Source organism: Balaenoptera physalus (genome assembly GCF_965194825.1).
Source record: "Balaenoptera physalus genome assembly, chromosome: 16".
Taxonomy (NCBI): domain Eukaryota; kingdom Metazoa; phylum Chordata; class Mammalia; order Artiodactyla; family Balaenopteridae; genus Balaenoptera; species Balaenoptera physalus.
The window spans coordinates 3,323,188-3,395,276 of record NC_138898.1 but is presented as its reverse complement, the minus strand read 5'-3'; the positions used below and the strand labels follow the sequence as shown (position 1 = coordinate 3,395,276).

The 72,089-nt window shown below is 46.7% G+C and overlaps 1 protein-coding gene across 1 annotated transcript; it reads right to left on the bottom strand.

Annotated features, from left to right (window-relative positions):
* Positions 1 to 14,078: 14,078 nt before the first annotated feature.
* CDH26 (cadherin 26) lies at positions 14,079 to 40,029 on the bottom strand (the record flags this gene model as incomplete). The annotated part of the gene is given in 20 exon segments (XM_082432078.1): positions 14,079 to 15,944; positions 16,872 to 16,946; positions 19,430 to 19,590; positions 20,838 to 20,906; positions 22,321 to 22,643; positions 25,315 to 25,549; positions 25,552 to 25,605; positions 26,190 to 26,411; positions 27,688 to 27,825; positions 27,828 to 27,879; positions 27,883 to 27,926; positions 29,518 to 29,527; positions 29,529 to 29,661; positions 34,009 to 34,176; positions 34,178 to 34,275; positions 35,872 to 36,045; positions 37,644 to 37,772; positions 37,970 to 38,134; positions 39,678 to 39,827; positions 39,973 to 40,029. Coding segments are annotated over 20 exon segments (2,691 nt in total). The 3' UTR covers positions 14,079 to 15,710.
* Positions 40,030 to 72,089: the final 32,060 nt, after the last annotated feature.

The window sequence follows — 72,089 nt, the reverse complement described above, 5'->3', positions numbered from 1 at the left end:
CACCTCCTTCATCGCTGCATAAGGTCGAGCCCCATCATAAATCTTATCCCAAATCGCTCACAGGGTTCGATCAAGGAAGCACAACTGCTTATCAACACAGCCCTGGACTAGATGGTCCCTGAGGCCACGATTAAATTCTGGGGGTCACAGGTCAACATGAGAATCACGTGAAAGCTATGCGCTCCGTCACAGACACATACTTGGATATAAGACGTTTGGCCCAAAAGTGGGTGTTTGACCAGTGGGTCTCAAGCTTTGATGTGCACACATGTCACCTGGGGATCTTGGTCTCTTATTGAAATGCAGACACAGGGGCTGCAGTTCTGGGGTGGGGCCCAATATTCAGCATTTCTAACAAGCTCCCCAGGCAGTGCCAGCACTGCTGGTCCACGGACCACACTTTGAGTAGCCAAGTGTCAGAGGGTTCACGGACCGCATGTGAGGAGAGGTCCACAAAGGTTTGCCCAATAGTTTGACTGAAGAGTTTGTCCAAACTTTCACACATGGGGAGAGGCACAGTGTGATACACATAGCAGATTCTCGATAAATATTTGCTGAACAGATGAATAATGTGCAGTTTTCACAACAGTTCATCCTAAGTTGGTCTCCCTTGGCCATCTGGACCTCCACGCTCCCTGTTACATCTCACACCATTCATTTGTGGGTGTTCAAGGACCATGGACCCCTGTCACCAGTATCCTCACCACAGTCTAGTCAGAAAAGTGAGCCAATGGCTCAAAGGCTGTGGGCACGGCTCTCAGAAGCAAAGAAGAAAGGTAAGGGCAGAAGGTTCGGGTTTGGGCAAGCATGTTTAAACTCAGGCTCCCAGGGCCCCAGCCCAGACCTGCCGAAAGAGGCTCTGGAGGTGGGACCCAGGCACCTGCATGTTAACAAGCTCCCCGTCTGGCACATTCCATCCATCGTTGCTGTGTATCCTGTAGCCATCTGTCCTTAGCGTGAACCAGCAAGGGGCTTTGTCCACTAATCTGCTACTTCAGCTCACTCTGATGAAGTGTCCAGCTCGTGCCAGGCGCCGTGTTGTGTACCACAGAAGCAGGTAAGACAGCACTTGCCCCCAGAAGGCTGGCCTACAGCGGGCTGGGTAGGCAGACAAGCCAGGAGGGGCCATACTTCCCCAGCGCCACGTGAGGGGCGGTGTGAGGAGCCGGGGGCCAGAGGAGAAACACGACCTGGTCATGGATGCTGGCCAGGCCATCCCAGCTGGCACCTGCAGGCCAAGCATGGGAGAGGCAGGCTGGAGGGGCACACCCAGAACCTGGTCTTCCCTCCAAGAACACAGCATGTCACAGCTGCCCCTCATGGCCCAACCCTTATGCAATGGGTGTGAATGGCCCATATTCTGTAAGTACCCGGGAAGCGTTGGAATATCACCCGCTCTTTAGAACCTAAATGAATATTGCCCATCTGAAGACAGTTTGCAATAAAATAGTCTTTACCATTATTGAGAGTTTGACCTGATCCTGCCAACCCCCATGCTTGATTTAAAATCCTTCCATCTAGAATTATTAGTTAAGGGCAGTTTATCAAAGTAAAGATGGATGGTGTTAGCAGATTTTGCTGCTGGCATTCAGAAAAACGTGTTATCCCCCGCCATTCAGCAAAAGTTCTTTAATCACGGTTGAATGAAGGTTACCAGCTTTGAATTATTAGTTAATGGCATCTCTGCAAAAGAATGATTTATTGGGCACCTAAACTTTGCAAACGAACGCAGATCCTGAATTGCTGGGTATTTCATCCAAAGCTGAAATGTGCATTATTTGGACAATCTGTCTTCACAGTGAAAACAAAGTCCAAAGCAGAGGCTAACGTTTAGCCTTGAGCTCCTATCTCTCTGTGCATTCGAGATGTTGGGGAGACAGAAGCCTGAGGCACAGTAGAGCCCCCAAATTTTCTGTTCACCTACAGCCTGGAAAGCGCCCCCTCAGCAGGCCTCGCCACTTTGGAGCAGCCATCAGGAGAGAAGCATGCTTTCAGTGACTGTGACTTGGTCACCCTTCTCTAGGGCCCTGTCCTGAAACACCAGCCCAGCCGGGCCAGCACCATTCACTGTCCCACACATACCAGGGACCTGACACCAGCCCCCAGCCCAGCCCTTCCTGAGAGGGACAATTCGCCATCAGGCACCACTCATCTGGACCCACCTTAACCCTGCCTGTCAGCACAGCGGTTCTCAGGGACGGAAGTGAGGGGGACCTGTCATCTACCTCAGCCATCGTTCTCAGACTTCCGAGGATCAGAGCCCTCGGGAGGGCTTGCTAACACACAGAGCGCTGGCGCCACCCTGGTTTCTGAGCCTGTAGATCCGGGGCTGGGCCTCAGAATGTGCACATTAAGGAGCTCCTGGGTGACGCCACTGCTGCTGGGCCAGGGGCACCCTGCTTTGAGAACTGCTACTCTAGTCTGAGCCAGAGGCTTCTGGGCCAGGACAAAGGTCACCAGGAGCCCTGGATAACACCCCACAAGGGATCCAAAGTGTGGCTTCTATTTTAGCCTCAGGATTCTGGCCAAATCCTACCTTCAAAAATAACTAGACAGAGGCTCATGACCTGGCCTTATTAGTCATGGCCCATGAGATCACTCCGTGCACCGGACGAGGGCTCCCTGCCTGCCCAGACCTGGGATTATCAACCCAGGCAGGTCAGCAGTGCCCGAGGACCCTGGGCCAATCCCCGCTCTCCCCTGACCAGCAGTGAGGTGTAAGCAGCCCGCGGGGCCCTGGTGAGCAGAGCAGAGGCAGCAAGGGTCCGGCCAAATGAGCTTGCCATGAGGATTAATCATGATGGTACACAGAGAAGCTCTGTGTGCTTGGCACGTACTAGGTGCTCAGTTAAAGCAGCTGCCGTGAAGTATACTATTAAAGAGCCGCTCCACCCGGTTCTGCCCCATGAACGTCTGCTTGAAGAGACGGCTTGTGCCCATAAATCGGTTACATAACAATCTTGCGTGTTCGTGTGATTTCTCAGTTAAGTGTCTTCCCTGTTCATAGCTGGGGCATCAATCAGCTCCCACAGCCCCTGCACCAGGCTGGTCAGAAGCAAGAGTTGGACAGAATTCCTGCCCACAGCTGTCCCTCCTCAGAAGCCGAGACATGAAAGCATGTTGCTGGCACCCAAGTTCCTGTGAGTTCTTCTTGTGACTTGCAGTGATTTCCAATGCAGCTTCCCAGAAACAGTGGGGGAGCATTTCTGAAGCCCTGTCGGGTTAAAGCCCCGCCCCTTCCATTTGAGGGGTTCATTGGCTAAGGAGCCAGCAAAGTCTTGCAGTTAAGATAGTAGAACAGACAGAGGGCTCGGCTGCACAGCTCTGAAAATCTCTTAAGCAAAGGAGCTGAAAGTGGCATTTTGTTTGAGCCTGAGTACTAAGGCCGTCTTGGCAGAAGCCGAGGCTGCGAGCATCCTGAGCTGGCTGACCTTTGTGGCTGGGCGGCCTGCCTGCTGCCCGTGTTGTATCAGCTCTCCCCACGGCTGCCTCTGCAGAGCAGAGGCCCATAAGCCCTCGGCCCATGACCAGGGTATTTTTAGCCAATCTCCTGGTGCCCAGGGCTCTGCGGCTATGATCAGCATGGGGCCAGAGAACATTCTTGAACTGTGAGTCCCTGCTCTAGGCTGGGCTGATTCCCACGGCTACTTTAGCACTTGTGTGGCTTCCCTCCTGACCCTTACCCCAGAGCTCAAAGCTCTTCCTGACCAGTCCGGGGACAGACTTTGGCCCTGCAGGTCCTAATACTGGTAACAAATCATCCCTTCATGGTTAACAGCAGCAGGGACGCCGTTGCCCCCACTGGGAAGAATGTGACATTATTGACAAAAGAGCCATTCACACTCAGACAAACTTCAAGTGTAGAGCTTCTAAGCTGGAACGGACAGAAACACCCTCTGGCCCAGGGTTCCTGAATCTTCAGCTCCCCTGGGCTTTCCACCTTCACTGTTTTTACCATCCCGCTCATACTCTGTAATGTTATTGCTACTGATGCACTTTCTTAACCTGTATATTAACTTTAGCTACATCCCAAGAACTACCATATATAATATCATGGGTTTGACATGCTAGTTATTCTTTTTTTTCCTACTATGCTTTAAAGGAACTTCTATTAAAATTTGTAGAAAGAGGAAAAGAAACTCTTCTGTGTGCCTCTGATAAGCAGTAATGAAAACAGTGGAGAGGAAATCACACTCTAGAAACACCACTGTAGTGCAGTTCCCACGGTTCATGCAGGAAAAAATATTTGTTGCCAGGCCTTGGCATATGTTATTTCCTCTGCCATGTTTTCTCTCTCTCCCTCTCTCTCTCTCTCTCTCACACACACACACACCTCTTGCCCACCTGGATAACTGACACCTCCTCCAGGAAGCCATTTCCAAGGCCCTAACCTCCGAGAACAGACACATGGCCCCCACTACATTCTCCTTAGCCCTGGGGTGGCCTGACAATTCTATTGCCTATGATGCTCTGTTGGCTCCTTGCAAAGACCCCTTTCTGTTAAGGGGTGATGAGGAGTGTGAGCTCTGGACTCCAATGCCCCCTGTTCACTTCCTAGCGATGTGGCCTTGGGCAAGTGACTCGTCTGTTTTCCCCAAGTCTACCTCCTTCATCTACAAAATGAGGGTGATAACAGAGTGTGAGAAATAACGTAGGGAAATGTTTAACATAGGCCTGGCACTTAATCAGTGCTCAATAAATATTCGTCGAATGCATAAATGCATGAATGGATGCAGTCTGTACACAGACTGAACTTAGACAATAATCCACAACTTATTTAAGAGCTACTAACAATCTTATTTAAAATACAGGTTCCCAGACCTGTAGCCAGACTTCCTAAGTTAGATGTAGAACCTGTACTTATGCCAGCTCTCAGTGTGATTGTTTCAGAACTAGCCTATTTCTTCGTAGGGGCAGTACTCAGCGGCTGAATGACCACTGAGAATCTGTAGATGGTTCCACAGATGCAAAGTCCCCAGGTCAACTCACATTTTCCCATTACCCTCACACTGTATGCACCACTGCTTAAACTTACAGTGGAGTTCTCTCTGAAGCTATGGCAATAGGAGTTAGAAGTTAGCATTTAGAGACCCTTCCATGGGAATGTGGTGTCTAAACAATAAGTGATTATGATGATCTTGGTGGTGGTGTTGGTGATGATGGTGATGATAGTGGTGATGGTGGAGACGGTGGTGGTGTTGGTGGTGATGGTGATGATAGTGATGATAGTGATGGTGATGATGATAGTGATGGTGATAGTGATGGTGGTGATAATGATGGTGATGATGGTGATGGTGGAGACGGTGATGGTGAAGCTGGTGGTAATGGTGATGAGAATGTTGATGATGGTGATGCCAATGATTTCTCGAAAACCTACAAGAGAGGGATTATTGTTTTCCTCACTTTACAGACAAAGCAACAAAGGCTCAAAGTGTTGAATAAACTTAATCATACAGGAGGTGAATGATGGAGCTGATTTCAAGCCCTGGCCTTCTCCCAAACCACAGCAGATGTTCTAAACACCTACAGTATGTCTTCCATACACAGTGTTTTCATCCTCTGTGGGACACCAGGGTTGGAAATATGTTAGGGCTACATTCAATTCTTCATAATTCCACCATCTAAATCAGTCTCAGGAACTCCCTGGCAGTCCCGTGGTTAGGACTCCACGCTCTCACTGCCAAGGGCCCGGGTTCGATCCCTGGTCAGGGAACAAAAATCCCATAAGCCGGGCTTCCCTGGTGGCGCAGTGGTTGAGAATCTGCCTGCCAGTGCAGGGGACACGGGTTCGAGCCCTGTTCTGGGAAGATCCCACATGCCGCGGAGCAACTGGGCCCGTGAGCTACAACTACTGAGCCTGCGCGTCTGGAGCCTGTGCTCCGCAACAAGAGAGGCCGCGATAGTGAGAGGCCCGCGCACCGCAATGAAGAGTGGTCCCCGCTTGCCGCAACTAGAGAAAGCCCTCACACAGAAACGAAGACCCAACACAGCTAAAAATAAATTAAAAAAAAAAAAAATCCCATAAGCCGTGTGGCGTGGCCAAAAAAATAAATAAATCAGGGGCTTCCCTGGTGGCACAGTGGTTGAGGATACACCTGCCAATGCAGGGGACACGGGTTCGAGCCCTGGTCCGGGAAGATCCCACACGCCGCAGAGCAACTAAGCCCGTACGCCCAACTACTGAGCCTGTGCTCTAGAGCCTGCGAGCCACAGCTACTGAAGCCGTGCACTCTAGAGCCCATGCTCTGCAACAAGAGAAGCCACCGCAATGAGAAGCCTGACCACTGCAACAAAGAGTAGCCCCCGCTCGCCACAACTAGAGAAAAGCCCGTGCGCAGCAACGAAGACCCAACGCGGCCAAAAATAAATACATAAATTTTAAAAAAAGAAAAAAAAGATTGAATTAGATTGTGTTGTTTAAATCAATCAATCAATCAGAGTCTCAAGTTTAGTTTCTGACTAACAAACACAAGAATAGAAATCCATCTCACGGTGGTGGAGAGATAATGTGCTTTCAGTATCCATGTGTTCCTCTCCATCTCGCAGCCTCCCTTAAGTTCTGGCCGATAGAATTTAAGAGTCACTGTGATTTCTTCATCTTTTCCCTGCCGCAGCAAACTTGGAGGTCCAAATTGTACAGTTACTGGCTTTTGCCTACATGAGAAATAAACCTTTGTTGGGTTAAGGAAATTTGTGGATTTATCTGTTAAAGCTGCTTGCACTAACTTCCCTAACTAACATAGAAATTAATTTCAGGGTTAATTTCTCATTCCAACTTCTCCCATTCATTTCAACACTCAGGCCTATATGGTAGCATTTTAATAATTATAGTTATTGAATTATAATACTGTTAAATTATTTTTAAATTGTTCTTAGCCTGTACGGCTTTTGAGGAACAACTCAGTGTTTGTTCCATATTAAAAACTGACTTATAGAATGTGTCAAGCCTTCCACTCCATGTCACCAATGTTATTAAAAGCTAAGAGAAGCAGACAGCTGTCTGTTGGGGGTCTTGATTTACAAATCACGTGATAGATTAAGTTAATATGCTTCCAAAGTAGGAGATAAAATCTTCAAAAAGACAGATTCGGAAGGTGAAAATACAAAGACAGTGCTTACCTCCCGGCCCCTGATGAACACCCAGAGTGAGGGCAGGAATGATGCAGCCCTCTCACCTGTCCCCTTCCTGCTCTCCCTCAGCCTTTCTTCTAAAGAACCTTGCATATCTCGCAAAGCTGCTCACAAAATGCAACAGAAGGGAAATTACAAACAGAATTTCATGAATATTACCTTCCTTTCATCTAAAGAACCTGAGGAAGTTTTTACAAATAATTAATTAAATTCAATTAACTCTCAAGTATTAAATTTCAGATGCCTGAATCCATAACCAAATCTTTCTAAGGAGGAGAAATCTATTACATGCACAAATATAGAGACTCAAACCTCAGTGACAATAAAGAACTTTCTTGAAAGGGGGCGTTTGGGTCAAAGCCCAGTGTTTCCATTTCCCAGGCTCTGCTAGTCTTGGTTTCATCATTCCCTCATAAATATTCTGCTGCAGCCCCTGTCAGCTGTGGCCCAACTCAACAACACCGTCCCTTTAAGCCACTCAAAGCAGGGGGAGTAGCTCACGAGGAGGGGTCTCTGGGAAAGTTTGACTCCCAGTTAAAACTTTTGAAGTAAGTCATTTCATTTGAGGAAATTTTCTTACTCAGGCTGGTTTCTAAAAACCTGAATTAGGCACAAAAGTAACCTTATCAGTACAGGTAATTGTCCAGGGGAAGTTGTGGAGTCACAACTTGGTACAGGACCAAAGCAAGGTTATTAGAAGCCAGCCTCTGTCCTTCTCTCATCTCAGCTCCCCTTCATACTGCCTGATGTGGTGCCCTCTGCCCCCAAAGCTCTGCAGCTTCCCCTCATGGTTGCAAAGTGGCTGCAACTGCCCCTTCACTTATACCCACTCAGGTTCCAACCCTACCCAAAGACTTGAGTACAACTGGGCCTGACCCTCATTGGCTCAGATTGGCTGACATGCTCATCTCTGAGCCAATTATGGTTGCTATGCTAACTAGCTTAGGTCATTCATGATCCACCCCTAGAGCCCATGTGAGCAGGGGATGAAGAGAAAGGGAACTGCCCATAGGAATTCCCATATGTGCTTTCCCAGAAGAAGGGTGAAGAGATGCTTGTGGAAAGACAGACATACAGACAGATACCTATAATACCAACAGACCAAAGTTCCTCTGCCATCGTTGATTCTGGGTCACACTGATGTCCCTGAAAATGCTGAGACTCTGGGGGACTCAGGTGGGAAAACCATCCATCAAAATGAACCCTCAACCTTACAAGCAGATGCTGATGCCCAGACAGGGGAAGTCTCCAGCAAGGGGGTGGCAGAGCCCTGCATGGCCAGGAGCCGGACCCTTTTTCAGACCACGTGTCCCATTGTGGGCCTGTGCCTGCCTCTGGGCTCTGAGAACTCTAAACATTCCACGTAGACTTCCTGCTAAGCATAGTGTTTAGCACAATGAGTTCACTTTTCTGGGTTGAAAGCATTTAACGTATGAGTTCTGTCTACTCTAGGTTCGTTTTGGTCAGGGGCAAGCAACTCCTGTCTAATTATCTTTATTCTGTTTTCAGTCCCTGCAAGCAGTGGCTTAAGAGCACTTTGATGACAGGACAGTGTCAACCCAGGGTAAGTCGCGTGAGGGTGGCAGCCCTGGCCCAGAGGGAGCCCTCGAGATACACAGTTTACTGCACTGCTTAATATCATGTCTCTCAGCTCATCTCAGAGAGGAAGTTCTTTTAAAACAGAGGTCATTAGCTTCTTGCCATCTGAACAGTATTTCAGAGTGGGTCTGAGTGGGACTATGGCAGGGTTTTTCAACCTTGGCACTGTTGGCCTTCTGGACTGGATCATTCTCTGTTGCGGGGACCGTCCCGTGCCCTGTGGGACGTTTAGCAGAATCCCTGGCTCCACCCAGCCCTGGCCAGGAGCACCCTCTCCCAAGTCGTAACAACCAAAGTGTCTCCAGACATCACCCAGGGTCCCTGGGGGCAAAATCGCCCTGGATGGGACAACGGGCCTGTGGAAGGAGCCTTTAAAATACAACCTCCTAGAGCTCTCAGTGGCTGCTGACTTCATTAAACTGGGCTTCTCCCCACAGAGACTGCAAAATATAGAGGGAATTTCAGCTCTTGGAGGTGGTTCATTAGGACGATGTGAACAAGAATAACAACAAAGTCATTCTTTTTTCCCTCAATTAGTTACGTAAATGATTAGTTCAAATGGAAACTGCAGGGTCTGGAGACCATGAACACTAGTGGACCTTGGCGATATCATTCCTCAAACCTGGGAAATGCTCACCGACCTCTCCCCGGTGAAGGCCTCCTTCATGGGTTCAGATCTATGTGTGGGTCTTCCTGATTGCCAGACGTAGCGCCATCTTGGTTAACACAAGCATCCTGGTAACACCACCTCTCCAGGTATGTGAATTCATTCTGCCACAGAATCCTAGGGGGTTTTGAACATCACAAGGCAAGAACTAAAGAATAAAAGTGATTGAGCTCACCCGGCCCAGCTGCACAGCGATGCCCATGGGCTCAAACGTTTTGCAGGTTCTGGGCCCCATCGTCCACCTTCACCCCCATTCCCAGCCCACAGTGCTCTCACTCAGGCTGATCCCTCACCTGTTTACCCGGCGAGGCCCTGAATGACTTTCGGCAGTTTCCAAAAACCAGATCCAAGCTCAAAATGATACTGTGTGGACAGAAACAAGGATATTTAAAAGAATCTTGTCACAGGGTAGTGACAGCCGTTTTGGAAAATAATTTTAGAACTATATTAAGCCATCATGCAGCACAGGGAAGAATGAAACATTCGCTGCACAAATATTTGAACATAATGGAAAAAATCTGTTCAATGAATAAAATTAACTAAACAAGGTAATTACTCTGAAGCATAATGCACATATTTTGTTATGTCTGTGTTTTTTCTATTTATTGGTTTGTTTTTTAGGTTATATAACCTGAGTTAATTAGTACTAAGTTTGGCTGTGAATGACAGAACACGAACCCCCAAAAAATAGAGACGAGTGTCTATTTCTCTCTTGTAAAAAGTGAGGTGATTCAGGCTCTCATGGTCTCCAGGGTGAGGGACGAGGCTCTAACACATTCTCCCATGGTCGGAAGCCTCCATTCCCACGGTCCCCCGATAGTCTGCTTTTACAGCCGTGTTCCAGCTGCAGGGAGAGGGAGAGGCTGGAAAGAGGCATCCCTGTTCTCCTCAAGGACCCATCTCAGCATCTGTACCTATGCTTCTGCTTCTGCAGTGTGAGCCCCATTGGCCAGAACATGGTCACCTGGTCACATGTAGTTCAAGGAGGGCTGGGTAATGTCATTTTCATTTGAGGAAGCCGTAGCCCTCGCTCAAACTTGGGAAGAAGGAAAGAAGGGACAATGGGGGTTGGGGGACAGTAGTCTCTGCAGCCGTCCACGCTTTGGCCACCCACATATCTGTGCTCGCCCTTCGTCTACACACAGAACCCCTCCCACACACCCCCCAAGGGAACCAAGTGCAAAGCCCCACCCAATTACTGCATCTGGCTCACAATCCAAGATCCCAGGGTAAAGCACAGTCCTCTCCCACAGATACGGATGAGGTCCTTCATGGTTTCACAACCTACAAACTAAATAATAAGTTCCTGGTTCCCAATACAGCCAACCTAAGGTAGACAAGTAAGAACAGTAAGACGCCTGCAATAAAAATGCCCATTTGGAGAAAAGCAAACTAATAAACACAATTATCATTGATCCATACACATGAGCAAATCCTGGGAGGCAGGAACAGTGAAGACACCTCTGCAGCCGTCGCCGCCCCTGGCCCCTACCTGCGTGCTTGCTGTTGTCTCCTCTGCCACAGCTGACTGGCGTGGGTACCGGGGGGGATGCCCTTCCTGGGACCTGAATGGTTTTCACAGCTCGCTCCTTGTTTTCAGGGATGGCTTTGGGGTTGAACAATCACAGGCTTTTTCAGACCAGGCTGTGGTTTCTTTGGCAAAGCATTTTTTCAGAAACGTAAAGATTTCTGATCTATTTGTTTCCAGCCAGCTCTCTCTGTTGAGACATAGCTTATAACCCTGGAGCCTCTGGCCTGTCCTTGTTGGCCTCCACGCTCGCTTGGCCGAAGTCTCCTGTCCCTCAGCACAATGGCACCGCCCACCTTGAGTCACCTGAAGCAACAGGCCTGGGAAGGAAGGCAACCTTAAAGTGACTTTTGCCACAAGGCTTACAAATTGGTAGGATGGGGCAGTAGTTTTATTTTCCACTAAGTGCACTGTTTTGCACAAAACCTTTCCAATGACTGATGTCATTTGAGAGGTGCAGCAGTTGCTTTTTTCAACCCTGCAAGGCTCCAAATTACCCAGTTCTCAGTCAATTTAGATTGCGTGCTTCAGGCAGAAACGGTCTCCATGAGCATAGCTGCCTTACCTTTCATGCCACTCCTGCCCTGACCAGCAGTCACCCATGTCCATCTCTTTTGTGGGACTTTGCTATAAGCAGTGAGAAGCAGCTAATGCATTTCTACATTATGAATTTCTCCTACCATTTCCTTCCTCAATCCTTGTTCAGAGCAAGGGCTGCTTTTCAAAAAACAACAGAGGAGAGTTGTTAGCAAATGCTTTGTTTCTGCACGATATGGCTAACCTGTCCTCTAGCCCCCACTATCTGAGTCCCTGCCCCCGACCACATCCATAAGCCAATGCCCTAAGTTTCAGTTCTGCTACTTACAGCTTGCTTATCTTGGTCCTATATTTTGTATCAGTTAAGATTAGATTTGGCCATGAGTGACAGAAAATCCAAAATAACATTGGCTTGAACAAGACATATTTAATTCTCTTTCCATTTGACTCCAGAGTAAGGTAGTCCTGGGATGGGTCCAGTAGGGCTCCCTGGTGTCAGAGACCTCCACCCCTTCTATCCTGTTGGTGTACCATGCGTCAGCTCTATCGACAATGTCCAGGATGGCTGCTCCTGTGCCAGCCATCACATTTTCATTCCAGCCAGTAGAAGAGAAGAGGGGGAAGAGATGAGTCTACATCTCCATGCTTCAAGGACACTTCCTGGAAGTTGCCTTCCATTGGCCAGAATGTAGTCACATGGCCATACCTGGCTGCAAGGAAGGGTGGGAAATGTCATTCCCACTCTCGATGGCCAAAAATTCAGGGTTCTTTTATTGAGGAAGGAGAGGTGACAGATATTGAGAAATTAGCAGTTGCTGCAGCCATTCCAGCACCAGTGTCCTCATGCTGGGAAAAATGAAAGGACTAGTCTTTCCTGTTTTTATATCTCCAGCATTCTTTCTCCTCTTCCTTCTTCCTGATGGCAGATTTGTTTGGCCTCTGACACACACATTTCAGGAGAGACAATGACTACCCAAGGTCTGCAGTCTTCTGCCCACATGCCATCTTTGAGGGGACTGTTGCTATACCTACTTTACAAGTACATAAAATAAGATTTCCTGGGTTAGTGTTTCACTTGGGAAAGTGGTTTTTTAAAAATATTTATTTATTTTATTTATTTTTGGTTGCATTGGGTCTTAGTCGTGGCACGCGGGATCTCCATTGCGGTGTGCAGGCTTCTCTCTCTCTAGTTGTGGTGCATGAGCTTAGTTGCCCCGCAGCATGTGGGCTCTTAGTTCCCCGACCAGTGATCGAACCTGCGTCCTCTGCATTGGAAGGCAGATTCTTTACCACTGGGCCATCAGGGAAGTCCCTCACTTGGGAAAGTTTTTAACAATCAAGATAGCTTCTGTGTTCAGTAAATCATAAAAGTAAGCGAAACAAACTCCTCTGATGAAAAACTCCATAAAGCCAATGAGACCGTTAATATAAATGGAAACCCAAAATTGATGAAATGCAAAATAAATATTTAACTTGTGAGATGGCAGCTATCTTTGGATTGCTAAGTAATTTGGAGGCTAATGTTCTTAATAAAATCACATTTTCTTGGAAAATATTTACTATTTCTGTTTTATTGCCTTCTTCGTTGCCATTAGTAAGACTTCGTTTAGTTCATGAGTGTACATAAATTCCACTGGAGGCTAACATTTTTTTCCAAAACCTCCTGGTGCTGATGTTTCTAATGGAAACCTTTCTAAGCACGTAGATAGACTTGAAAATGAACTTGTGGGGAGAACCAGCCAACATCCAAGAATGTTCCCTGCAGACATCAGTTGGGACAGATGATAATATATAATATAGTCTGGCATCTAAAGGGAAAAGTCAAAGTATTACATGCCAAGTATGCTTCATAAAATGCCAACAGGGCCAGTGTCTCCACTGGACAATATATCCCAAAGGCTTGAGACCTACAAAAACATATATATAGGCTTCAAAACACACAAAGAAAGCAGCAAAATCAAAATTAATACATGTCTAATTAAATATCTACAAAATATAACATTTTGTTCTTGTTAATTGCTAAATTTGGGATTCATGAATTTTTCATGAGTATTTTATTACTTTTGAGGACAATTAGTTGGAGAGAGCCTCATAATGCAAGAATTCACAAATACACACAACAATTGCCAAGATTTCATAACCATTAGTAAATGAGCCAAGTTACCCATAGCCAAAAGCAAACTTATCTAAAACCTTCCCTAATTGTATGGCAATGTATTTGTTTTTAACACAGAGTATGGATATATCTTTTTTTTTTTTTTTTTATAATGTTCTTTTTTTTTTTTTATAGCTACTTTATTTATTTATTTATTTATTTATTTATTTTGGCTGTGTTGGGTCTTCGGTTTGTGCGAGGGCTTTCTCTAGTTGCGGCAAGCGGGGGCCACTCTTCATCGCGGTGCGGGGACCACTCTTCATCGCGGTGCGCGGGCCTCTCACTATCGCGGCCTCTCCCGTTGCGGGGCACAGGCTCCAGACGCGCAGGCTCAGCAGTTGTGGCTCACGGGCCCAGCTGCTCCGTGGCATGTGGGATCTTCCCAGACCAGGGCTCGAACCCGTGTCCCCTGCATTAGCAGGCAGATTCTCAACCACTGCGCCACCAGGGAAGCCCAGAGTATGGATATATCTTAATACGTTTGTTGCAATGTGGGGTTTCCAAAAAGAATGCCTTAGACAAGGGGGTCAGCATACTTTTTTTCTTTAAAAGGCCAGGAAGTAAATGTGTTGGGCTTTGTGAGCCCTACGTCTCCATCGTGACTACTCAGTGCTGCTACGGCAGCACAAAGGGGTCATGGACGCCCTTAAACAACATATGAGCACAGCTGTGTGCCAATAAAACTTTATTTATAAAAACAGACGGTGGGCCACATCTACCCCACGGCCATAGTTTTCTGTCCCTTGCCTCACATCCAGGAAGGTCCAGTGACCACCTATTGATCCTTAGCAACCATTCAGACTCAAAAAGTATACTGTCCTAAGATATTACCGTTATCCTGAATTACCCAGAAAATGTCCTAGACTCTCCTCGGAATCATTCCAGCATTAGCATAGCTGTTGTACACATCTGTGAGTCAGCTTTAGACTTTCCAATGCTTTGGAGATGGTTTTTCTTCTTTTTCAGTTACTCAAAGCACTAGGTGATACATGAAATAACTATGTACAAACTCTTGAGATCTCTTTAAAGTAATCATTTGCACAGCTTCTTTAAAAAGAAAGGGAAAGTTTTAAGTTTGCGTCAGCTAAAACTTAGGTTTAATATAGCATTTCACTGATTTGACATAAATGTGCTTCTCCTGATTTATCCCTCAAGTTCAAGAGGGGACTAACAAAAGACTATGCTCATTAATTATATAAATTTTTTAGAATTTGCCACAGGCTTTTAGATATCTAATATATACATTAAAGTGTCCTGGTAGCATTTAAAATTCTGCTTAACCAGTTTCTTATCTATTACTCAGACAAGAAAACTGAGTATATATAGGGCACATGTCCTACTATTTACATTTTTTTAGATATTTAAAGGAAACTATCCCTTCCCCCACAATTTACACTAGCGGTAGGTGGACATGTAGAAATCAATTAAAGTTTGTGGTTTTGTGCATAGATAAAATTTAATCAGAATTTATTCACTCAAAGGCTCCTAAGTTATTTTACTTACATAATACATGCAAGTTAAATTACGTCAGTTTGGTGTTTTTAGTATGTACTGCTCATAAATTTTAAGTATAATAATTTTTCTCATGATAAAATATTTTATCTATTTATCTACTCAAAAAGTACAAAGGGCTTAATATTTATATTTTTTTAAAAATCACTAAAAATACTGATCACAAATGTTCTAGAAAACATTTCCCTATTTACTTATTTTTCACTTAAACTGAAGCAGAATCATAATTATAGAAATTTAAATAAGCACTTAAAAAATCTGTTTCCCCAGTTTTTCCCAAATAGCTGGGGTAATCAGTGGATTATATTTTATTTACCCTCAGAGTTGGGCTATGAGCAGCCATGAGCTGCTTCCATGAGCGGAAGCAAGGAATGACACAATTCAAGTTTCTCTAGAAAATCTGCCTGACAAATCGAATTTTTAAAAAGTATAACCTGCTGTTTCACTTTGGTTCAAGATGTCTGATCTGCGAATGTCCAAGCATTTAATCCAGACTCAGTTTAACCTCATTCAAGAACTAGAAGGTAATTTTTTAAAAAAGGAAGGAAGAAACATTCTAGAAGTGATTTCCCCTTCATGAGTTATTCCAATTCACCAAAATATGCAGTTTTTAAGAAATGAAAACCTGACTCAGAATATATTTCTTCGAGTGGAGCAGCCTTTGGCCCCAAAGAGTCCAGCAAGTCGGGCGACAGGTCATGTTCGGAGAAGGCGAGAGAACTGCGGGTCTCTGCTCGCTCACACTTGCCCTCCTCTGCGTAGACGTGAGGTGGGTAACCAGGGTCTCCCTTGGGGATGTCAGCACCACCGAGCTGCTGCAGGGGAGCCACGAGAGAAGGTAAGTGCCACGGTGGGCAGGGCCTTGTCCCCACTGTCGCAGACGTTTCTACAGACTGGTCTTGAATGAGGTACCTACTTTCTTTGTCCCTGAGTTTCTTTATTTTATAATAAGGAAAATAATAGAACCTGCCCTGGTGGGCTGATGCAAGAACTGAGTTAATACCTTTCGATTCCTTAGGACAGGGCCTGGTACGCAGTGATGATCACCCACGAGTTTGCCAAGTAAAGTAACTCTTGGCAGACGACGCCCACCAAGCATTGATCTATTCCTTTGCACTTATTATCTCACAGGTCTGAGCCCCAACTTTCCTGCAACGTATGGGGCTCCTTAGGGTCGGAGGCAGCCCCTGCAGCTCTGTGTGCGTCCCTCCCTGCGTGGGGTGGGGGCAGGCACACACAGAGAGCGTCTCTCCACAGCACCTGCTCCGGCCCCTTCCATGTAAACTACCCGTGCGTTTGCCCCAACTCCCAAATCACTGTTTAATTTGCCCAAGAATAGAGGGTGGCTGTGTTGAGGAACCTTCCAGGAGAGACAATGTTATTGTCCAATAATTCCCTCCAGCACAGTCAACCCACATCTTTCATAATTTCACAGAAAGAGACCATTCACTGTTGTCTGCGGCTGTGCTGATCTGCAGAAATGCCCCTGGAATGAGGATTCCCATGAAAGCACTTGCTATGGACTGAATTGTGTCCCCCCAAACTCTGATGGTGCCCTGATCTCAGACCTCCAGCTTCCAGAACTGTGAGAAAAATAGTCTGCTGTTTAAGCTGCCTGTCTGTGGTATTTTGTTATGCAGCCAAGCTGACTGACACGGTGATTAGGAGGAAGTGGCCCCAGGTCAGTGTGGGGCCAGATGGGGAAGCAGAACCCACTCACCAGTAAGGGGAGGGCTTCCTACCTGACTCAGCATCCCTGCCATCACTTGTACCCTCACTTCCATGGGTCCTTTGGGCACCACAGTATCCAGGTAAACCTACAAAGCAAAGAAGCAGAGTCCTAACACCACCAAGGACTCACAGCTCCCCACCAAGTTGATGGCCTCTTCTGGCCAGCAGACAGGGGGCCGCCACTGGGCGGAGGGTTGTCAGAGCTCTCCTTGAGGAACAGCAGGCCAAGGGCAGTTTGATCAGATGTCACCTACGTGTGTGGTGGGAGAGAGGGCAGGCCCTGCCAGTTTTGACTGATAGACCCTTCAACGCCTTGGCTTCTAGGGAAGAAGTGAGCCGAGCAAGCCTGGCCAGTGGGGTTTGGGACCATTCCACAAACGAGATTTAGCAAACAGTTGATTCCCACAGGGAACCTCATCCTGCTTCCTGCTCCCCCGACCGCATGGCTCTTCCCCAGGTTCTAATTTCTCCTCTTCCTGCCCTTGCTGGGTCAGCCTCGCCTCGTGTGTGGTAGTGGGTGTGCCGCCCTCCACTCATTCACCGGGCAAGTGCTCATGGACCTGGGTCTTGGGGTACTGGCTGAGGAGTGGCTAGAGCAGTGAGGAGATGGACTCAGCGTGCCCCATGTGGGGGCTGCCTGGGAACCCACAGATTCCCCAACTGCATCATGTAAGTCAGGCCCGCACCGGGTAAGGCAAGGCAGCCTCACTCTCGGGCTCAGGCAGGCACGGGGCCAGCACCCAGGGTGAGAGAAGCACAGTGATGACCGTGGAAGGTGCAAGAGAGACCTCACCCAGCCTGCGCCTGGGGGCCTCTCAGGAGGAGAAGGACCAGGAGACAGGAGCAGAGGGGCCAGGGAGAAGGAAGGGCCAGCAGAGGCCTGGAGGCTGGAGGGAGCTCAGACCTGCAGGCGGAGGACAGAGGCCACCACACGGCCTTAGGCTTCAGGGCTGCGGACTATCACAGGACAATGGCCAGCCGTTGGGAAGGTTTAAACTGGAGAGTGACATGATGCGATTTGTGTTTCTAAAACACTGATGACTTTACGGCTGAAGTGACTTCTGATAACCCCTGGGTTTAGGGGTACTTAGTGCACTCCAGAAGATGTATGTAAAAAAAATGTAAAGCTTGGAATAATTTTACATGTCCATGAGGATACACACACACACACACACACACACACACACACACACACACCCCCCTATCTGTACACATATCTATCTATATACATAAACGCAGCACACCACACCATTGTGAATTGAACTAAACACACTTAGCCAAAGAGAGGGCAAGGGGTGACCCTTACAAACAGCCCTGGGGACCTGCTGCCCAGAGATGCTGTGCCCTCATTCGGCCACCCTCCGGCTCCCGTGGGCCTCTAAGAGGACGATCCCGGAGACATAGGCCCTTCTTCCAATGTGTTCACGGGTCAGACACCACGGTCCTTCCCGGGTAGTGGAAGAGGCTGCGCCAGTCTCCAAATTCAGGGTCGATTTTGCCTTGAGCCAATTTTAGGTCCTACCACATGCTGCATTTTGCTGCATTTTGCTGCATTTTGCCCCGTGTGTGTCCACTCTGGCCTACAGCACCATTTCCCTTCACCCGGCCTCTCTGCACTGAGACCCTGGCTTCAGCTGTGTCCCCAGGACCTATGAGTTCTCAAAGATACTTCGGCAAGAGGATTTGAATTTCATTTTAGGGAAAATTATTTTAATAATAATATTTAATGTTATTTTTCTAATATAATGGAGAAGGGTTTACATCTTTTAAACTGAGTCCCCCCAACATGTTAATAAAAGCAAAAATTTTATAATTTGCTTTTATGAAACTTGAATGACGCTTTTTGTCTCTTGTTTGCTGAATCAAAGAGAACGTGATATGATAAATTGAGCTCCCTAAAAAATATTTGAAACTGCTTATTGGCATAAATTGAAATTTTCTTGATACTTTAAGAACTAGTTTCAACAATGTGAGGCAATGAATTAGGTGCTAAGGTAAAATTTTGCAAACTTCCTCCACAATATCTAACTTCTTTCTTGTTGTTGTTTTCAACCGAATCACTATTTTTATTTGTTGCTTTGGTAATAGGTATATGTTATAAACGTTAATGTACTTCAAAATTGGTACTAATAAAAAACAACTCTTTTCTGTTTTATTTATAATGGCATTCTTTGTAAGATCTCATTTGTAAGGAAGGATTCTGCTGCCAGTAAGGTTTAGGGAAAAGATAGACTAGATGGCCTCTATGGCCCCCTTAGCTCAAAACTTCTATAAATCTGTAAAGAATCAAAGCAAAAGAAGATTCAGGCCTTCACCAAGTTCTTAGCTTCTCAGCAGCAAAAGAAATTTGCCAGGGACTGAAAAACTCTGATGCTTTCAAGTCTAGATGTAGGTACTTTATTTACTTCTCATCTGTTTCCCACATTCACTTCTTTTGGCTTATTTGGATGTTGGTTGGGTATGTTTTTTCTCACCTCCTCCCTTCCCAGTTTCCCATTTTCAGGGCTTCCCATGGCTATCAGGACAGTAAGGTAACTCTTTTCATGATAACATCTTCATCTGTACTTACAGGAGGAGGGTATTTGCTTCTCACACTTCCTGGATCAAAAAACATGCCACGACCCTTAAATTTTTTAAAAAATGAAAAATTAATTAATTCAAGTAAAAAGAATGAAGTGTTTATTGGTTTTATATAAATTACCCAAGGATACAAACACATAGCCAGAAATTCTTGTAATCATATTGCCTTTTGCTTCTGCACTAAAGGTATAATAATTCTAATGATAGCCGTGTAGGTGTTCATAGCAGAAACCCATGGGTGAGTTTTATAGTTGCTTTGTGGGGATGGAGCATGAGAATATAAGATTTCCAAGCCCCATCTTGGGTCCACAAAATCCCCATAAGACTCATTTTGTGCCATGAGCATGGCCTGAAAGTCTGTGAATGAGACGCAACCCCTAAGACTCAGGACTGGCTACATAATTTGCAGGACCCGGTGCAAAATAAAAATGTGAGCCCCTTGTCCAGATATGAAGAATTTCAAGATGGTGACAGTAGAGCATTAACCAAGCACAGGGCCTTTCTGAGCACAGGGCCCTGTGGGACTGACCGGGTTCCACGCCTGTGAAGCTGGCCCTTCCAGGACCAGAGGGACACACCTATCATACACAAGCCCTTTCAAGGATTCATGGCACCATGTTAGCGCAAAAAAGAAGAGCACATTTTTAATCTTGGCGCAAACTCAGCCTGAGAAAAGATAATGAATTATAGAGATCTTGAATTATTTTTTAGAAGTTTCCATCATAAAAACTGTGGCTCTTTGGACCTTGAGAACCTCGTTTAGTTCTTGTCAGAAAAGTAAATTTTTTGTTAAAATAATAGCTGGTTATACTAGTGAAGTCCAAATAAGGTCTGTGTTTGAGACTTGTGTTAATAATGTTGTACCACAGTCAGTTTTCTGGTTTTGATAGCATACTATGGTTATATACAGTGTTATTCCTGGGGGGAGCTGTGTGAAAGGTACACAGAAACTCTCTGAACTAGTTTTACAACTTCTTGTGAGTCTGAAAAGTCATGTTAAAAAGCAAAGCCATAGTTGTAGAATTTGTACATGGAGTATATAAAGGGGAGTTGGGGTTCAATTTGGCAGGAGGTATGGAATCACTGGGCTGGAATTTGCCCAGGGCCAAGGCCATTGCTCTTGATCTTATAGATGATCTCTATAAGAGATGGACACAGGGAAATGTATCTATCTGTGGCTGTTCTGAGAAGTGTCATATTTGATCAGCACTATCAAATAACAACTCAGTAACAACCAACGATCACAATAACTAGGTAGACAGATGAGAAGGTTTTCACTGACTATGTGTTTGTTCTACCCATATCACAGAATCTTCTAGAAGGGCCGCCTCTCAAGGGAACCAGCTGTCAGTCATCAGTGAAGTCCCAGCAGGAGGGAGTGAGCTTGTGGAACTCACCAGAGTCCCCAGCACAAAGTGGACTTGGTCTGATGCACTTGGCAAAGATGGCAGCATTTCCCCTAAATCCTGGGGGAAAACGCTGGGGGAAACTCCAAAGACAACACGTCTCCCTCCAGCTGAAAACGAAGGCACACCTTTCCCTGCTCAGATACTCATATGCAAATAAAACTGGCATTATGATGGGGGTGGTGGTGACGGAGTGGGAGTAGAAAAGGAAGGGTGGAGAGAAGCAAGGAAAAAGGACTATAGTGAAATGGAACTGCATGCCCCAATGTGATTTGAAGATGTAGATTCTAACATTCTACCGATGACGTTATAGACACCTGACAATTGAATATGTCCACGGACAAGATCTAGAAGGTAACACAGACAAATGAAATTGTTTAGATTTAGGGATAGGAGTGTGGACAATTTTTTGCTTTGGGTTTCTATTATTTTAATATAAGCCCTTCAATCATGCAATAAAATGTCAAAGAAAATAAAGCAGGCAATGGTCCTTAGCAACAGTTTTAAGATAGTTCATGTCTTGTCACAGATTTTAAAACATCAGGTTACCTGGTAAGTCATAAGTGACAACTTCACTTCGGGAAAGTATGTGAATGGCTGTCGACTCAACCAGCCACCACAGGTGCACTTACTATTTGCAGGACATCATAAAGGGAACCCAGAGACACTCCAAGAAATAGAAGCCACAGGCCTTGGTGTCCTCCCCTGCAGATGGGGCAGCAAGATACCCTCCTGCACGGGTCTGGTGAAAATGCAGTGGGATTATGCTTGCAGGGTACAAACCCCAGGGCATGGTCAGTGGATCAGAGCTCTTAATGTGCTTACCAGGAGCAAGGCTCTGGCCGCCGGAAGCTTACAGACCAGTTAAAGAAAGAGAGGCCCCCGCCAGCCCCCCAGGAGTCTCTGCACTCCCTTCCCCTGGGAGCGTAGATTGGTGGGCAGATGCCCTCTGTGCCTGGACCTGCTCACCCCAGCCAGGCACCTGCCCAATAAATGACGGCAGCCCTGGGTCAACTCACTCTTTTTCCAAGTGGGATCACCGTCCTCTTAGAGAAGGGAAGGTTCAGCCAGTTTGGGAACAGGGTTTTAAATGACATTGAATTGCACAGCAAGAAAATTAATCCCTTTCTAATTCCTCTTCCATACTCCTAATGACAACAAGGAGAAAGTCTCCATCGGGTGCCAGCCTGGCTTGGCTCTCTCTCTCCTTCCACATTTTCTACCTGGAATTACTGGGTTCTATTTCTATTGTGTCTGCATTCCACTTACCTGTTCTTTATACAAGCAAGACTGGTTTTTCATTTACAGTTGAAATATAAAATTTCCTATTTAAAGAAGTGTATTTCATTTGTATGCAAGTCCATTTAAAGAAAAAAAATTTTTTAATACACTAGTGCAAGTGGCATATGCATGTGGCAAAAAGTCGTAATGGTAGCACTGGACAGACTGGAGTGGGCCCTGAGTCATCTGACACTTGAGCTGGGAGGCGAAGGCATGTGAGGTTGAGCAGAATCACGGGGCCTTTGCAGGTGGGGCTGGGGTGGAGGCAGGTGTGGGTCGGGCCTGCAGGGGATCATCCTGGGTTGGGGGTTAGGGGAGCAGCCAGGGTGTCCCCCACCAGGGGGACCATCAGCAAAGCCACCCCTCTGTTTCAACCGAAGCAGCAAATGAGCCACACTTACCTTAGCTCCCAGCTTGGCGCCCACCTCGGCTGTGTTGATGGACAGGGCTGACATCTGATCCCTGACGTATGACCTTTCCTGTGGGACACAGGGAAAGAAATATGACAGGAGCTGAAATTACAGATGGCGGTAATAAATGCAGACAGCAAGGAGTATCATCTCCCCCAGATGCGTTGTTCTATGCCATCAGAGAAAGCATCCAGACTCTGGAAAAGACACCTGCCCTATAAAGCAAGAGGACATACTTGGGGAGGGGATGCTTTGGTAATTGCTGGCTAGGAAGTGGAGCTCCTTGTTGTTTAGTGTTTCACGTAAAGTGATGGTAAAAACAAAAATCAACCGACAAAACCAAAAGCCTTGTTTCACTAGGGCCTCGGTATCTAAAAGCCTGTTCTCATCCTCTTCTAAGACTCACAGTGAAGGCTCTTGGGGTCACCACAGTTGGGCAGTGCTGTGTGCCGCCTTATCCATTCCTCATTCAACAAATATTCACTGAGGGACTCCAAAGTTGATGGGTGCTGGATTTCTTTTTCTAAGAGCTCACCAGCGTCCCCACAGAGAGGGCAGGCCCCTATGCTATCTTGCAGACCCTCTTGACTGGGAACGTCCAGCGGCAGACTAGGACAAGGCTGGTGGAATCAGTGATGGCATCTGGGATGAAGGAGTCTTCCCAGGAGTATACAATGTCCCCGGTGTGTGAATGCAGGCTGGTATATTCAGGCTAACGGAGATGGATAACGGAGAAGCGTGGACACTTTGGGGTAGCCTTATTTACCAATGGTTACAAAGACATAATTGGTAATTACTGTTAATAATACTAGTAGTAGCAGCCACTGTTTACTGTGTACCAGTAATTACTAATTTACATGTGCTATTTGATTAAACTGTCCAATAAGCCTGAGAGAAAAAGAACATCACTGAGCTCACTTTATATATGAAAGTCAAGGATTGGTTAGATTCTGTATCTGATAAGACACAGTTTGGGAACCTAAACCCGGGTTTGTTGGATCCCCGTTCTCAGAGCCCTAAGATACTGTGGCAGGAACGGGGGTGTGTCCTGGGCTGTGAGTAGCAGAGGAGAGGAAGGACATCTTCTGGGACAAGATGAGCTAGAGGCCCCTTGTCCTGGATTGGGTGCTCTTGTCCCTCTGACAGCCGGCCCTTGGTCAGTGCCACCAGACCCCCTCCAACCTGCCTGGCCTAGCCCTGCAATGACCAAGCTTCCCTTCCACACACTCTGCTTCTGTAGCTGCTCCTCCTTCCCAAAAAGACAACCACTAAGCAGCCGGCCAACAAGAACAGGCATCACCAGCACCTCTCCCACCTTGGCAGTGCCCTCAGCCAGTGCCTGGGGAGACACCCTCCCCACGGGCCTCCTTCCAGCTGGGCAGCCTCAGCTCCACCCACCAAGTGGGGGGCTAAGCACAGCTCCTTGGCTCAGGAGCTCTTCCCATTTTCCTGGATGGTTGCGCATCAGAGCAGAGTAGAACTGCCTGAGGCAGGGGATTCTATCTGTCCCACAAAGCACTGTTGTTTGTCAGGATGGTTTCCTTTTTCAAATTACACAAACAAATCAAAACAGGTAGCTGCTATTCTCATAGCTGGGGGCAGGGGGCATTCCTTCTGGGAATCCAACTATCTAGATAGTTCGGACCGTGCCTCTGCCTTCCTGTCCCCACGACAGGGAGGGCTGGACGCCGACCTGCACAGACATGGACTTACAGGTATGTGCATCCTCAACGTGGTCCAAGGCTCTTACTTCCCCTTCCTTTGCGCCAACAGAGGAGAGAAAATGTGGGAAGAACCCTAGGAGTCTTGGTCAACCACCAACTTCTCCAACCACCAATCATCTTTTAGAATATCTCCCTATTTATCCGAGCCAGGGACCAAAGTCAACTGGACTCTCTTTTCCCAAAATCATCTCACTAAGTCTCTTCCTTCCAGGAGAAAACCGAAGCTAAAGGTCTCAGACAACAGCAGATGAGGCAACCTGAATCTTCTGCGTGAAAGACAGTGTTCCCTTTTGACATTTCTTGGTTTTCACCTTTCGGATCAACCAGCCTTAGTTCAGAGTGAAGTGAAGACAGACAGGAGCGCTCACTGTGCTTGTATCTCATGGCCCAGCTGGTGACGAGGGCGATGGAGCCAAGGCAGGGCCAGGATCTGAAGCGGCAGGTATGAAAACCCAGCAGTCGCTGGCTGACTCCACCTTGTGTTGGAGGCTTGTGAGGGGCTGACATGGGCTTCGTCTTCCTTGACCCGTAACCGACTTGTGAGGCTGGTTTCACCCTCCCTGGCTCACAGCTGAGGATGCGTGGAAATGACTCGCCCACCGTGACACGGGCCCAGGGCTGTCCCCGCAGGGCCAGTGGGCTCTCTGCTCCACCTCTGCTGGAGAGGCTGCCTGCGTGGGTTGTGCCTTACTTCACCCCACACCACGGCCAAGAAGCCAGTGTGGGCTCACTTAATTAGGGAGCATAGCATGTTTTCTGTGTAGAGAAACTCCACCTGGCAAAAGTCATTTTTCCTAAACAAGGTTTCTCAGCCTTGGCACTGCTGACACTCGGGCCGGTGACTTCTGTGTTGTGGGGACCGTCCTGTGTCCGGCAGGGTGTTCAGCAGCCTCCCCGGCTTCTACCCGCCAGACGCCAAAAGCATCACCCCCCACTGCACTCCCAATTGAGTCGTGACCACCAAAATGCCTCCACACTGCCCACTGTCCCCTGGGGGCGGGGGGGGAATGGGGGGGCAAAGTCGCCCCCAGTTGAGAACCAATGCCCTAAAACAATAAATCAATTTGTGAGGTTAGACAATTTTCACAGGACTTTCTTTCCCATTTGCTACTCAAATATGGTGAGATGGTGCAATGAGAAAGGACCGTGAGTGAGAACAGTACGGCCGTGCCTAACTCGCATCGACATGAAACACAAGCACTGCGTTCCACTAGCTGGACAGGGGCGGCTCCGCTCTCGTCGTGCCACGTGATCAGGGTCTGGGTGCCTTCCTCACATGGGATAGAGCGTCCTTGCCTCTGGCTTCAGACACAAAATAGCATCTCAGCAGGAAACGCAGAGCGGCTGTGATGAGAGAAAGGCGGAAACGAGGGGCACAAGCTCATCTAGATCAGAGGTTCCAACAGGATCCTGTGCTGCTAACTTGTAACTCAGCCATGAACTCAGGGGTCACGTGCACCTTCATCATCTTTGTAGCCACAGCACTTAGCACAGCTTGGGGCACGAGTAGGTGCGAGATAACTATTTGTTGAACTGATGAATACCATGTGACGAGTAATATTTTATTATTTCCTTGAAAATTGAGCTTCCCTGTTAGCCTTTGCCAAAACCCTGGGAGCTTGTGTTCATTGCTGCCCTCAGCTATTATAAACCATACAGTCTCCCTTAGACGGTGTCCATCTCTAGGTTCCATGGCTGCAAGTTGCTGTGTACTAAGTAGAAGCTGCCTTTGCCAGGCAGGCAGCACTTCTGACCAGGGTGGCAACCTCTGATCTGAGTCTGGGACTCTGACGAGCCTAGGGGTTATTCCCAAAGGCATCCCGCTGACCTCGGCCGTCATCTGCTCCCCACCCCCGAGGACTCATGCCCCTGGCTCACAGCCTGGGGAGGGGAGCCGCATTCCCAGGACAGCTCCTGTATCTGCTGACCTGCCAGAGCTATGAACGCTGCACAGAGAGAGGCCAGGACCCCCTGGAGGAGCCCGGCTCCCGCGACGGAGGGCTCTGCACATGTGAACCCACCGGGACAGGAACAGACCCTCACATGGACAGTCTGCTTCTGGGAGAGTCCCTGTTTGTCTCCGATGAAAAGCGGCACCAAGTAGTCACCACGTGGGAGGCTTCTCAGCATTAAAAGTTCCACTGAGCGACCTGCAGAGGGAGAGGGACCTTAGCGGCATTGACTTGTGCATTTGTTCAGCTGCTCGGTGGGTATTTCCTAGGTGCCTCCCATGTGCCAAGGCTCTGCATGAAGTTAGGGTCGCCAGAAGCACCCTCACTCGGACACCAGCTGCAAGTGCAGGGGTTCCCAAGAATACCCTCCGGCTGATAATTCTCTAGAAGGACTCAGGACTGGCTGAAAACTGTATACGCATGGCTAGGGTTTATTACACTGAAAGGATATGGATTCATATCAGTCAAGGGAGGAAGTACATGGGGCAGAGTTTAGAAAAGTATCAAATGCAGAATTTCCAGTTCTCCTGCCCATGGAGTCAGGACCACGTTACCTCCCGGCATCCATGAGTGACAAGATGCATGGAATACTGCCAACCAGGGAAGCTCACCAAGCCCTGTGTCCAGGGTCTTTATCAGAACTTGGTCTTGGAAAACTGGTTAGCCACCCACATGGCTGATTAACTGACACCCACACGCTTACATGACCCAAAGGCCACACCCTAAATCACATTGTTCCTATTGATGCACACAAGATCCCCTCCCCTAGGTAAACAGAGACACTTTTATCAGGCAGGGTATTCCGAGGGCTTGCAGATCACCTCCCGGAAGCCCAGACCTCTTTTGGGATAAGTTTCAATGCTTTACGGCACACTCTGGGTCTGGGAACTGTAAACATGGACTCACAGTTTCAACTAAAAAACAGGTTACATCCTAGAGACCAGTTAATAGAAGCACAGAGGAGGATGTTGACACTGGATGCCGGTGGTTCCTCCTGGTAAAAGCACCTCAACTTTCCTTTGGGGGAATCCACACTTCCTGAACTCTCAGGCCGTGTGGGTCAAGAGAGGCTAAGCCCAGATCCCAGCCAGAGCCAGGTGTGGGCTCAGAACCAGCCAATCAGCACATCTGCCCTCCCCACCCACGATGTTGAGCAGGACAGGTAAGTCAAGTCTTGCAGTGAGGTACACCTTCCTGCCAGGTGCCAGGATGAGTCCCAGGGACTCCCAGCTGCTACCCTGCCACCTCCAGAGGAGAGCCTGCCTGAAGATGAAAGGACCCAGAGAAAGGCAGGGCCAAGGTCCGGAGCTGCCTTCTCCAGGAAGTCCTCGGAGCCCCCAGCTCTGCTGGGACACAGGCTCACTTGGCCTCTTTCTCGGTTACATAGCTAACACATTCCTCTTTTGCTTAAGTCTGTGGAAGTCAGGTTTCTGTCTTTTTCCATCCTTTATCCCCGACCAATGCAAATACTCACCATGATTTTCCCCCAGTTTCCACGTGTCTTCTGTGTTTCCCCAGGTATTGTCCACTTTGAAGGTGAACGGGTCGGAGTAGGGCTCCTGGTCCCCATCCTCCGCCTCGATGGGGAGGGGCTTGCCTCCTGCAGACTCCAGACCTCCAGGTATCGAGGCCGTGGGTGGAGGGCGGGCGCGTTGTCGCTGGTGTCTCACAGGAAGAGCAGGATGGTCCCCGTCCCCGTCCGCGGCGGGACACCTGTGGCGGGGGGGTTCCAGGAGGGTTGCTGATTAACTAAAGAGGCTGCTCCATGCACACAGACCCCTGGGAAATTAGCGTTCTCAGCCTCTGGGAAAAGAACCACTCCACGGAAACACTGAGGCCGTTTCCCTTTCAAAGTCATAAGCTTTCCTGCAGGGGCTCAATCTGTTTTCTTGCATTTTTTTTTTATTTTTTATTAATTAATTTATTTATTTATGGCGGTGTTGGGTCTTCGCTTCTGTGCGAGGGCTTTCTCCAGTTGCGGCGAGCGGGGGCCACTCTTCATCGTGGTGCGCGGGCCTCTCACCATCGCGCCCTCTCCCGTTGCGGAGCACAGGCTCCAGACGCGCAGGCTCAGCAGTTGTGGCTCACGGGCCTAGCCGCTCCGCGGCATGTGGGATCTTCCCAGACCGGGGCACGAACCCGTGTGCCCTGCATTGGCAGGCGGATTCTTAACCACTGCGCCACCAGGGAAGCCCCTCTTGCATTTTTGAAAATTCAGAATATCTGGGCAGGATAAGTTAACAAAACACTTGCCCCTTCCCATCATTTGTAGAACGAGGTAGAATGTAGAATCATCGAGTAGATTAAAACATCAGTCATGCAAGGTGTTAAGGCAGGAGGCTGGGGGTCGGGGGTCAGGGGGGTCGGGGGGCCAGGGAGGGGGGATGGGTGTGACGTGGTGATGAAAAAATCTGCACCTGGACTGGTGCTGCATCTTGTAATCCTGGTCGTGAGCCTGCACTAGGGTTTCGCAAGGTGGTACCACTGGGGGACACTGGGCAACGGGTACTCAGGATCCCACTACGTTATTTCTAAAAACTGCATGTGAGTCTACAATTATCTCAAAATAAAAGCTTAATTTTTTAAAGCCATTCCACTGAAAAAAGTGCCATTCGTGAAACCATCCATAACAGAATCATGGAGCCCTCCTCACCTAAGACCAATTAGGAACACAGATTTGATATCTCCCTAACCAACATTCTACTGTTAATTATACAAATGGGATATACAACCACATAGCCCTGGGAATCTGGGTTTTAATTTACAGATTTTCCTTAAATACAATCACTAAAGTTATTTGAAATTTTTTATTTATTCAGCTTTATGCTTTGGTAGGTTTAGAAATCCAGCCTTGGGAGATTATAGAGAAAAGTGTTAAAACATGCTCATGAGACCACGCATCCTGGTTTATAACAAATTTGTCCTGTACGGTCACATTTACATGAGCTTATAAGCTGGTCCAAGTACAGGGAAACTGTACTAATGTTTATCATATGCAGTTGGCTTTGACAAAGAGCTAGAGAGCTGTCTTATGAACAGATGAAAAAGATGCTGGGACGGTGGCAGCACCCTAATCAGGTTCATTGTCTCTGAATGAATGCTGCCCCTCTTTCCATGGCAGAGCCCCCTAGTTTGCTATTTCAAGAATTATCATCAAAAATAATCACCAGTATGGATGCACAGTAATAAAAAGGTTTATTTTATATTTTCCCCAGTGTTCTGAAGACACTCACCCATGTCATTTTCCCTCAAGAAGCAAGAAAACACATCCCCACTCCCCTGACAATTTTGGGTCAACCCTTACCATCATCAACAAGTACGAGCGATGATCATGTAAAAGCTGTCACTCACATGAGGGGATTCGCGGTCAACTTGCTTCCTGGTGATTACCGCGCCTGAGAGCTCATCTACACTGACCCAATCTGCCGGATCATAAGCCAGTTCGTATCTTGTAGAAGAAAACACATGCAATTTTTAAAATTAACACTTTACATCAAGAGAGACAAATCCAAATATACCACAGCAGACACAACTCCTATCGTGAATTTAGGAAGTTAGGAGTGTTCACGAATCTGACGAAGGCCCAGGGATCTGAGGCCAGACTACAGTGTTAAATCGGTGTTCACTGAACAGGAAGAGCCCTTTCCTTGTCGGGCTGCACGTAACTCTGTCCACCTTAGGGAAAACATTTCGTCCTGGAAAAGAGCCAATCTTCAGTTGCCTGCAGGTGCTGGTGGTTTAATGTTAAAACCAGCCTGCCCTTGCAGAGAAGCACAGGACTTTATTACCCTGAAGCCCAAAGGATTCAAACGTGGGCAATCCAGTCAGGCAACGTGGTCGTCTACATCCTCCCTCACCTGTGCACACCTGATGCCATTTTAATGGGCGGGCACACCTAGCCTTCCAGAATTCCCCAAGACCTGTTGGAATCAGAAGGCAGCCATCCGGGGGCTTCCCTGGTGGCACAGTGGTTAAGAATCCTCCTGCCAATGCAGGGCACACGGGTTCGAGACCTGGTCCGGGAAGATCCCACATGCCGCAGAGCAACTAGGCCCACGCACCACAACTACTGAGCCCGCGAGCCACAACTACTGAAGCCCGCACGCCTAGAGCCCGTGCTCCACAACAAGAGAAGCCACCGCAATGAGAAGCCCGCACACCCCAATGAAGAGTAGCCCTCACTCACCGCAACTAGTGAAAGCCCGCGCACAGCAACGAAGACCCAACGCAGCCAAAAATAAATAAATAAAATAAATAAATGTATAAAAAAAGAAAAACCCTTAAAAAAAAAAAAAAAAGAAGGCAGCCATTGGAACCAAGCCGGGATGCCAAGCACAGCTATTGTTCCTCCTAAAGGACCTGCGGAAGGAAAGGCCTGTACCCACAGGCAAACACAGAAAAGGTGCAGCTCTCACCAAAGGGCCAGAGAAAGGGAGTTTCCGCGTCTTCTCTTTCATGTTGTGTAAAGGCTTTGGAAAAGGTCAGTAACTATCTCTCTGATAGCTGACAGGTCATGGTTTTTAAAGGGACCATACTGTAGGGATGGGAATACAGCACTGAATCAGATACAGACTCTACATGGGTGTTCCCAAAGCAAGGTCCAGGGGCCAGCAGCATCACCTTGGAACTTGCTAGAAATGCAAATCTCAGTCCCCACCCCAGACCTCATAATCAGAAACCACAAGGGTGAGGCCCAGCAAAGGGCATTTTAACAGGCCCTCCAGGTGATTCTTATTCCAACTCAGCATGCACCTGCGTGGACCTGTGCTGCTCTGGAGCTCTTGGTTAGCTGCCCACAATGAGACAATAGCAGAAACTATTGCTAGACAACAGCAGAGCAAGTGTTGGGGGATTTTTTATAGTCAGTGGCATTACTGTGACCCCCAAGCACATAATCATTTTTTGTAATTTATTTTTTAATATTTTATAAAATTATTACTCCACAGTGAATTGGAAATTAAAAGAAGCAAAATGTGGTCCTTCTCAATGGTTAAGTTCAGAAGCATTGCTCTAAGGAAGAATCTCAAACTCTCGTGCCCGCGAGGGTCCGAGCAGGTGGCAGAAATGAGCGAACTGGTCAGATGGGGATTGGGGCCAGCCGCTGAGTGAGAGGTGGAAGGGACATGATGCAGGACCCTCTCTATGCCCCAGATGATCGTGACCTCGTGGGACACAGACCCAGTGATGCCGAATCTTCCTCTTTTTCAAGAACATCCAGATAATTCGGGTTGTTAGCTTAATCTCTTGATATTTAAATGATGGCAGCTTTATTATTTTTTTCTTTTTTTATTACAGTGAAATACACATAACATAAAATTTACCACCTTAACCATTTTTAAGTGTGCATTTCAGTGGTATTAAATAATTCACATTGCTGTGCAACCATCACCACCATCCATTCCCATAGCTCTTTTAATCTTGTAAAACTGAAGCTCTGTACCTATTAAACAATAACTCTCCATTTCCCCTCCTGCCAGCCCCTAGAAATTGGCATTATATTTTCTGTCTTTATGACTTTTGACTACTCTAAGTACCTCCTATAAGTGGAATCACACAGAATTTTTCTTTCTGTGATGGGCACATTTCACTTAGCACAATATCCTTAAGGTTCATCCATGTTGTAGCATGTTGCAGAATTCCCTTCCTTTTCAAGGCTGCATAATACTCCATTGCACGTATAGGGAACATTTTGCTTAACCATTCACCCATCAGTGGACCCTTAGGTTGCTTCCACGTTTTAACTATTGTGAATAATGCTGCTATCAGTGTGGGTGTACAAATAACTCTTTGAGACCCTGTTTTCAGTTCTTTTGGGTATATACTCAGAAGTGGAATTGCTGGCTCATACGATAATTCTATTTTTAATTTTTGAGGAACTGCCATACTGTTTTTCACAGAGGCTGTACCATTTTACATTCTCATCAGTGGTGCACAAGGGTATCAGTTGCTTCACGTTCTCCCCAACAGTTGTTTTCTGTTTTTCTTATGGTAGCCATTCTCCTGGGTATGAAGTGGTATCTCACTGTAGTTTTGATTTGCATTTCCCTGATGATTAGTGATGTTGAGCATCTTTCATGTGCTTATTGGCCACTTGTACATCTTCTTTGGAGACATGTCTATTCAAGTTTTTTGCCCTTTTCTGAGTCACGGGTTTTGTTGTTGTTCTTGTTCTTGTTGAGTTTTGGAAGTTCTCTGTATTTTCTGCATATTAATCCCCTATCAGATATATGACTTGCCAATATTTTCTCCCATTCTGGCTTTGTACTCCGTGGATAGTGTCTTTTGGTGCACAAAATGTTTCCATTTTCATTAAGTCTGATTTGACTATCTTTTCTTTTGTTATCCGTGCCGTTGGTGTCATATCCAAGAAATCGTTGCCAAATTCAGTGTTGTGAAGCTTTTGTCCTATGTTTTCTTCTAAGAGTTGTCTTATTTTAGGTCTTACATTTAGGTCCTTGATCCATTTTGAGTTAATTTTTGTATATGGTGTTAGGTTACCTGTTTGTGTCTTTGGATCTCAAGAAAGCCTCTTGAAGACAACATAGAGTCAGATCATGTGTTTTATCCATTCTACCAATCTCAGTCCTTTGATTGGAGAGTTTAATCTTTATATATATAAAGTAATTACTGATAAGAAGGGAATTAACTTCTGTTAATTTTTTGCCCACCCCGGCTCCCACAAGCAGTGTGCACGATTCCAGGGATATGTGCACAGCTGTCTTCCGTGGGGCTGGAGGTGGGGAAGGGTAGCTGCTGGGAAGGTACTGTGCTAAGAGCTGAAATGGACCAAAATTAACCACAGTTTACAGTTTGCCTTCCCCTGGAAGGTGCAAGCCTTCAACAGATTCCTGAGTTCCAAAATAGGTACATCAGACAGATTCTGCCAGCGCAATTGTCTGGATGGGGAGAGAGACTCCTGGTGCTTCCCACTCTGCCACTTTCTTGGGGATTATGGAAACTTTGTTTTTAAAAACAAAACACTAAGCAACCCAAGTGTCCATCAAGGGATGAATAGATAAAGTGTGGTATATACATATAATGGAATATTACTCAGCTTTAAAAGGAAGGAAATTCTGGGGCACATGCTAGAACATGGGTAAAACTTGAGGACATTATGCTAAGTGAAATATGCCATCACAAAAGGACAAATCCTGTGTGATCCCATTTATATGACATAATTAGAGCAGTCACATTCATAGAGACAGAACATTGAATGTAGTGCCAGGTCCTGGGGGTGGGGGGAACGGGAAGTTATTGCTTTCTGGGGGCAGAGTTTTAGTTCAGGAAGATGAAAAGAGACGGATGGAAAGATTTTGCAGCTGGACAGTGGTGAGGGTACACTGTGAAGTACAATCTGAATGTACTTAATGTTCCCGAACTACACATCTGAAAATGCTGATAGTGGTAAACTTTACATACATTTTACCACAATGAAAAAGAAAACACTTCTGTTGCCCAGAAGCCAGAGGGCTGCCAGTTTAGAACCTTTGATAAAGGGGAACTAGAAATACATAACACATTCTTTTAATACAAGAAAAAACAGTAAAAGAATTTTGTGCTAAATGCAAAGGAAATGGACAAGTGGATTCCATCTTTGGGGGTCAGAGACCGCTATAGAAACAAGAAGGCATTGAACCTGGGGAAGGTGTGTTCTGGGGTGGCTTCTGGTATTTTCATAACTGGAATGGAGTCGTCCTCAGGAGCACATGAAAGGAGCTAATTTCCAACAGGAATCCTCTGGGGCATGTGGCTAATTCTGCATAACCCGCCACCCGTCCCGCTCCTGTCTCCCCACCTTATCCGGCTGGCAGTTCTGTCCGGATCCGTAGCATTAAAAATTCCCACCTGAGTGCCAGGCCCAGCGCCGTTGACTTCACTGACAATGAAGGTCCCGGGGTGGAAGGCGGGCGGGTCGTTGACGCTGGCCACCCGCACACTCACGGTGGTGCTGGCCGCAGCCTGCGGGGCCTCTGCAGCCGCCCCCTTCGCAGGATAAGAGCGGCCCCTCGTTCTCCACGGCCACGACCAGGCTCCGCACTGGCTGAGTCTCACAGTCCAAAGGCGGCCGCCGCAGAGAGAAGATTGCATTAGCACCCGCAGCTCTGCTGGTCAGAGGAAGCCTGCTCAGCACGCGTGTCACTGCAAACCCAGCGCCTGTGGCTTTTGTGCTTCATTTATTATTTACATCGTCTTTGATAACGATCAAAAGACAGTCGTCAGCCCATTTTCAGATCATTTATGGAGTTCTTTTTTTCCCCTCCCCCCTCCTGGTTGAAAAGAGCCACCATCCATCAGAGGGTAATGAAAAATGCAACAAAAACCATAACCTAATAAAACATTAATGTGACAACTCTACTGCAAAAAAATTAGGGGAGCTTAGGGAAATACAGATATTAATGATCATAGCTATTCAGGGTACAAAGTGGTCAGTGACTTAAAAGGATTGAAAGACTTGGAATATTTGGGCAATTCAGCCCCAGGCATCCGGTGTAGAGAATCCACAGAGCCTTGCTATTCACAGGGTGGATGTGGCCCATCGGCATCACCTGGGAGCTTGTTACACTGACAGGCAGAAACGGGCCCCACCCCAGACCTACTAACTCAGGTCTGCCTTTGAACCTGACCCCCAGGTTGACTCACCTGCACTGCACCAGAGGCACTGGTCATTCTAGGGTCTACTGAGAGCAATTAAGACTAAAGGCACTGGAGTCAGACTGCCCCAGTTTGAACCGCTATTCCAGCTGTGTGACTTCCTGAAAACAACCCAACCTCTCTGGCTTCGGTTTCCTTATCAGTAAATGAGATAATAATACTTTACTGCAGGGCCAACTCTCCACTAGGCACAGCAGGCAAACTGCCAGGAGCCCACAATATTTTTACGGGTCCGTGCAAATGTTCTAATTTCTTTCAAACCCAGGAGGAAAAACAATGAACTCATAGGGTTAGAGAAAATATTTTAAGTGCTTTTATCACAACAGGAAAAAAAAAAATGTTAGGGACTATATCAATCTATTAAATTTTGTCTAAAACAAAAAAAATTTAATGTTGGAGTAATGTCATATCAAAAATAATCTTTAAGGGACTTCCCTGGTGGCACAGTGGTTAGGAGTCCGTCTGCCAATGCAGGGGACATGCGTTTCAGCCCTGGTCCGGGAAGGGCTCAAACATGCACTGGTCCACATGCTGTGGAGCAACTAAGCCTGTGCACCACAACTACTGAGCCTGCGCTCTAGAGCCCGCATGCCACAACTACTGAGCCTGCATGCCACAACTACTGCAGCCCGTGCCTAGAGCCCATGCTCTGCAACAAAAGAAGCCGCTGCAATGAGAAGCCCATGTACCGCAACGAAGAGTAGCCCCTGCTCACCGCAACTAGAGAAAGCCCGCGTGCAGCAACGAAGACCAAGCGCAGCCAAAAATAAATTAATTTAAAAAATTAGAAAAAATCTTTAATATTGATATGTATAATTTTGGTGGGAGGAGCCATGAAGGCAAAAGGGCTGAGGGTCCACGGCAGAAATCACTGTGAAGCCCTGCCTTCCTCACTGGCCATGGGGGTCGGAACACAGATCATCACCTCTGTTGGCGCCTATTTCATTGTCAGGAATCCTACAGAAAGGGCCGCAACATCCACAGCTACCTGCGGGGATGCATTTACCTTGATAACATTTAAAATCCCTTCATTGGTCTCAGGATCAGTCAAAATGTCAAAATGTCCCTCTTCATTGCCATTTAATATATTGAACTTCACTCTCCATGCTGACGTAAATGGAGAATCACCATCTTGGACCTCAAGACATAACACGCCCTGGCTGGCTCGGCCTTCCACTATCTAAATGTTATACTGACAGAAGCAATCATCATTTCAGTGTCATGGAGAAAAAGAAACGCAACTGAAAAAGAAAAAAAAGAAAGAAGAAAGAAAACATAGGCCTTGGAGACAACAACCTGGATATTTCTCTTGTGATTGAACTTGACCCCTAAGGATCTGAAACTGTGCCTGTTACAGGAGAACGAGCATCAGTAACAAACATCTCCTCCCTGCTCCCTGTGACTTGGTGTCTGAATAACTGAATAGCTGAGTAACTTTAAAAGCACCCTTCAATTCAACGTGATGCACTACTTTTTAAAGAATTTTTAAAGTAATAATACATACCTTAGTTTATGCTGCCTAAAAAATTCTAACTCTTCTCCTAAAATAGAGCTCTTATGATTATTTCAATTAGGACGATCATTTTTCTAACATATAATAGGTCTTTCAAATAGCTCCTTATTCAACACTTTTGGTGACAAGATAATTTCTCTAGATGAACACATCAAAATAACAGCGTATATTTTTTCCAGCCCTACTTTTGGGAGAACAGCTTTTTACTAAGCCAGAGAAGGATTTTGAAACAAGACTCAAACATAATAAATATGTTTCAGTTATTATATACTGTTAGGCGAGGTGCTTTCATTGAAAACATTTCAACTTTGGTCTATACAATTAATTTTTTTAAATGACAGTTTAAAAAAATAATTGTAGCATTTATTTATTCAACAAAGGCTACTGTGTACCAGATCCTGGTTTAGGTGCTGTGAACAAGACAGCAAAAGTCCCATCACCAGGGAGCTCATATGGAAGAATGAAAAATTAAGAAATTGAAAGTAGATCATGACTGGTTTTTATTTTCTCTCTTAGCAATCTTCTGTATTTTAAGTGGTATGGTGTTTCCAAACTGATGGGAACAGTGGGTGCCAACACTTTCTTCAAGCCTGAGGACCTAGTAGCATGTGAAATCCTGTGTGGAACCCAATATATATAAATCAGGTGAGCTGGGAAAAGCCAGGCCCGAACCCACCTGCCCATCTTTCCTATTTCAGAGCTCTGAACATTGTGTGCAAAGCTCAGGCCCAGACTTCTCACCCAGGGCCATTTCTGCAAGGTCTGCAGATATTTTCAGTTGTCACAACCGGGGGTGCTACTGGCATCCAGTGGGCAGAGGTCAGGTATGCTGCTCAGCACCCTACAATTCACTGGGCAGCCTCCCCTCCCCTCCCCCGTACCCTTCCCCCAGCCCCACAGGTCAACAGTGTGGAAACTGAGAACCCCTGACGTGGATGGAGCAGGGAGCCTCTGTCCTCCCCGAGCCTCGGTTCTCTTACCTGCAGAATGGAAATCACGCAGCAGCTCCAACCAGTGAGAACCTAAGGATCCACGTAAATGCTCTGAACACAGTTTCTGGCACAAAATAGTAAAAATGTAAGCTCACGTGACTGTCATTAACTGGTTCTCTATCAATCTAGTTGACATCTTGATTCTAATTTACGTTATTTTGGAGCACTGCACACATCTTGGGTGATAGGGGTAATTCCCTCAGCAAAACCAAGCCTAGGACGTGGAGGCCATCCGTGTGGGGACTTAGAAGCCGAGGCCGCGCAGGCGCCTTACACTGTCCCGGCTGAACGTGGCACGTGGTTGTCGCCGTCTCGCACACGTATGTGAACCGTGGCCGTGGATGACAACGGTGGTCCTCCACAATCCTCCGCTCTGATTACTAATGCGAGCCGAGGAGCAGTCTAAGTGGAGAGGAAAAGGAAAGTCAAGCCCTTCAGACACAGGAAAGGGGAACGTTAATACAGAAATATTCCACTTTAGCAATTTCAGTAGCCAGTCTAGCCACAGAGGGTTTCTCACTGCAAACGTAAACCCTAAGTCTGGGGCACAGAGAGCGAGAACCCATTTCATTTTTCCAAAACAATAAAGTGCGCATAACCTCGTAACCTAAGCACCCTGACAGTCGTATTTCTCCACTAATACGGTCAATCCAGAAAGCACTTCTTCTCAGTAACGGTGTTTGGGAAACAAGGAAGTAAGGGACATGAGAATTTGGAGTATTTTCTTGATCCAAATCCACTGTTAACATCTGAAGAATAGGTTGACTTGGAAAGAATTTTTTAAATTGTTACTGTCGGCCAAAGGCAGCCTATCAAACCAGTAGGAGGATGATTCTTTGCTAAATGGCGTTGAGTGGATTAAATACTTAAATACAAAGTCAAGCTGTAGACATACAAGACAAAATAAAGACGGATAGTCATAAGGTCAAGAAGCACTTTCTTCATGATTGCAAATGTAGCAGGCTTAAAGGGCAAAACTGGTATATCGATTTTTTAAAGTGTGGCAAAAAAAACTATAAACGAAATTTAAAAGGAAATGATAAACCAGGAAAACATATTTGAAATACATATTGGCAAATAGAGACATACACATTGTTAATATATAAGTAGAAAAGTGACAATCACACCAGCAGAAATGGACAAAGAAAAGAACAAGCAACTGATAAAAGAAATAAAAATGGCCAAGAAAGCTATCGTGTGTTCAAGCACTTAATAATCAGAGATGAACAGTACACTGAACCCTCTCATATGTTGCTGGGAGACGGATAAATTGCAACACTTAAGTTGTGTGTGCAGTTTGAACCAACAATTCTACCTGTCTGAATTTGTGCTTAGTAAATGCTTGAATGGCACACACATTTAGCTCAGATATGTTCAGTGAAGCATGTTTTATAAAAATAGCAAAAGGTGGCGAAAAGTTTGGTTAAAAACCTTAAAGCATACCATAAAATAAAATATGACACAACAGGATGATGTAGGAGAATACTGTTAGGTTACAAACAGCAAAATTGCATTTTTAAAGAGAAAATTCATAAATATGCACATATAAAAAATCATGCCCATATATTTATAAATATTTGATATATACATATACATTTTGTACTACCATAAGGATGAAAAAAAGCATGTAGATATACGAATACACATTTGTAATTATATGTATAAATCTGTGAATATATACACATATATAAATATAACATACCATGGGTATATACACACACACATATAAAATGAAAAGAAAAATATTGAAAGAATATAAACTAAAACATTAATTGTACTTACCTCTAATTGGTAGTATTAGAGATGCTTTCCATTTCAATCTTTTTGTTTCTTGGAATTTTCCAAATTTCCTAGAGACTGTTTTGCAAAATAAGTAACGCTTTTGTGTTATTAAAATAGATGCACTTTTAGTGAGGGTGGTTTGGATTTAAAGACTCACAGATTCATAGCTCTGAAATTTTAGATGCCATCTTGCTGCCATTTTACAGATGAGAAATTCGCAGAGATATTCAGGATCCTACCACCCACCTCTGCTGCTTCTTCCCTCATTCATTTGGCTTTATTTTAGATTGATATTTATGTATCAGCTCTTCCAACTGACAATTTTCACATCATTTCATTGCCAATACAAAATGAGGCTTGCAGACCTCAAAGCATTTTGCTCTAATCCACACCCTGCAACCTTTGGGATGTGAACAGGGAAAAGTCTCCCTGAAGACAGCTAGGACCAAGTGCCCTGTCACTATGCAAGCAGGAAAACCTTCATGGAGCAGAGAGGACAGGAAGCCCCGAGGCCCCGCCGTGCACACCTGCAGTGTGGTTCTCCTTCACACTGATGTTAAATTCCTTCTCAGGGAACTGGGGTGCATGATCGTTCACATCGCTGATCCTGATGTTGAAAACCAAGGATTTATCTACAATTTGTCCTGTTAAGCGATTCGCAACATCAAAATAAACCTAGGAAGCAGAGAACCACATTAATGTTGTACAAACTATTGATTAGATGACACTAACCCCATACCCGTCGGTGTAACTGTGTCCTGCATCTGTATCCTCACAGACTGAAAGTTCCTGAGGGCAGGGATCACAGGCTCTCATTCACCCTGTGGCCCCAGGGATTGAGCACAGTGCCGGCACAGACCAGGTGTTCAACCAGCATCTGTAGAACAAATCAATGCACTGACTTGAAAAAATACTTCATTCGTTATTATTAGGTTCAAATCTCAATTTCTCCACTTGCGTCAACATAGGCAAGTTGTTATAAGTCTCAGTTCCTACATCCTATCAGTCTTCTGATGAGAAATGAACACACTAATGAATATTGGTGAAACATCGCAGAGAGCAGACACTTAAAAGCTTTTGGGAAAGTGAACATTTAAAGTAACCAGGACTGGGAATTCCCTGGTGGTCCAGTGGTTAGGACTCGCCGCTTTCACTGCCATGGGCCTTGGTTCGATCCCTGGTCAGGGAACTAAGATTCTGAAAGCCATGTGGTGTGGCCAATGAATAAATAAATAAATAAATAAATAAAGTAACTATGACAGCCATTGACATACAGTGGATTCTTAAACAGTCACTGCTGTTACTTGTGTACTTGAATAAGGAAGGTCAATTCATCTCAAACATGTATGTGAGAAGTCTTTCCTTTTAGAAGGTCTCAAATCAATAATTTAAGCTTCCGTCATTAGTTTCTTAAGAAACTTTAAAAAAGGAGCAAATTAATCTTAAACAGAAAAAAGCAATAAAGATAAAAGCATATATCAATAAGATTGAAAACAGCAAAATCAATAACGTCAATAAAACCAAAAGTTGACTGCTTTCCCATATAAATCTTGGGATCAGCTTATGGATGTCTATAAAAATTCTGCTAATCTTTTGAATAGGCTTGCACTGAATTTAAATTTGAGAGAATTGTCATCTTAATAGTCAATCTTTCAATTCATAAACACACTACATCTTTTCATTCAATTAAGTCATCTTTGATTTCTTTCATCAGTGTTTTATAAAAGTTTTGAGTAAACACATCCTGCACATATTTTAGATTTATACCTAAGTATTTTAACTTTATACCAAAGCACCTCATTTGTTTGGTGATATTGTAAATGATATTGTTTTAAAAATACTGATTTCCAATTATTCATAGCTGGTATATAGAAATCCAATTAGTTTTGTGTAGTAACTTTAAAATTTATTTCCATATGTTAAAAATAGGCAAAGGATTTGATCAGACACTTTTCCAAAGAAGCTATACAGATGGCAAATAATGCATCATTTGTCATTAGAGAAATCCAAATTAAAACCCCAATGTGATACCTCTACACAACTATTAGAATGGCTAAAATAAAAAACCTGACAAAGATGCAGAGCAATTGGAATTCTTACATATTGTTAGTGAGAATGCAAAATAGCTCAGTCATTCTGAAAAATAGTTTAGGAGTTTCTGATAATGTTAACATATGCTTTTCATGTGATCCAACAAGCCCACTCCTAGATATTTACCCAAAAGAAATAAAAACTTACGTTCACATGAAAATCTGTATGCTTTTAGCAGCTTTGTGAAAATTTGCCAAAAATTGGAAAGTACTCAAGTGTCCATCAAATGATGAGTCGGTAAATTGTGGTACATCTGTAAAAGAAATACTAATCAGCAAAACAAAACAAAACAAACATAGAAACTATTGCTGCATGCAACAATATGGATGAATATCAGATGCATTATGCCAAGTGAAAAATCCAGATTTAAAAAGTGACATTGCCTTCCCTGGTGGCGCAGTGGTTAAGAATCCACCTGCCAATGCAGGGAACACGGGTTCAATCCCTGGTCCGGGAAGATCCCACATGCCGCGGAGCAACTAAGCCTGTGCACCACAACTACTGAAGCCTGCGCGCCTAGAGCCCGTGTTCTACAACAAGAGAAGCCACTGCAATGAGAAGCCCCCGCTCGCCGCAACTAGAGAAAGCCCGTGCACAGCAATGAAGACCCAACGCAGCCAAAAATAAATAAATAAAAATAAATAAATGAATTTATTAAAAAGTGACATTCCGTGTGATTCCATTTTACCTTCTAAACAAGGTAAAAATGTAGGGACAGGGAACAGATCAGTGGCTTTCAGCGGTTAAGGGTTAGGGGAGGGTTTGATTATAAAGGAGAAGCATAAAGAAATTTCAGGGGTAATGGAACTATTCTGTAGCTTGGTATAGTAAATGTAAAATACTAAATGTTTTAATTAAAAAACAAAACTAGTCAGACAAAAACATAACTACGTGCTTCTTATAAGGAGATACACCTTAAATATAAGAATACGAAAAAGTTGAAAGGATATATATATATATCCTCTATATATATGGCCTTCTCTATATATTATCTTCTTTTGGTTAGTCTTTGAAGATAGATAGATAGATAGATAGACTGATTTTCAAAGACTATCCAAAAGAATCTCATCTAGTTATCTAGCTACAGATACCAAAATTTAAGGCAAGAAGTCTTACTAGTCATCAATGGGGACATTTAAAAATCATAAAAGGCTCAATCTATGAGGAAGGTATGCTATAGCAATTCTAAATTTGCAGGCACCCGATAACATAGCCTCAAAATATAAGCAGATAAGATTAACAAAACTAAAATGGCAAGCAGAGATTTTAACACATTCCTCTCAGATAGAACAAGCAGATAAAAACAGGTAATCAGTAAGGATATCAAGTATTTAAACAACATAATTAACTGACTTGATGTGATTGATGCCATAAATAGAACAATCTATCCAACACTGCAATATACACATTCATTTCAAGAGAACATTGACTCTTTACCAAAATTAATCATATGCTAGGATATAAAGCAAGTCTCAACTAATTTCAAAAAATTACCACCATATTAAGCTAGAAATAATTAAGAAAGATAATTTACAACCCCAAATGTTTGGAAGTTAAGCAAAGCACTTCTAAATAATATATGGGTCAAAGAAGAAATCACATTGGAAATCAGAAAATATTTTGAACTGAATGGTAGTGAAAACACAATAAATCAAAATGCATTTTCCTCTCATCATTCAAACTTCAAACCCAGACTTTACATGCATATTTTGATTCTATAGAGGCTAGCAGGTCAATAAAAGCTTGCAAAATGATTGTTTACGGACAACCAATCATTTTTGTATTTGGCAATAAGGGATTTTTGAGATTTGCCCATGCCATGACTCCTAGGTCTCAAGTTCCTTGTTGAAAGCATGTTACCAAAAAACTTTTTTCCTGAATTATATTCTGCTTACACAAAATGCTGGGTGATATAAATGTGATTCTTTTATTTTCTGCATCAGAGGCTTGGGTGTAAGGAAATAACCAGAAGTCTTTCTAAACCTGACAGTGTGGTGGTGTAAAAGTTTCTGCTTTGCTAGCTTCTTGGGAGATTTTGGAGTCTTGCAAAACTCAACTCATAGTGAATTGGATTGAAGAAGTATTTATGGAATGAAAAAGCAGAAAGGCAATAACCTACACATTTGCCATTGACAAAGGAGCAAATGTGGTGAAGGCTCCGTTGATTAAGGAGTCATGATTGCACAAGGCTTTGTTTATGTCCCTGATTTGTGCGCCGTAACAGAATGACCGCCAAAAGCAGAAAGATTGTGGGCCACGTTCACGTTCATCATTCTGCTTCAGCCAAAACACGCCTCTAAGAGATTCAGGAAATGCATCATCACCTACTTATACAAAACAGCTATTACATGTGAAAACAAACAAAAAGGCTGCCTGAACCACAACAAAAGCCTTGATTCTGTTTCTCTGCAAATAACAATACCACCTAGCACTGACTAATGTTTGCTTGCAGGAAAGGGCATTCTCTGGAACTGCTGAAGATGTAAGCAAACTGAAGCATCTTGAGAGAACAAGTGTTTCTCACGTGATCCCTGCTGCAAAGATCCTCCCATCATTCTGCTCTGACCAGATGCTAAAATCGGTGTGCGTGCATGTGTGCCTGTGTGCCTGTGGTCCTGTGTGCAATGAAAGCTGAGATGCCAGTGGGAATCCTCAGGTCATTCTGTTTCCTTGAAAGCCAGTTACACCCTGTCATTACCATATTTTTTGCAAATGATTATGTGAAGCTGTAAGGACACACAAAATATTAGATATAAAAATATATAAGCAAAGGCAACAATCTTAAGTCCACTTCTGAGAGCATCTTCTTCAAGTGGTTCATCTGGGGGGATGGACCATGAGACTGCATCAGCACCAATGACCAGCTCTTGAAGACCAAGGTTTTAAGGGAAGAGGCACCATTGTCTTAGTCATTTACCTTTAGGGCAGAGGAAACAGCTAAGGACTCAGTGACCACATCGGAAGGAGCCAACAATGACCCTGCTCCTCCACGTGAGCAGTTCTCTAGTATCACAAATGTACCTGTCAGGTCAGAGCAGGCCGATTTAGAAACTGTGAAGAGAAATTATTGTTCTTGCACTAGGTCAAAATGTTTAAATTGAATCCTTAATTTTCATAGAATTGTAATAAATTTTGAGCTTATGTATGCTGACAGCATATAGTAAAAATGCTTGGAAAGACATAGATGTAAGGTGATCACTTCTGTGGAATCAGACCAGAGTGGAAAGTTGGGGGTGAGGGAGAGGTTTTTAATGACTATTCCATTAAAGTAAATAAATAAATAAAATCTTATGGAATTTAAAATTCCATAAGAAGTCTTTATTAATTTTACACCTAAAAAGTAAGATAAGCAACAGGAATTCTTGTTCATTGATGGTGGGAATGCAAAGTGGTGCAGCCACTTTGGAAGACAGTTTGGCAGTTTCTTACAAAACTAAACTTACTCTTACCATATGATCCAACAATCCTGTGCAATGGCATTTATGCAAAGGAGTTGAAAACTTATGTCCACACAAAAACCTGCACACAGATGTTTAAAGCAGCTTTACTCATAATCATCAAAACTTGGAAGCAACCAAGATGCCCTTGGGTAGGTGGAGGGATAAACAAACAGTGGTCCATCCACAGTATTCCCCAGTGGAATATTATTCAGCAATGAAAAGATATGGAGGGGGCTTCCCTGGTGGCACAGTGGTTGAGAGTCCTCCTGCCAATGCAGGGGACACAGGTTCGATTCCTGGTCTGGGAAGACCCCACATGCTGCAGAGCAACTAAGCCTGTGCACCACAACTACTGAGCCTGTGCTCTAGAGCCCATGAGCCACAACTACTGAGCCCACATGCCACAACTACTGAAGCCCACGCGCCTAGAGCCCGTGCTCCGCAACAAGAGAAGCCACCACAGTAAGAAGCCCACGCGCCGCAACAAAGAGTAGCCCCCACTTGCGGCAACTAGAGAAAGCCCGCGCGCAGCAACGAAGACCCAACACAGCCAAAAATAAATAAATTTATTAGGGGAAAAAAAAAGTAAAGACATGAAGGAAGCATCAGTGCACATGGCTAAGTGAAAGAAGGCAACCTGAAAAGGCTACAGACTGTATGATTCCAACTATATGGCACTCTAGAAAAGGCAAAACTATGCAGACAGTACAAGGATCAGGGGTTGCCGAGGGCTCAGAGGGGAGGAAGGGATGAATAGATGGAGCACAGAGGAAGTTTAGGTCAATGAAGCTATGATACTAGCAGGGTGGATACATGTCACTAAACACCGTCCAAACGCATAGAATGTACAAAACAAAGAGTGAATCCCCATGTAAACTATGGGTTTTAGTTAATAATAATGTATGATATTAGCCCATCGATTGTAACAAGTGTACTCCACTAATGCAAGATGTTAATAATAGAGGGAACTGTGGGATGAGTGGGAAAGTGAGCGGGTATATAGGAACTCTGTACTCTCCAATCTATTTTTATGTAACACTAAAATGGCTCTAAGAAAGAAAATCTATTAAATTTTAAAAAGGATCCCTACTTGTAAAATAAGGCGTGGGCAACCATATATATATATATATAGTCAGTCTACTTTGACTTGCTGCTGAATGTCTCATTGCTCTAGGATAAATAGCGATTTTACTTGTTGAAGGCTGAAGAGATTTCAGGGAGTCCGCAGACAGGCAGAAGAAGCACTGAGGAGCTCTCAAGGCAGACGACCCCTTACAATGGGAATGTTGGTCCCTCAAGGGGCCTCTGGTTGCCAGGTACAGAGCCCTGCTTGGGGATGTTGAGTAAGTACGGGGTTTATTCCCAGAGAAGAAGCTTCAGTGAAGCCCAGGGAGGGAGGACTCACCCGGGGACTGGCTGAGCCCTTGCATAGATCAACTCCTTTCTTCTTTCACAAGTCCTGGAGGGAGGCCCCCTTGTCACCCCGCTCTGCACCATATGAGAGGTTCCCTGGCTGGCAGGCTCTGAGCCTGGAAGCAGAGCAGCCCAGATTCAAGTCCCGGTAGGTGTCAACTTGACTGTGCCACCAGCCAGTCGTCTCTTCCCTCTGTGGCCCCAGAGTCCAGAGCAGGCTGCTTCAGCAGACAGGTGTCTTAGGGCCTTGGCAGCTTCAGGCAGCCATCTTCCCACCCCTCTTTTGCTCACAGCTCACACGGTCTCCTTTACTTTGCTGTATGTGCCTCCTTGGGCTTCTTTCCCAGCAGACTTGCTGCCCTCTCATCGGCAGCCACCACAGTGGTCCCACTCGGCATCATAAGATGCTGGCCTGGGCCCCGGGTCTTCTCCTGTTCAGCTCTCTCCTCTCTCCCTATGAGACAAAGGATGCGGTGAGGCTGCTAGTACTGAACTCATCTGCCTCAGGGACTCCAACATACATTTTTAAATTTTTGTGCAAGCAAATTGGCTTTCTCAAAAGCAGCATTTTCACGTGCTCCTCCATAATTTATGACTGTGCTGCAATGCTCTGCTCCTTAATCACCCTGACTTCTGGCTCTAAATCTGTGCCAACTGTAATCCTTCCACTTAAAAACAGGAACCACATGTTTGTTTTATGTTTATTATTCTATATTCCATTTATTATCCTAAAAGCTACATCTGAGACCTTTAGTTCTGTAAGATGCCTGAGAGGCCTATGTGCTATTTATTCTTTGGCAAGATGCTAAGAATTTCTGGGGGACTCAGAATCACAATGGAAAAAGGAAATGTCATGGATATTTTCTGCACTTTTAAGGGGCTTTCAGCCTTTTGTTATAGCCTTGAGACTTATATCCTTGGAATAAACACACCACAGGGCATTGACATGATGGCTACTTGAAATTACATGTACAAGATATTTACTCATAGACACGAATGAGCATATAGAAACATCTTAAATGCCAAACACACAATACAAAATCACATCTATGCATAGGTTATAAGTAGGTAAAGATGACTGTGTTGAGATAAAGATCCACAAGTAATTGTTACAAGGAAGATAAAAAGGTGATTTTCTTGAGTGTATTTGTATCTTATGAAATTGAGCATATATTGATATAAATAGATAAGATTCCTACACAGAAAGAAGACCTTTCCCCTCTCCAACTCTGTCTTCGATTTTTCAGCAATTCTTGACTGGTGCTACTGCTTTCTTGTAGATTTCTTATGGGATTAACAGGAAATTAGCTCCCCCCGCCACTGCCACCTTCCGAACACAAGTTTTTAAAGGTTTTAGTCAGTTTTAGTGACTCCTTTGCTATTTTCAAGGGTAAAGCAGTGCTACTAGAACTGTCTTTTTGCCAATACGTTAGGGTTACTTTTTAATAACATCCTCTCCTTATGGACAGCCAAAAAGCCATAATAAGCATTCTTACAGAAGCAGATGGTTAAGCTAGAACACTCAGTACACATTGCTCTGGGCCACTGAATCGGGGCCCAGCAGTCAGTACTTTAACAAGCCCTCCTGGAAAGTCTGATGCACACTGAAGATGGGGAATGGGGTCAGGCAGACTTCCCAACTCTTCCCAGGGGGCAGGGCAGTGTCCCAGGAAGATGAGCTGCGAGAGCAGAGGTCCTAGTACACAGTTTGTGTACTGTGCCTGTGACACTCTGCTTATCCCACTTCCACGGCTGGTAATCCTCATCAGCCTGTTTCAAATCTTCCTAGCTAGTACGTTAACCCCTGGGGGTTAGTTTCCTATGGCTGCTGCAACAAACTGGGTACCTATGACAGGAATGTATTCTCTTACAGTTCTGGGGGCCAGAACCAAAACCAAGGTGTCTGTAGGGTTGGTTCATTCTGGGGGCTCTGAGGGAGAATCTGCTCCAGGTCTCTCTCCTTACTTCTGGTGGTGTCAGCGATCCTTGGTATTTCTTGGCTTGTAGACACATTGCTCCAATCTCTGTCGCCAGCTTCCCATGGCCTTCTCGTCTGTGTCTTTTTCTCTGTGTCCAAATCTCCCTCCCCATACAAGGATGTTGGTTACTGGACTAAGACCCACCCCAATCTGGTATAACCTCATCTTAATTTGATCACACCTGCAAAAACTCTATAACCAAATAAGGTCACATTCACTGGTACCGGGGTTAGGAGTTGAGCATATCTTTTTGGAAGACACAGATCAACCCTCAACACTCTGGAAGTCTGACACTACATTTTGCTGTTCTCATTCACTCACCCAACATAATTAATTGAGAATCTACTACGTGCAGAGGCCAATTCTTGACACTGGGGTAATAAGAACAAATAAGGCAGGTCTCTCCCTTCTTAGAACTTTCATTCTAATGGGGAAATTGACCATCATTAGAGAATCAAACAGGAAAGTAGGAAACATGGGCCTGGGGATGCCAGATCTCCTAATTTTTCAGGAGAAACCAGAATTTTGAGATTTTAGGTCAAATTTCCTTTTTTTAAAAAAAAAATTAGAAATAAATTCGGTTTTTGAAAACTGTTAACCAAACAAAATGCTTTTGCTGGCCGGAATTTTATCCTTCTGACCGTGCCCATTTCCCTCATTTTATGGCTGTGGGAGTTGTGGCTCCGAGAGGGGAAGCAAGTTCCGCAGCTACAGAGCAGCAGGTGTAAGCGCTGGGCTGGAATCCGATACGCAGCCTGTAGTCAAGTAGCCTGTGCACAACCTCCATCTCCCTTCCCGGGAGCTCCAGGGGCCTCCCCCCGTGCCCACCCCAAGGCGGAGGGAACAGAAGAGGGATAGAAGCCGCTTCCTTCAGGCAGTGCTTCTCAGACTTCACTGCACTTAGGAATCGCTGGTGATCTTATTAAAACACTGGTTCTAATACGGAAGGTTGGGATGGGATTTGGGGATTTTGAATTTCTGACGACATTCCAGGTGGTGCTGATGCTGTGGGGGCCAGGTCAGGTTTGGGGTGGTAGAGTCTTTAGGCGCTAACAGTCCTGCTGGGGAGAGGGGGGAGCTTCCCCAGACGGTTAGAGCTGTGTGTCAGAATCACCTGGAGAGAGTTAACGTGATCTCCTTGCTCAGGCTGCAGCGCAGACCACTGAAATCAGAACATGGGGAGGGGGAGGGTCCCAGCATCAGGATGTTTTAAAGCTCCTCGAGTGATTCAGTGTGCGGCCAGCACTAGATTAGAGAAAGTGGGTTCACACTGAGGCGCTGGGGGAAGTGGTTCAAGGCAGGAGGGGTGCAAGGAGGGCTTTCTGCAAGAGCAGCCTCTGAGTTTTCAAGGGAAGGTCCTGGAACTGCAGAAAGGTAGCCACGGGATGGTAGATGGTTCCTGAGCACCTGGTATGTGAGAGCTGACTGAGCTGTGCTGCAGTCAAAACACACCCTTGATTTTTGAAGATTTAGTATAAAAGAAGGGAAAAGATTTCATTAGTCACTTTTTTACTGGTCACATGTTGAAATGATATATTTGAGATGTACCAGGTATATTGGGATAAATAAAGCATATTTAAAATTTAATTTCATTATTTCCTTTTACTTCTTAAAATGTGGCTATTAGAAAACATTTGAATTGTAGTAAAATACACAGCTATTAGAAAATTTTATATTACAGGGCTCACATTATATTTCTTAAAGTCTAAAAGCCACAGAGCTAGTTTAGAACTACTGACATAGCATTTCCCCGTGGTCCCTGGACAGCAGCATCAGTGTGACCTGGGAAGTTGTTAGTGATGCAAATTCCTAGGCCCCATCCCCAGACCCACTGAATCGGGGCCCAGCAGTCAGTACTTTAACAAGCCCTCCTGGAAAGTCTGATGCACACTGAAGATGGGGAATGGGGTCAGACAGACTTCCCAACTCTTCCCAGGGGGCAGGGCAGTGTCCCAGGAAGATGAGCTGCGAGAGCAGAGGTCCTAGCATCAGCCCCAGTGGGGTGAGCTTTGATTTCTTTAGGAAAATGAAAGTTTAAAAGGAATAGGACGGAATCTTCAAAAGCCAAGTAAAGTTGTTGGAACTGCTGAAAGTGACTGAAAAGCTAAGAAACCCAACTGACTTGAGGGAGGAAGGGGTTTGGGCAGCACAGTAACAGCTGTTGGAAAACAACACCATTTCAACTTTGTAACCGAATGTGGGAAGACTCCCCAGTAGGCTGTTCTCCCATCCGGGGGCAGAGCCCCGCCTGAAGAAGACGTCTGATTTCATTCCCTGAAAGCACAATGTCTGTGGCCACCCAGAAGCTGACTTTGTGGGGAATGGGAACACGGCCCCCACTCCGGGGAACCCTTCTCCTCCACGGCAAGGGCAGGACAGTTTACTGTGTTTAATCCCCAAAATCACTGTCTTGAGTTTTCTCTTCCTGCAGTGGCAATCTGGTTATTTCAAGGTTATAGCATGCGTCAGGACAAGGACCCACAATTTACCCAGCCACATCCCTCCGGGTCCAAAGCATAACACACACTTGAGTTTTATCTCTACTTTGGGGCCAGACTTCAGAGTCATGTTTGAATAGCAGAAGAGAGAGAAAACAAATTACCCCTACTGGTTTCTGAAGAGGTTCTACCAAACCCACAAGTTATTGGACACCAAAGGGAAAGTGGTTTTAAAATTTAGCCCATTTTGATTATCTGCCAAGAAGAACAACCTAGAAGATGACAGACTTGTGACCAAGATCAAGGGGATTAGCAGCTTCTTGGGGAGCCTCCCTCAAAAAAAGGCTGGCCCGCGGTCTTCCAAACTTCTCCCAGTGTGGAAGTGGAGAGCCACAGCGATCTGCTCTGAGAGTGGAACAGGACCAGGAGATGGTCCTCCTTAAAAACTGCACATAATCTATGCTGGCTGCATTAGGAAGTGGAAGGAAAATTCACTGCCTGAGAAAACTCTTGGGTTTATTTGTCACGAGAAGCAAAGTACAGGGTGTTGCCTGGAATGGGGACATCTTGGTCACGTTATTCCGAAGAATAAGATAAATGTGGGTCTCCCATGTTCCAATTAGAAATGTTTTTCACTCTCTGGGATGGCAATGTTCCCCATTGTAGCTTACACTTCCTGGTCCTCTGAGCAGTGGCTCCTAAATGCAATTCTTTGGGGAGGCTCCAGAGACAGAAGATTCGAGGTGGGGCATGGGACACCAGGGAAGTGGGGTTGGGGGACCTGGGAAAACAGGACCCCGTGTGTGGGGGGTTGGGGAGAGAGCAGTTAGGGGCTCCTGTGATAGGATGAGGCTGGCTTACCGTGCCGGTATCCTCTGACATCTGGTTTTCAGCTGTTTTCTGTTTTGCGGTATCGTATGCCTTTGTCGTATTCCTCCTACTCCAAACCATTTTGCAATTTCATGTCCATTAACTCTGCCTGAGCCTTGGTGGGGTGGTGTACTGGGTAAAGAAAAAGAGACCGTGTTCAAGTTTGGGGCAAAATGCAGCAGTGCATGGGCCCCAACGATGACAAAGACATTAAGGGTCCTGGACAGAAGATGAGAGGTTAGGTGACTGTCAGAAAGTATAAGCCCTCCTCCCCAATTTCTTAGAATCCTCAGAAGTATTCTGGAGAGGACTGAATTCACCAGAGAAATGTGTGATGTCGAGGCTTGGGTTACTGAAACTGGATGGTGAAGGAGAGGGTGGTTCTAGGGGCTGGAGGATTGCTGTCCAGGTATTCAGGAAACGTGTGCTGCAGTTAAGAAATACTTCCACCCTAGAAAGCTAAAGCCGTAACAAAGAACCCCCTCCCCACCTTCCTATATTTATTCCTAAAGAGGTAAGGTCTTTGCTATCCAAAAAATTTGACTTCCTGGATTAACTAAATTTCTGGAGGGTTCCCCACAGTTAAGGCCTTCCCAGATCTGCCTCTTAAGGATATTTTTACAAATGTTTGTTTCCAACATTCCAGATTGCCTGCCTTTCCCCGAGGGCTGGGACTGTCTCTTACTCACCTGTGTGTCTCCAGCACCTACCACAGTGCCTGGCACATAGTAGGGCTCAGAAGGTATTTTTTCCTGGTGAGTGAATCCTTAGTAACAAAAGTCCTTTGAAGATTCCAAGGGCTGCAATCGAGCACAGGACACCGCCTGACTCACTGGCCAGCAGCCCCGGGGGCCCATGAACAGGACTATTCCTGAGTAGTGTGGTGGAGCGTTGGGGCCTCATGAATCCATCCACAACTGTCCCATCCTAGCACCTGATATGCCTGCAGAACTGAAGGTGGCGAGGTGTGACACTGCTTTAATGTTCTCATCAAGAAAATGGGGGTAAAAATGCCTTACCTGGCAGACTTATGAAGAGGATTAAACTGGACAGAGTAAGTGTCCAGGAAATCTTAGTTTCCCCCTCTTCCCTTTCTGTCTTATCTAACACTTTTCTTCTGGGAACTTCCCTCCTCTTCTCTGCAGGTTTCTGGTGGGACTGTTAACCTGGTTGGCCCCAACCTGGCCAATCAGAGTGTCCCATTGTTCCAGGACCCAGTGATTGGTCCAGGGGTGAGCACGTGACCCAAGCAAGCCAATGGGAGTCTTTTGAAAGGGTTGATAGAGATGCTGGGTTTCTCTCCTTCCCTGGGTCCCTGGGCTGTGGGGTGATGGAGCCATGGAGTGGGTGGTGGCCAGCATTGCCCCATGGTGCCTACTGGACATGTGGCAGATTTGAGAGATGGAGAGAGGCTGGGTGCTGACACACTGTTTCGACTCCTGCATCCAGCTTTGCCAGAAGCCTATGCATCTTTTGATTTCTCCATTCCATGAGTCAATATCCCCCTACTTCCTGTTAATCCAATTTTGTCACTTCTAATCCAAAGGGTACTGATAATACTTTATCTCTGTCCTTCTTTCCTCTTTTTTTCCTTCCTTTCTCCTCCTTTCTACTCCCTTTCTCCACCCTCCTCCCATGCTTTCCTTTCTCTCACCCAGATTCCATATTTCTCTCAGTACCTAGCCAGGACCTCAGCTTTGTTATCTTCCTGTCCATTCGTCACTTCAATGGTGTCCTCATATAATTGAGATAGTGACTCCTGGACATTTAAAAATAATAATGAAGAGATCCTTTCATGACTCACAGGCACACAGCTCTCTTAGGAGCACGATGGGCAGGGATGTTGACATTTTGGATCAGGGAATGGTTATCCTTCAGCCGCAGTCCAAGCCATACTTCACATTGCTGGCTTCTACCTCACTCATTTTTGTCTTCATGTAAATAAAACCATTTTGTTTTCATGTATCATGAGAACCAGCCTGTGTTGACCCCCTGTCCAGGTGTGTTCTGAATGCTGTCTCTAGCTCCTGCTAGTGGCTGACATGGCTAAGGGCTTAACTGGCTGGGACTGAGCCTGTCAGGTGAGAGGTCCCACCCTGGAGATGGGGCTGAGGATGATTGAGGCCTACTGTCCCATCTCTGGGTCTGGCACCCCAGGACTCCACTGAACAATCACAGGCAAAGGATGTCATCTGCCTCCTGGGGTCTCTTGAGCAGTGGGTGGTCTTGTCTGCCAGTGGGGAGTTTGTGGCTATTGACAGGGTTGAAATATTGTTCTTAGAGGAGCGGGGATGAATTAGTCCGTTAATTTGCTCATGGTCTAAAACCCAAGGAGCATCTGTTTGAGCCACAAGGGGCATTTTTTTTGTGGCTGGAGGGAAGCCCAAGTTGAGGGGTTTGATTACAACCATCAGCAGGGGTTGTTTGGAAGCTTCATGGAGAGAAGGCAATGAATCACCACCAGGCACAGTGGCTCAGGTCCCCTGTGTAGTTATCCCCATTGCCCTCAGAGCCAATCTCTTTTTCCAGAGGGTGGCGGCTGGAAGCGGGTTAGCACAAGCCAGCTCCTTTGCTCACACTGGGCCAGCTAACCAGAGCTAATGATCATAATGACAACAGCTCTGCTTTACAGCACACTTACTGTGTTCCTGCTGCATTACATCCATTATCTCCAGCCTCCCCAACTTCTGTCGTTCAAATACCACCTTCAAGATCTTTGCTGTTTGTGTAACACTGGTCCTGTTATTTTCTTCATTAAAAAAATACAAGTCATTTTTTTTCCCCTTAAAATAAATGTACTTAAAAAGTAAACCTTCCAAATGGAAAAACATCTTCTAAATGGAAAACTAATAACACTTGCCATGAATGGGAGGAAACCATAAAAATATGATGTGAAAAATATAATTAGAGACTTCTGGTTTCTGGCCCAGCATGTAAGAAGCTGAAAGACGCCACTCCATCCTAAGAACAGATAAAAAGCTGAACAAACTGAAAAAGCACCAGCTCTTCTTCGATCTGTCAGAGAAGTGAGGTCACGGGGCAAACTGCTGCCCCCCAAACTGGAGATACTGACAGGCAAATACAGAGAAACACAACTTACTTGAGCAGAAACTTCCGCAGAGGCCAGTACTGGGGTCGGGAAATCTGAACTCTGGTGATTTGCTGAAGCTCAGTGTGAACAAGCCTGGGAGAGAGAAACTCCAGGAGTACCGTATGTCAGGGCCCTGACACTTGTGTGAGTTTTACCTGGAGGAGCTTGGCCAGGTTTCCGCAGTGAGCATGGGCGGGGCGAGGGGTGGGGGTCGTGGATTCACTCTGGCTTCCAGCAGGGGAGGGAAAAAGGAACCATTTTGAAATACACCAGAGCATTCAGTTCTTAATCAGGTCTGCCCGCAGGAGAAACGAGTTAACCAGAATCTAACCTCTTGGGGATTTACCAGCCCCTAACTGACTTGGAGGAAGGGAAATGCCCAACTCCCAGCTTACAACAGCCATTCTGTCCCACCTAAGGGAAAGAAAAAAAATCAGAAACACTTGTGAAGGTCACAGCCCAGAGGCACAGGCTCATTAAAAGACTGAGACCTGAATATAGGCTAAAGGACCCTTCCCCTCCCCCAACTCCTCACCATTTTACCAAAGGCCTACTTAGAGCATTTCCTTTTACCCGCCCAGTACATCATATTCACTTATCAATAAAAAATTACAAGGCATGCCAGAAGACAAAAAACACAATTTGAAAAGACAGAGAAAGTATCAGAACCAGATTCAGGTATGGCAGGGATACTGGAATTATCAAACCAGGAACTGAAAACAACTATGATTAAGATGCTAAGGGATCTAATGGATAATGTAAACCGCATGTAAGAACAAATGGGCAATGTAAGTGGAGAGAAATTCTAAGAAAGAACCAAAATGAAACGCTAGAGATCAAAAACACTAAGAGAAATGAAGAATGCCTTTGACAGGCTTGTTAGTAGATTGGATATGGCTGAGAAAAGAATCCCTGAGCTTGAGGATCTCTCAAAAGAAACCAGCCAAAGTTAAAAGCAAAGAGAACAAAAGATTAAAAAAAAAACAAAGAACAGTATAGCCAAGAACTGTGGGTTATTACCAAAGGTGTAACACACGCGTAATGGGAATTCCAGAAGGAGAAGAAAGACAGAAAGAAACAGAAGAAATATTTAAAACAACGATGACTGAGAGTTTCCCAAATTCGTTTTAGGTAACAAACTACAGATCCAGGAAACTCAGAGAACATTGAACACAGTGAAATGCCCCTAAAACTACATCTAGCCTTATCATTTTCAAACTACAGAAAAATCAAAGATAAAGACAAAATCCTGAAAGAAGCCGAAGGAAAAAAACACAATACCTATAGAGGAGCAAAGATAAGAATTACATCCAACTTCTCCTGAAAAACTGTGCAAGCACGAGAGTGAGGTGAAAGATTTAAAGTGTTCAGAGGAAAAAACCCACCAATCTACAATTCTGTTCCCTGTGAAATTATCTTTCAAAAGTGAAGAGGAAATAAAGACTTTCTCAAACAGAAATTGAGGGAATTTGTTGCCAGCATACCTGCCTTGCAAGAAATGTTAAAAGAAGTTCTTTAGAGAGAAGGACAATCATGTAGGTCAGAAACTCAGATCTACATAAAGAAAGAAGAGTATCAAAGAAGGCAGAGGTGAAGGTAAAATAAAAACTTTTATTTTTATTATTAATTGATCTAGAAAATAAGTTTATTTAAAAAAATAATAGCAACAATGTATTCAAGTATGTGTATCTCTCTACATAACCTTTTGTGTGCTTATGTATAAGTGAGATGAATGACAGCAATGATACAAGGGACAGGAAAGGAGACTAACACTAGCCCCCAAGCCTGAAGAAGTGGGTGCCAGCTCAGTGCCATGTGGGCTGTCTGCCACCCCACACAGATAGCAAGAAGCCCCCAGAGAGACGGCCTGAGTTGGTCAAATCATTTTCGAGCAAGAAGGGATCTTAGGGAGCCTTTTAGCTCAGCTTCCTGAGCCCTTGGTTCAGGGGCGGTTCTGGCACTCCCTTCCTGGTGTGACACCGATAGACCTGCACACGCTCCAGGACGCCAAGCTCCCTGCAGCCTCCAAGCTGCCGTTCATCTCAGCCATTCTCTTCACAGAGGGGCTAACCCTGATTCAAAACAACACCGTACAATTGCAGCCTTATTCCCATCATTTAAGAAATGACTATCTTGGTATATCTTTTCCAATAATAGGTTTCATTAAATTAAACCCAAGGCACTTGGGTATTTCCCTGGAAATAGCAGGCTGATTCAATTTGGCAGACATGTGCTGAATTTCTTTAGAAATCATCACATTGGTTTCTGAGGCTTCTGGTGATCAAGGGCATAGGTTGCCAGGGTTTAAATCCAGGCTCTGCCACCTGTGGCTGTGTGACCATGAGCAAGTCACATCACCTCTCTGGTCTTAGCATTCCCATCTCTATAATATGGCAACAGCAGTTCCTACCTCCCAGGCTTGTTGTGAGGATTAAATAAATTCACATAACGCTCCTCAAGGTTAGCTGTAAACATGTACACACAAACTTATAGTGCAGTTCTTGTAGGAAAAGAGACGTGGCCAGGAAACTCATTGCCACCCAAAAGGATGCAGGGAAAGTGGTTATTTCTTTAAAGTTGAGAGCAGGAGGAAGCTGCCCTAGACCCTCTCCCCTCTCCTTGCTTTGTTTTGTCTGTCAAGCAGAGGCTTCCTTTCCACTCTATTTCTTAATTGAGTAAACTTTATGATCCTAAACGCAAACACACCCAGAGCAGCACAAACAAGCGCTGTTCTCTGCACACACAGCTTCCAGGAGAGCAAGATGAGTGACAGGTCGGCTGCTGAGAGACAGAGATGGAGCCCGAGCGGCTGCCGCTTTCTGCCAAAAGGCCCTGCAGTTTCGACCCATTTGCTCCTTCCTTGTCAGATTGTTCATTCACTCATTCATTCATTTGTTCATTCATTGACTCACTCATTCATCCATTTATTCATTCATTCATTCAAATATTTGGTTTCCTGTCTCATGGGCTCGGATTTTGGCCCCTCATTCTCACTAATCTGTTAACTCCTTGATATCTTCAAACAGGTATTTTTAAATTTTTGTCCAGATTTTATTATTTTTAAAATTTTCTATTTCTTTCATTTCTTCTCATGTTGTATTTATTTTATTTTATTTTTGGCTGCACTGGGTCTTTGTTGCTGTGCACAGGCTTTCTCTAGTTGCAGCGAGCGGGGGCTACTCTTCGTTGCGGTGCGCAGGCTTCTCATTGCGGTGGCTTCTCTTGTTGTGGAGCATGGGCTCTAGGCGCGTGGGCTTCAGGAGTTGTGGCATGTGGGCTCAGTAGTTGCCACGTGAGGGATCTAGAGCGCAAGCTCAGTAGTTGTGGTCCATGGGGCTTAGTTGCTCCGCAGCATGTGGAATCTTCCCAGACCAGGGCTCAAACCCGCTTCCCCTGCATTGGCAGGTGGATTCTTAACCACTGCGTCACCAGGGAAGTCCCAGATTTTGTTATTTTTTAAATGAGAGGATTGGTTCAGAGACCCTAGCCTGCCATTGTTGGAAGGAGAACTTTCCCCAAACTACGTACATGAAAACTTGGAAGCACCTTAAACTGAACAATGGGAGTCCATTATGGTATATCCAGGTAAAGGGAATAATACACTGCCATTAAAAGTGTTAAAATATATTATTATTATGCTAAAATACTAAAAATAAAATTTTGAAGAAAAATCAGAATATATTTTTTTATATTATCCCCATTTTTTGCAAAAATAAAATGTCTGTCTGAGCATAGATGGCTAGGAAGAGAGCAAACTATTTATAGTGGTTACTGCTCAACGGCTGGGTTTCTTCTCCATATGCTTCTATAAATCCTAAATTTTATGCCTAGAGAATATATTATTTCTATAGTCAGAAAAATTAGAAATATTTACCTTTGCTTCAGACACGCAGAACTGCTGGGTTATATCGTCAGTACGTGCCCCTGTGTCCCATCTGTACGAATGTCCACAGGGAGGCCAGTGTTGCTTGGTGAGGGTCCTTGGTCGTTCAAACCAAGAAGCTTTGTAAACCTGATTTTCTCTGAGTCTGGGGGGAGGTGAGGAGGGTGCTGGCTGTGTCTCCTGGATGTTTTGCTTGCTGTTAAATGTCTTATCCTATCTCTGTTGCATCAGTACCTCTTGGTGAGCATTTATTGACGAGTCATTGCATGCCAATCACTACACTAAATGGACCCAGTTATGAAATGTTTGTGCTGGATGGGAGCTCAGAGATCCTGTAACTAGATGAAGCCTTTGGCATGAGACACACAAGCCCCAGCTGGGCTTCTCTAGATGGTGTATGTGTGTGTGGGCATATGTGTGTGTGTATGTGTGTATGAATGTATGTGTGTGTGTGTGTTTAGGGGAAATTCCACCTGTCCCTGAGGTCCCCCATCCTCTCCCCAACAGGTGGCTTCTGGGGCAGGCTTGTGGAGCCCAATGTCCTGTAGAACATTCTGTGAACACAGATGCTCTGGGCTTCTCCCTGTGGAGGTGGGGCTCTCACCTCCCCGTGCCCCCACTGACTAGGTGAGGCCACCGTGTTCTCTTCACAGCACACTGTTCAAAACCCTCCATGCTGCCCCGCCCATGGCCCTGCCCACCAGGCCCCTCCATGTGGCCTTTGACACCCCATGCCTTGTCAGTCATTCTGTCCTTCAGACATACCCTGGCCCTTCCTGGCGCGGGGCGTCCTTCGTCACAACTTCTCCCCCTGCTGGGTCACCCCTTCCCACTTATCTGCTCCCTTCACCTGCCCACCCCTCCACTCTCCTGAGATGCCCCACTCGGTGAGATCACCACGTTCACTCTTCGCAGCATCACGCAAAAGGGACATCGTGACTCGCCCGTGTGGGGAGAGCCCCCCGGCATCCTCAGGGCCTCATCTCAAGCTCCTGGCCTCTCCGTGTCGTGTCCCGTTTTACTAACGGGGGCGGCCCACGGGGGTCTCAGGAGAAGAGTCACACTAGGAGAGCTCAGAAGGCTGGCTGGTGGGCGTAAGATGCAGGCACGTAGCCGTCACCTGGAGCTGGTTGCCGTCACAGCATCAGGGCAGGGGTCGCCCGCCGTCCACATCCAGGCCTCCTCACCACTCCTAAAAGCTCTGATTTCTGGTTCAAGGCTTCCTCGCCCTGAAAAGGAAATGTAGCTCTGCAGCCTGGCCCCTTGAACTCGCCCTCCTACTCGCTCTCTCTGCAGACACTGCCTCAGATGCCGACTCACTTCCCTCCTCTCGACTCCGACCCCAACAGAGAGGCTGGTCACCGGCTTTCTCCATCCATTTCTGGGGTGTTGCCCCAGCAGGAAGGAGCGGTTTCCTGTCCACATCCTGTGCTCTGGGCCGTGTGAAATCCTGGTGAACAGCGACGCCCAGCAAGGCTGAGTGTGCCTGACGGCTGCCGTGGTCCAGGTCGCCCGTCCTGAGAATGAAACAGAGAAAGGGTGTCGCCCCAGTGGGTCAGGCCAAACCAGTAGTTATCACAGCCCAGGGCCTGGAGACCACGGGTCCGCTTTGCAGCCATTTGGCTGATGGTAAACTTTCACGACACAGTGCAAAAGCCATTTAGCACCTTTAAAGAAATTGGAAATGTGTGTTTCATGTGTGGTGGTGCTGAAAATTGAGAATAATGACAGAATTATTAACAACAGGCTTCCCGGGCTTGGACTCTTAATTGCCTGTGGTCTGTAAAGCTGACAAATAAGCGCTGCAGAATCCAAACGTGAAATATTTAGTTTTGGGAGCCTGGGAGAATGGCTCCTAATTCTTTTGTTTATTGGTTGTGAGAACTGCTTTTGGGGTAGAGAGACATTGTAAGAGCAAGAAAGAGCATAGAGCTCGGAGTCAAGGGGCCTGGGTTCCCACCCTGATTCTGCTCTCGGTGGGGCCTGAGGCGCTCATGGCTCTCAGGAAGCAAGGTAAACTGATGAGGGCAAATGCACTCTGCAACAATGCATCTTGCAGGGTTCTGCGATGGTTCTGCAGGCAGCTGGGCTGGGAAGAGGCTAAGCTAAAGCTGAGCAGTGGGCTTTCCTGCGGGACTTCTCAGAGCCTTTAATAGCGTTGTAATGACAGGTGATAGTTATTGAGCACTTATTCTGAGCCATCACAGTGCTAACAGCTTTGCAACTGGCCTCATTTTTATCCTCATTAACAGGTAGGAGAGGAGAAGCTGGGGCTTAGAGATTACACACAACTTCCCTCCTGTTCACAGTGCTAGTGAGTGGAAGTGTCTGGTCTTTACCATGGGTCTTTCTGACCAGAGAGCCTGGGCTCTAACCATTATACCTCTGTCTCTCTATCCTGTCCAGAGAACCCTGGATGGAACCTTGAAATCATGTAGTTCAATGCTCCCATTTTCCAGATCAGAAGATGGAGGCTCAAAAGATGGAGGCTTCTCCAGGCCTCCGAGAGGATGAACTGCAGGACTCCTCTCCTCCGTCCTCCACTCTGCCCACATCCCTCTTTCTTTGGTGCTCCCCTGGGGCCCCATGGAGCAGGAGGGGGAGGGCATCTGGGCCATTTGCACAGTTGTTGGTAGAACGTACCCTCAGGTGCCTTACTGCTTGGCTCCATCCCCTGTGCTGTGCAGCTCTGAGCGGCTTACTTAACTCTCTGTGCCCTAACGCCTGCATCTGTAATAGTGCCCCTGACTCACAGGCTTGAGGTTGATAACAGAGTTAATATGTGAAATGGGGAAAAGTCATAGCTGCAGGGCCAGTGACTTTCCCCAACCCACCTGTGGCCCAGAACCTGCCCTACTCAAGGGATGGGTCAGCCAGGCGGCTCCTGCCAAGGGAGGGATAAAACTGGCAACGACTTCTTCCTAGAAGGAGACAAAAGCTTGTGTGAGACTGGAAAATAAACCCTTCTTCTCCGAGGCATGTCAGTGAGTGGCCAGCAGATGGCAGAAGCAAGCCAGGAAAGGGAGCCTCTGCCCCGCCTGCTGGCAGCAGCTGCCTTAGAAAAACCCCCTGGTGTTTGCTTGTTGTATTAAGAGATCTCCAGTGTGAGAGCCATCCTTCATCCTGAGCAGGATTCTAAACAAACTCAGCATTGGCTTTGTGGCCGGCACCAAGGACCGCAGGGCTCCCGTGTACTCCCAGTGGGCACTGATGCCCTCTTGCTCCCAAAAGTCGGCCCCTTGCAGAGAGGACTGGCCGTCCTCTCTGCTCCTTGACCGCAGAGGACATTCCTACTGGTGCACCAAGGCTCAGAGAGATGCTGCCTTTAAATAGGGGGTTCTTGACAATGTTTCCATGAGGCCAGTCCCGCTGCTGTGGTTGATCATTCACTCATCAACAAGGATTTATGGGCCTCCACTGTGTGCCTGGGCCTCTTCCAGGGTCTGGAATGCAGCACGATCAGCACACACCAGGTCCATGCCCGCCAGGAAGCTCACATTCCAGGAGGAGGGAAAGAAAATCACTAGCAAGGAGTTAAGATAAAGTGAGATTGTGCAAGGCACAAGAAAGAAAACCGGATTAGGGAAGGGGAAGAGGGTGTCAGGTGGGACTTATTTGAGGCACAGCTTTAGGGAGGGTGGTCAGGGAAGGGAGGCTGAGACCTGAGTGGCCAGAAGGAGCCGCCGCCCGGGGAGCTGGGAGGGCTCCCAGGCAGAGGGGGCGGCCGGCCTGACCCTGGAGGCGGGATGGGCTGGGGTGTTCAAGGCCAGAGAGGAGGCCAGTGTGGCCCAGCAGCGTACACTGCGGGGAGGGGAGGGGAGGGGAGGACGGGGTGGCAGGGGCCCAGGCACCTGCAGGGCGGGTCAGGGGTGGAATTCCACCTGCAGAGAATGTGAAAGTGTCCAAACGGTCCAACCTGACCGGTTCTGTGCAGTTCCCTGAGGACCCGGTTGTGACCCTCGCAGACCCTCTCATTCCGCCGGCCCCTCCCTCCAGTGGATCAGGCTGCCCAGGCATCTGGAAATATCTTCAAGTCTTCAGGCGGCTCCTCGCTGTGTCTTGCTGACATCATTTCCAGCGGTGTCCTGTGGGTGGTTGCCCCCTCTCTCACCTGCACATCTGGCTCTCGCCTTCCCACCATCCCCCCTTTCAGCCCCAGGTCTAGGGAGGCCCGGAGCAGTTTCCTGGGGCCTCTTGGGTGTGCTCAGGCCAGGCGGAGCGAGCGCCAGAGGCCTCCATCCTCCCTTCTCCAGCTTGACATGTTCCTCTCCCCGCGCTTTAAAGCCGAGACGTGGTCTCCACATCTGAGAAAACAGTTAAACTGACAATTCCTCGCAGACTCTGGTTCAAATCCTTATTAGGCTGTTAAGTGAGAGGGGATTTCACTTCCTTCCAGGGGCCTTCGTTTCTGCCAGTTCCCAGGCCTCCCCTCAAGGCCTTGCCCATCGTGTCTTCCTGCAGTCGCCTGACGTGGCCAGGGAAGCAGCCGGGGGTCCTGGCAGCCTCTGGGGAAAGTGGGACCTGTGTAGCAGGGCTGAGGGTTGGGAGTCCCAGAATGGGGCCCAGGGGAGGGCGGGGTGGGGACCCAGAAGTGAGACCAGCAGGTAGTAACTGAGGGGTCCTTGGAGAATGTGTTCTGGGGACACGGCCATGGAACACCTGCCTCCTGTCTGTGGGGATCTTACAGTTCCGCCCTGGACATGCACAGAGAAGTACCTATAAGCACGCATCCATACATATAGACACACACATATATACTTACACATACACACATAGACCTACGCATGGACATACAAATATACACACATAGATACATACACACGTGGACACACACATATAGGCATGTATATATGCATACACAGACACACATGCATGTACATGTACATATATACCTATGCCTACATGTACACATGGATACACATATACTCCCAGATATGTGTATACCTACATGTACACATAGCTATGCACACATATGGATGCATATATAAACAATGTAGATATATACCTACATAAATCATCCAGCCTGGGTCCAAACCCGGTTCACTGAGGTCGGCAGGGCCTTTGGGGAGCTGCCTGCCCGCTCTGGGCTTAGTTCTCATCTGCAACGGGACAGGGTGACAATGCATCTTCAATGAGAAGACGCATGTGGCACATGTTCCCAGTGGAGAGACGGCCGCAGCATCCAAAGGGAAAGGGCTGCAGGTCCCTGTACCCGGGAAGCACAGGTGCCCCTGCTGCAGGAGACCAGGCATTGTGACTCTGGCCCGTGCCTTTGGGGCACACTTCGAACACGAGACTTCCTGGGGGCGCACATGGCCCCCTTAAAAACTGGATGCTGCTGCACAAAAAAGTGGATTTGAGGAAAAACTGAAACAAACTTTCCAACGGAACTTGGGGCCCTACCTGTCCTGTCTCAAATCAGTGTCCCACTTAGGGAAGCACAATGCAGCCACCAAAAGCCCTCAAGGTGAGTGAATTCCCAATGTGAATTTCTCAAAGAACTTTAAAAAGATCCAGTTATTATTTCTCTCCACACCTTAAACCCCTCTCTTGGCTTTCTCCTCCCTCACGCTCTCTCACTGGTGCCTTTTCCAGAGACTTCCTCTTTCCCAAACTCTCTGGCTGGGTTATCCTCAGGGGTCCTTGTCCTGCTTCCTGCTCCACGTTTTCTTCCTGCATTGTCCCTCCTCCTGGTGATGTCACACCAGCCTGGGCTGGCGTGGGGATGAGGTGGAAGGGGAAAACAGCAGAGGGGCCGTTTTCTTGAGCAGGTAAGGGGAAGAGGAGGGCTGGTCCCTCCCCCCGTGGTCAGAGTCGTCCCTGTGACACACAGTTATTGCTCAAGTAACTTTGGGGAGACGAGACCAAGTACTGAGCACCTCGCCACCCAAACTTCCATGACCTGAATAGTCACCTTAATGACTTGTCAAAATCTCCCCCAAATTCATTCACAGAAGCAAACGTCCCTGAGATGGACCTGTGAGGGTGTGCAGTGGAAAGCACGGCGTGGGTGTGAGGCCGGATGCAGGCCGGGCGAGCGCTGCAGGTGCACCCCGGCTCTCCTCCCATCAGGCCTCACACACAGGCTGTGCAGGCAGGTGTGTGTGTTATCCCCCGACCTCCCGGCCCCGGGCTGAGCCCTTGGTGGCGCCCTGCTTGCTCCTGCAGGGTGCTGGGGGCACTCCCAACCGCGCTCTAACTTAGGGAGAGCCTATCTTCAATGTGTGTCTGCATTTGTGGGCTTACGTTTCATACCTGCCCCTTGCAGTGTAGAAGGAAAATAGATTTCGAATCTGATTCTGTTCAGTGCAGTTAAATACTGCATGTAAAATTCCCCTCCATGAGTTCATTCGGTGTGGACTAATTAGAAAGTAGGTGTTTTACATACTTGCATTATGCAAAAATCCTTAGTGTGTTGTTATATAGGTGTTTCGGAGTGTTTTAGTGATATCTGGAAAATTGGTTGGGGGTTTTTGGACGGTCTGGGAATGTGTTATTGTTTTTTCCCATTTCACATAATGGGATATGAGCTTCCGATGAAAATTTGCTCTGCAAAGCATTTCCAGGAATTGACAATATATGGATAATGAGGGTCGCCTGCATTTTACTTGATCTGCACTGCTGGTCGGGGGTCGTTCTCACACGATTGGCCGAAGCCAAACAGACTGAGAGTCAGGGGGAGAACAGGGGTTGACACAATGAATCCCTGCCTCTTTTTGTTATTAACAAGAAAATTAGTAAGTGCCTCAAAGAACCCTGCCGGGTGAGCAGCTGATGAAAATGCTCTCTTAGAGCTCCCCTGCGAGTTGTCTGGTAGTGGCTCCCCGCCACTACGGCAGGGGAGGGCACTTTGCAGCCACGCTGCAACTGGACGCTGGTCCAACTGAGGGCTCTGCCAGGCCGGGATGCAGAGCCCTGCCTCTCATGGTGCCAGTCGTGGGTGAGCTGAGCCTGTAATTAGAGCTGCAGCTGATTGATTTTCTCAAGGCTGGCACTCACGTCGGGGCCTGGGAGGCCCGGGGGGTGTGTTGTGCCAATGTGCAGCTTGGCCGCCCGTGTGCCAGCTGCAGCTGGGATTTCACCGCACCTTTCCTGCAGCAAACCGGGGATGGCCTCAGCCCTGCCTGTCACCGTGGCGTGGACTGTGCGAGCCCGCTGCGCCTGGCAGCCGAAACAGCCCCGGATTCCGCCGGAATATGCTTGTGGCCTGAAAGCTCACTTTGCCGTCACTCTACCCTGAGATGCAGCTTCTGTGCTGGCAGGATTCACGCAAACAGAAGCTGCTCTGCTCTTTCCTCCTTGGGCCTCCCCGGGCCTCCACTGCTGCCATCTGCCAGGGAGAGCCACTTGGTGATACTGTTAATTAAAACCATGGCACTCGGGGCAGGAAACACGCTTAAAACTCTGAAGCCATTTTTCCCTAATAGAAATCTTACTGTGGAGGTGTTTGTGGAGGTCGGGCTGACCAGGAAAACCTGCCAGCCTCAAATGAACTCAAATAGGTTTACCTGATTTACTCACCTGGGGGCCTGGAGGCAGAGCGGGGAGAAGGGCCTGCCATCGGCAACGGGTCAGGCCGGCCACCCTCACCTCTCCCCCCACATTCTGTCCTGGGACTGGGAGGTGGGAGGAAAGAGCCAGGCTTTCGTGGAGGAATCAGGAACTGCGGAGTGGATGCTTTGGAAATCGCTGACCAGGCCTCTGGGAGTGAGCCTGACTGGCCATCTCTGCGCTGAGCTGTCTATAGTCACACAGCTATTGTCACCTGGAAATTAATTTTAAAGTGGCGGCTGTGACTGGGGAGTGGCTCTATGCTGGATCCATTAGTCACCCACACAGAATTCCCCCTTTCCATGTTTCCTGGCCCAAGTCGCTACTTTGAATGCTGACGGCTCTTTGGAGCTGGCAGCATCCAGCAGACCTAGCTGGCTCCTTGGAGAGAAGCTGGAGTGATCTGAACAGGCCCCGAGGGAAAGGGCAGCAGAAAGCATCGTGAATGTGCGGGCCCAAGCCTTCTGCAGTGGAGGGAGCCGTACTCCTGCCGCAGAGGCGTTAACTTATTCAGGGTTCTTGGCTAATTTGTGAAATTACCTCTTCTCACAGGGCTGGGAGAGAACGGTCTTAAATAGGAGCAATTTAATTCTTGGATCCTGGTCCTAGTCAACGAAAAGCCAAATTTTATCCTCTCTCCTTCACTTGCCCATTTAAAGCCTGAAGCAGTGGGGCCGGGAGGGTGAGGGCCTGGAGTTGCTATGGAAACTCAGGGCCTGGAAGTGGACACAGTGCTTGAGGGCAGATAGTGGTCCCTGTGCCGGACACGGCCACTCCTCCTCTTGCCCGCCTTCGAGCTCTGCCTGCCTGTGGTCCTGGAGAGACATGGAGACCACAGAACCTGGCCTGCCCTTCAGGCACCCTGGCTTTCCCAGAGACTCACATAGCCCTCCTATAGGCTCCTTCCAGAATGTTCTCCAAATTCTCTCCCAGTTCAACTCCTTTATCTCCATAGCAAGCAACACCCCATGATTAATGGCCAGACCCAATAGTGTCTTTTATTCCTGGCACCTTGGGCCTCTGATAAGGAGAAGGGGGTCTCCTGTGCCTAGGGGCTGCATCCCACTGGTTCTGTTGAAGCTCAGAATCCTTCAGTGGCCAGCATTTGTACAGTACAGACGTCCCTGCAATACAATAAAGGATTTGTCTGGCCTTTATCCCTGGTTTCTGAGAGGAAACTTCTAAATCTTTAGAATTTCCTGGGTGATAGCAGTATCTTTGCTATTCATGGGGGCCCCTTGGACCAGACCTGGGTTTATGCTAATGAAATAAATCAGGATGGGGCTGCTAGAAAGATCAATCATGTGGTCAAGAGGGCTGGGGCTTAGACCTCTGTGATATCACACACTGGGGGAGGGGAGGGGGCTAGAGGCTGAGTTCAGTGGTGTAGCCAATGATCCAGACGTCCTGCCTACAGTGAAAGCTCTGGACCCCAGGTGCAGGTGAGTTCCCTGGGTGGTGATATACATCCATCTCCTAGAAGGGGGACGAGACGAGCCCTGATTCCAAGGGGAGACAGCACAGAAGCTCTGTGTTTGGGACCTTTCCAGGCCTGGCCCTAAGCATCTCTTCACCTGGCTCCTTGTCACTTGTGTCCTTCATAACAATGTTAACCCTAAGTATAACGGTCTCCTGAGTTCTAGGGTCCTCCTGGCAAGTTACTGAACCCAGGGAGGTTGTGGGAGCCCAAATCTGTAGCCAGTGGGTCAGAAGCGCAGGTGGCCTGGGGACCCAGGAGCACTGGGCTGGCATCTGAAGGGAGGGGCTCTCATGGGGACCACCCCCCCGCAACCTGTGAAGTCAGAGCTAACTCCGGGTCGTGCGCTCCAGGTCACGCTGCAGTCCCTCAGTACAAGTTCAGGGAAAGGAAAAGGAGGCACCTTTGCACTCCTACATGTCAGTTCAGTGGTTTTCTAAACTGGCTGCTCCTTGAAGTCATTCGAGGGGCTGTTAGGAACAGGAGCTGCCTGGGGCCCTTCCTGAGTGGTCTGATTTGGTGGGTGTGCAATGGGTGCCTGGAATCTGCATGTTTAACAAGTTTTTGCAGGAAGTTCAGAGGCAGAATCGCATTTCAGAGTGACTTTCTCAAGGAGCAGAGCACACGTTTCGGGCAGAGGACATCTGCTTGAAAGGAGAGAACTTGCAGGAGGCCATTTGCCAACATTCAAACCAAAGGGAACAAAGGGACGGTGGAGAAAGAGTTAAGTGCTGGGCGCAGGGCACATTAAGATCTGTGTCTGGAAGGGCGCAGCTTGAAAGCCAGGGTCACCCGGCCTGTGCTGTGATACAGCAGCCACGTGAGACGCCTTCTTGCCTCTCAGGACGCTCTCCCCTGGCTCCAAGGGCCTCCAGTTTTTCCTTAGGGTCAAGGCATAGTGCCCTCTGAGGGGACCAGGCTGGAAGCCATGAGCTGTTGCTGGCAGGGGCCGGGGACCTCAGCAAATGGAGCTGTGAACATCTGGATGTGGGGCGCAGGGCAGAAATGCCTAGAGAACTGGTGGCACCTGATTAACTGGCTGTGACAACTTTCTCATGTCTGACCCTTTTCCCTTCTCCCCGGCCACTGCCCTGAGCCACTGTCACCTCCCACAGGGGTGATGCCCACTGGCTCCCTCTCATCTCCCTGCTGCTTCTCTTGCCTCCATGCAGCCTTTCCTCCTCACAGCAGCCAAGGTGCTCCTTTTAAAAGTCAATCAGATCATGTCTCTTTTGCTGAAAATCCTCCAATGGACTCTCCTCTCACTGGGAAAAACAGGAGGCCCTGTGATGTGTCCCCGCCTGTATCCTCCACCTCACTTGGTCCACGCCTGTACCAATTCGCAGCCACACTGGCTCCCTTTCTGTTCCTTAGCGAGTCCCACACTCTCTTCTACAGCAGGGCCTTTGCATAAGATGTTCCACTGCTGCAATGCCCTGCCCTCCCTCCCACACTTGGCAGGGCTGGTTTCTTGAATTTTATCATCTCGCCCTAATGTCCCTCTTCAGAGTGGCCTTCCTTGAGCAAAATAGATAGACAGGTCACCCCTACTATTGTCAAGGACATAATCCTGTTTGTGTCCTTCACAGAATTGATCAGGCTTCTTAACATGTGTTTACTTGTTTGTTTTTCCTGTCTTTTCTACTATGCTGTTGAATGTTCCATCCAGTGCCTGGCACATAGTAGGTGCTTATTTCAGTTCGAGTGGCAATAGGAGTGTGGCAGGCGATAACCCTGACACCCTCGGTGGCTTACCTCAGAAAGGGTTCTTTCTTGACCACAGGGCTTACCCAGTGCTGATGGGTGGGGACCTCTGCTCGCCACACTCCAGCTAAAGGGGGTTCTGCCACCACGTAGCCGCTTCATCCCGACCTAACGTTCTGCAAAGTTTGCCAAAGAAGAGGAGTCAAGAGAAGGAGATGCACAGTTTTCACAGCATGGCAGCCCCATGTGCCACTTCTGTTCCTGGTCTATTTGCCCCATCCAGCCATATGGCTCCAACTTACTGCATAAGGTCTGGGAAACAGAGGGGGCAGGCGGGATGCTAGGTGAGCACGAATGGGAGGACCTGGGGAGACAGAAGATCTATAAGCCAGAGGTCCCATAGGGGGCGGGAGGACCACACCCACGGAAACGAGCCCAGAAGCTTCCCTGAGATTTTCCCTGCCTGTATTCTTCTAGAAACTAATGGTCACGCTGAACAGCAGGCAAGGACTCGGGACAAATCCTCCATTTCCTTTTGCATGGGCCCTGGCCTGTGTGATGGAGTAGCTGTGTCTTCCGCGGGCAATGTATATGTAGGAGGTGGGCAGAGATTCTGCAGCCATTATCAGGCTCTGCTTGCCTAATGTTCCATGAAGCACCTTGGAAAATAGACCACCGGGGAAAATAAATGATCGCGGGGGCGCAGGCGACCTCCAGCTGGCTTCAGGGGTACTCCTGTTCCCTGTGCGGCCTCCCGCCCTCCTTGTGGGCTCCTGGGAAATGGGTGGCAGAAACCAGCCCAGTGATTTACCTCCTGCCTTCCTGTGACTTCTTCCCCGTCCTGTGCCTGTCACGTTTAATTATAAGGCTGTGGATGGCGGGGATATTAATTATAGGGCTGAGGCTGTGTTACCTAGAGAAAGTCGGTGCCCATGTAATCCCGCTTTCCTCAAGGAGGAAAATTGCATTTTTCCTGATCTCAAAAAGAATGCCAGGGAAAGGAGCAGAATCACACTTCGGAGTTTCAAACTAATGAGATTCAGTTAAAAAAAATTAAAAACCTTTTTATATGCAGAAGATTGGGAGAATCTATTTCCAGCATTTGGAGTTTCTCCTCAGCTGCGTTACCTGGCAGTGGTCTGGTGAGGGGCAGTGGCTTTCCTATGGGGAGGGTTGGGGTGCTGTCTTAGGTAGAGCCAGCTTGGCTTCTGGTGTAAAGCCAAGAATAGGTTAGGCTGGGTTTTCTAAATACATAGAGCAAAAGCATTTCTTGGCAAGAGTCTTTCTGGCAAAAAGCAAGCATGTATATTCCAAAGAGTAAGAAGGGGTGAGAGTTTGACATATTTTGGTTTGTGAATAAGTATAAACCAAGCTAACATCGATAATAATAACAACAATAACTGTTCTTTGAGCTTGTGTTATATGCCAGGCCGCATTCCAAGTGCTTTGGGTGCACTCTGCCATTTAGTCTTCACAGCAGTCCTGAAGGTGGTTCCCACTTTAACCCCATCGCTCATGTGTGTATGTGTGCACACACACGTTCTTGCACTCGTATGTGCGTGCATGTGTTTCTGTGTGTGTGACACTTCGTACCCCACTTGGTGTCAGGCCCTTCATGTGGTCTCTTTCCCGGATCCCCCAATAGCACGATGAGGTTGGTACTGTCACCTGCTCCACTTTGCAGGTGAGGAGAGCACTGATTTTAGATGGAAACGGAGGCTGCACGGAGGAGGTGGGACCTGAACACAGATTAACCCAGTCACGATCCTGGGGACCCCGCTGGTCCTACGCTACTCTTGGGAGTTTAGTATTTTTCCCTGTTTTTTTTTAATTCTCTTCTGCTTGGTGGGCGGTGGCTGGGACTGTTTGGGTGCAGGTTGTTGGAGGGTCAGGCCACTGGCTAACTTGTTCATTTTGCCTTTCCCAAGACTCGTGGGGCCCCATGAAAAAGTCAGCTTAAGTGATCAATTATTCAACACAAGGACAGAAAGCTCTGTTTGCATTGAGGCTAAAAACAGGGGGTAGACAATGGTAATTTATTAATAAAAGGAATTCCACCACGTTCCTCATCCTGTACTAGGAGAGAGAGTCATGGAATCAACTCTGAGTGAAGGCATCAAGTTTAAGCTGCTAATTACTTCCTAATCATGCAGAATAAAAGCTACATCCCTTAAAATACATCAGACAGCTAAACAAACATAATCTTTGCTTTTCCCCGTATCATCTAAGGCATCCAGATGTTACTGTAATAACCGCTCCATAAACAAACACAAGACCCAGCTGCAGGGCCGACTTCTCAGCATTCTTGTGCCTCCCAAAGTCTCTTCCCAGGCTGGGCTCCCGATAGCTGCTCAGCGTCGCCGCAGCCCTACTGGGCGGGGACGGGCTGTGGGTACAACCACACACCAGAGGGAGGCCAGCGGGGAACCTGCCAAATGTGAGCGTGATTAAACCCGGGACCCACCTGAAACCTTTGTCTGTGGTCCTTTAGCAAACCTGAGGGGTTTAGGCATAGAAGAGGATGACTTGAACAGATTGGAATAAATTACCTCAAACACTGAGACATACTTAGGTGGCACAATTTAATTTAGGGCCATCAACATTAGTGATAGTGAAAGTAGCTAACATTGATTGGGGGCTTATTACGTCTTACTGCGTTGAAGCGTCCACTCTGTGAGATGGCTGTGTCACAGAATGAGATTCAAAGGAAACACCTGTTCTGTGGTGATCTATGTCAGCCCTGGCTTCCAGGTTATGCAGCCTTCATAAAAACAGTCAAGTGATTTTTGTCTTTCTCTATGCACTGGAATTGTTGAAATAGTGTAGGAATAATCAGTTCCTTAAAGATTTGAGAAAATAAGACTCTGGCAAGCAGCAACTCCTGCCCTACTATTATTGATAGTGTAAATTGTTTCAGCCACTTTGGAAAGTAATTTGTTAATACCTAGTTAAGTCGAAAACATTTATACCCTATAATCCCACAACACACTCCTGTATCTG